This window comes from Phyllostomus hastatus, unplaced genomic scaffold, assembly GCF_019186645.2.
Source record: "Phyllostomus hastatus isolate PE091 unplaced genomic scaffold, TTU_PhHast_1.1 phas_contig_86, whole genome shotgun sequence".
In the NCBI taxonomy this organism is placed as follows: domain Eukaryota; kingdom Metazoa; phylum Chordata; class Mammalia; order Chiroptera; family Phyllostomidae; genus Phyllostomus; species Phyllostomus hastatus.
This window is the reverse complement of record NW_025333977.1, coordinates 9,259,664-9,331,752: the sequence shown is the minus strand read 5'-3', so window position 1 is coordinate 9,331,752 and position 72,089 is coordinate 9,259,664. Positions and strand designations below refer to the sequence as shown.

General features: G+C 37.5%; 1 protein-coding gene across 1 annotated transcript; it reads right to left on the bottom strand.

The window, feature by feature from the left end:
- Nucleotides 1-33,392: 33,392 nt before the first annotated feature.
- P2RY1 (purinergic receptor P2Y1) lies at nt 33,393-38,981 on the bottom strand. Its single transcript, XM_045851464.1, has 2 exons — nt 37,831-38,981; nt 33,393-35,709 (listed from the first exon to the last, which is right to left on the bottom strand). The coding sequence occupies exon 1, from the start codon at nt 38,979-38,981 to the stop codon at nt 37,869-37,871; it is 1,113 nt and encodes a 370-aa protein (XP_045707420.1). The 3' UTR covers nt 33,393-35,709; nt 37,831-37,868.
- Nucleotides 38,982-72,089: the final 33,108 nt, after the last annotated feature.

The window sequence follows — 72,089 nt, the reverse complement described above, 5'->3', positions numbered from 1 at the left end:
ATCTCTGGAGTAGATCCAAGCTGGTTTCTGAAGATAAAAGTTTGGGCTGAGATGGAATTTATGTGAGTGTCAGCTATGCCAGTTAAGCTATTTCATTTCGTACAAGTTCCTTAAACATTGTAAGCCTCAGCTTTCTTCTATGTCAAGTAAAGTAATAGTATGTTCTTTTTATGATATTTGAGATTTCAATTAGATAACACATAAAAGATAGATAGTATGCTTCTTTGTTGGGAACTGCCCTGCCTGGTTTCAGGAGCTGTAACCCCCCATAGCTAAGGCTGAATGAGAGACCTCCGGACCACAAGCCACCAAGGAGACAAGCTTATCTCCCTGGCAGGAGTGCTGCCTGCTCCTTGCCTGGCCCCGAATGCTTGATCAGTTAGCCAATGATGGGTAAGGTTCTCTAAGGGGGGCACCACTTAAGACAGGCATGATCATGTGGTGGCCCCAGGGAAGGACTTGGGGGGCTATGGAAAGAGGGGGTGATCAACCCTCACCCCTCAGCACTGACAAAGCCTGAGTCCTCATTCTTCCTGTGAGAAGTCTCCAATCTCTCAGCTGCCTTGTCTCCTCTGCCTGACTCAAGCCTGTGCCAATGACAAGGGGCGGTGCAACCCTGGGCTGGGAACTGCGGACTTCCTGGGGTGATTAGGCCTGAGAAAGGATATGTAAAATCCTGTGAAGCCTGCTTTGCTGAGGATGCTCTTAATTAGATCATAAAGGCCCAGGCAGGAAATGAGTTTAGTCCCTTAAGTTTTGTAACTTTTTAGGTGATAGACCCTGACTCAGTGTGAGCCCTTTTAGCTCTTTGAACATTATCTATTCGTTTGATCCTTACTGCCTGACAATGATTAATGAACTTTACCTGTATTCCTATGCAATTTAAAAGCCAGTAAAAACCCTGTGAAGGGAAGGATCAGGTCTCTCTCCTTTGAGAGAGTGGCCAGGACACTCCAAGGCACCCTCCCCTTGAGGGGGTAGCTGGGCCATCCCTTTTCCTCCACAGGACTCGGTAGTCCGTGTGAATTTATCTCATGTCTCATCCATGATGCCGTGGACACTGTGGGCCGGTGTCTGTGTTACTCCTTGGCATAAATAATTCAATAAATGTGGTCTGCTATAGTGATGGTGATGGTAATGATGACAATGATGTCTGTGACTATTGGTTCTGCTCCATTAACACTTCCGTCTTTTATCACTGATAGGTTTACCTGCTCTTATGTTTCTTCTCCCTCTGTAAGTCTCCTTTGTCCTGTAAAGAGTCTTTGTCTAGGCACCCCTTTTGAGTGAATATTTCTCAAGGGTTTACATCCTTTCTATTCCATTTCTCATAATGCAGTCTCTCCCAACATATCTAAAATGCTTCATATCTTTAGATATTTTTTCTGACTGATGGTTCCAAGGCCTTTTCTCTGGCCCTGACTTATCTCCTGGCTCCCTGTCCTGGTTGACAAATTTCACAGAGATATCCCACCACTGCAGCCAGCAATGTCCTGGTAAACTGGCTCTCAAAACAAAATAGTAATTGCTAGCATTTTCCAATTTTCTTTAGTGTAAATATGACGGAGGAATGTAAAACACCGGGAACTTATAAAAAATTGCGTACTTATTCTTCCATGTTTAAACTCCAGTCACCTTCAAAGTACTCTCCATTTGATGCAATACACCTATTGAGACGTTTTTCCACTGCTCAAAACAGTTTTTGAACTTTTTGACTGTGATGCCTTTTAGTGCTTCTTCCTTTTACTTGTTTCATCTCTTCCACATGGGCAAAACGCTTTCATTTGAGGACTTTCTTCATCTGGGGAAACAAAAAATATCTCTCAAGGTGAGATCGAGTCAATAGGGAGGGTGGGGCACATAGGTCATACAATTTTTTATCAAAAACTGCTGAATACTCACTGCAATGTGGGCAGGTGCACTCTGCAATCACCCATCATGAAATGGGTAAGTGGGCCCTGACTGGTATGGCTCAGGGGATTGAGTGTCAGCCTAAGAACCAAAGGGTTGCTGTTTTGATATTCAGTTAGGACACACGCCTGGGTAATGGGCTGGGTCCCCATCAGGGGCCACATGAGGGGCAACTACATATTGACATTTCTCTCTCTCTCTTTCTCTCTCCCTTCCCTTCTCTCTAAATAAATAAAATCTTTTAAAAAAGAAGAAGAAATGGGTAAATGCATTGAAAGAGTCTTCAAAATTTTTTTTCTGAAGCCAAATGCAGGCTCCTACAACAACGCCAGCTGGTACACTGGTACATATACAGGTGGGTTCCTAGAACACTCACCTGGCAAGGGAATCCTGTACTATAAGTGACGTGCCCTCCAGAAGATAATTCTGTTTGGGGGGGGACTCCCACTCGTACTCTCCTCATGACCTATTTCAAGCTACCACCTCAGCAGCACTGAACGCAACACTGGAAGCAGGGTTGGGAGAGATGTGCACACTGGCTCCGACACAGCCCAGGACTTTCCGTAACTTGTAACGCCCCAAACCAAATTCATTATCTTGGCTCCAATCCTTCACCATTTTCTCAAGGCTAGAAATACTGGAGTCAGCCTTAATGGAATGTGAGGTATTTCTCAACTGTCTTGTTCATACCCCTGCACCTTAACTGTGCTATTGCCTCACGCTGGACTGTCCCTCCCACATACCTAGGGTGGAAGTTCCTCATCAAGCCTGAGCTCAGTGTCGAATCCTTTGGTAAGGCTTCCTTACCTCACCCTCCAATGAATAGTACTCACTGCTTCCTCTGTATTCACTCTATATATCTTTTCCATCAAACAGAAATATCTAGAGTTGGTTCATTAAAAGCAAACACAGATTTCTCAATGGGCAATGAAATAGTGTGGGAATACAGGTTTGAGGATCTGAGGACTGGTCATCAGAGGAAAGTCATTCACCTTCCTCTCGGAAGAGTTTAGTATGGGTTACAGCCCACAGTACAGGGACCTCAAAAGATCCTCTTCCCTTAAGATTTTGGTCTGAAGGTGGATTTTTTTACTTTCCCTATCAACACAGGCAAATGAAGACTGGAACTTCATAACAAAGAATTCAAACTCGAGAGAAGCAGGAAAGAAACAAAGTGTGTTGTGTGTAATCAGATGATGTGGCTCATTTCAGCACGAAGGCTTGAGCTTGTTAATAATAAAAGCTCATTTTTCAAATAACATTTATTTATGTCTCATTATGCTAACTATATTCTTCATAAAATACAGTATAAACTCCTGTGTGCTAGAATAACATCTTACGCATCTCATTTTACTCATATTTGTGTATACCGACTAACAGTGTATTACGTACATACATAATTTAACAATTTTTAAGCACAATTTATGAATGCACAATATGAGAACTCTGATTTCAAAGCTTAACTTCAGCAGATTGTGACAGGTAACAAAATATAAAAAGCCATCAAATGCCACTATCTTGAGGAACCTTCCATAGGTAAACATTCATGATTGACCTTAAGTGTCATATAATAAATAATAATTTTATTTTTGTTTCTATTTTTCTTATGAAGAAAAAAATAGATAAAAGGACACTGTCCAAAGCACACCATAATTCATTAATGGGAGATAACTTTTCACCTTTCTTTGTCCGTGGGAATATCAGGAGCTGTGACTTTGTTATCTCATTCTAAATTAGCAGCCAATGACTTCTGAAGAGTCTGACCTCAGAATGACTTTAGGATTATACAGGTATTTGTTCTGGGAACCTAATTTCAAAGCATCAGAGAAATTTAATGGTATATTTTTCTTAACTGCAGAGCCTTGAACTTCTAGAACAAAAGAGGAAGAGAAATTATGACAAGCCTGAGACTCAACCTTAACCTAGAAAACAAACTGGCCGGGCATGGATGGATGCGCTCGGTTTAGCCCTGTTGAGACTTGCTGCTCATTGCATAAACATTCCCATTCTGTCCATCGGACCCACCCATTTCTGTCTAGTAGAAATCAGTGAATCATGTTGAATCCTGAGTAGGCCACTGTGATCCTCACCTTTTTAAGGCCTAACTATTGCTTTTGCCTCTGATCACCTTTTCCTTGCCCCTGCCAATTTGCCCCAAATCAGCATCTCCCAAATACCATATTTTTGTACCATAAGACGCACCTAGGTTTTAGAGGAGGAAAATAGGAAAACATTTTTGAAGTAAGAAATGTGGTAAAATATTTAATAACATAAATAACATTTCACCAATGTAAATGTAAACAGAACTCAACAGCAGCATTAACAACCATTATTCCTCCTAAATTTGGGGTGGGGGGGAGTATGTCTTACAGTCCAAAACATATGGTAGGTTTAGAAGGAAATTTGGGATTAAGTGGTATTCTGGAAATAATTAGTCTCAAATTCAGGGGATGTGGTTTGGTTCCAGTTCTTACTGGTTTTAAGTAGCCGTTTGACTTTGAATGAATCCCATTATATTTCTGGATATAATTTATAAAATTGAATTGGAATAAATATTATTCATGGGTTTTACTATTATCATACATCATGGGTCTATATAGGTTGCTTTTTGTAAATGGATTTTGTCAATATCTACAATGCATTTGTAAGCAAGTACAATAATGTGACAGTGTAATACCAAGAAATTAACAGGATCAAAACAGTTCAGGGAGGCTCTGGCCAGGTAGCTCAGGTGGCTAGAACATCATCCCACAGTAAGGTCGTGAGTTCGATCTCCAGTTAGGGCACATGCAAGAAGCAACTGATGAATGCATAAATAAATGGAACAGCAAATCAATGTTTCTCTCCCTCTCCCTAAAAGATCAATAAATAGAAATTTAAAAAAAGACATTTTCAAAACAATTCAGGGAAATAGATGAAAATAAGCTAGAAGAGAGAGACTTAGTAAAATGGCGGGTAGCCTTATCATCAGGCTTGACATGTAAAATGTACTTTGCACAAAGGAAATGGTTTTAAGGGGCAGAGTATACTGACAACTTTTAGTGTTGCTCAGTTATGGACATTGGTCACTGTTTTACACTGATAATGCCTGATTCGGTGTTTCACATTATTAGTTTGTATCTTTTGCTTTACTTTTTATTTATTATTTTTTTCTTTATAAGTGAAGTCACACAGTGAAGAAAAACTATAAAATAATAATTATACTAACTACCCAGAAACATCCTGGCATATTTTCAATTTCCCAGTGTTTATTATTTCATTTGTACATGACGTGTGTGTTACTTTGGGTTTTTCCAGAAGAAGATTCTAAGACAAAGATTCAAGTGCAAATAGTTTGACATGTGCAAGGGGCACCAGCAGGGCAGTGGTACAAAGAGGGAAGGTGAAGCAACAAGGACAACATGTCATTATTTAGTCTACTTCCCTAGTGGGTAACTGGATCTAATCCCTTGGAAAAACTCTGGGAAATGGTACAGAATGCAGGTTTCAGTGATCCCACCTGAAGTTCCGGGGGGTGGATCTAGGACTGCTGGGCGTGGATGGTAAACTCTCAGTGCTTCAGGTCACTGTGCACACTGCAGCTGGGCACAGTCTGGAGGTGGCACATGGGCACAGAAACGCAGGCACTGGCAGCAGGGAGTCAGAGCACACAGAAGCGGGGTGTGGTCACAGCCTCGGCAGAGTCTGTGTCTGTATAGCGCCTGATAATTTTAGGTAAATCAACCTTTTTTATAAAAATGAAACATGTTTGCATAAAAATTTTAAGTAAGTTAGAAAAGTAAAAGTAACATAAATATTCAAAAATCATTCAAATTTGACCAGTTGGTAGTGAACATTGTTACATTTAGACAAATATCATTCTCATTAAGTATGTGTGTGTGGGGCGGGTGTGAATAGAGGCAGATGGAGATTCAGTAAATTCTTCATTTCAGGAAAAATTCTTTCTAACTTTGGACACATCCACTTTTCCATGGTCAGATTCCTTATTTCGGGAGTGCTGTATACCCTTGGTCAGATTTCCTCTGTCCTCCATACCTGCTAGCTCTTCTGTGATTACGTTAGATGTTTTGCCTCTTTCCTGTGCATTTACAAAGTTATTTCAAACCTTTCTTTCAGGTCAGTATTTTGAGTTTTAGTGAGGCCTATTTTTACTTTACCTTCTTTAATTTACTTATTTCTGTAATTATGTTTTCCCCCTAAATCCACAGCCTCCTCCTTTCCCTGTTTTTATTGTCCATCATTTTAACTTTGAGTACTTATATTCATGCTCTTATTAAGGTGAAATCATCGTGATGGATTTTCTTGTGCTTTGAAGTATGCTTTCTTTAACATCGGGCCTTTTATCTTTCCTTCAAAGGTTACATTTCTTTCTTGCTTGCTTTCCCCCCTTTGCCTGCATATTTTGTTTTGTCTTGCAGCAATATTTTTATATGTTTTCCATGGCATAGTTCCCTTTTCCATTGTTCATAATTGAGCAGTCCGAATCAGATATTTTTTTTCTGATATAATGTGAATACACTTGCTTGGGTTTCTTCTAGTGTAGCTGAATCAAGTTGCTTTTCCTTTTTACTATTTCAGAGATATTTTGTTTTCTCTCCATTTTCAGTAGATGGATAGAATGGCAAAGGTGGGTGTTATATCAAGAAGTGATATGCAACAAGTGTTTACAATACTACCATGGCTCTGGTGTGTCTTCTGAGGCGTCATTAAATATCCTATGGAAGTAATCAAACCACCTTGTTTAGTGACTCACATTCATATGGTGGCTATCCTTGGATTTTGTACTATTTTCAATTTAGTGTATTTGCCTCATGTTTCTAGGTTAGTAATAGTTCAACTTCTTGATTTCAGGATAGAAGGAAAAGGTTAATGCGTCAGTTTACTATCTCTTAAATCAGAAAAAGCTTAGCTACTGATATTTTTCAAGCTATATCTTCAGGTGAAAGAATGCTCAAGAGTTGACTGTAACAATTTATGTATATTGAGATTACAGATATGGGTTATTATGCCATCCATGATAGTGCAAATAATTGGGTGAGGCAGTTAGGTTTTCTAAAAAAATCTTCATGACAGGATGAAGCATTTGTTACGCTCCCATTTTAAGGCTTTGTCTGTGTTTCTGGCATTCTGCTTTAGCATTGATCTTCCTTCAGTGAGACAGTATCCAGTCCTATTCTTGAGTGGTACTAATAAGTTATATGATTATAATCTTTGAAAAAATTCTTATAATACACAGAAAAAAATTTGTATTGGTGCAGAGGCTTTGTGATAATTTTTAGTTGATTTATTTTATGATTCTAAATAGGTATATTATGATCTAAACTATGTAATGTGGAAACAGGACAATTAACTGTGACCCCATGACTGTTATCAAATTAGATAAACATAATGGTAAACTAAAGGCGTCTGTATCAGTTACAACTCACTGCTGAGGGAGAAAAATCATTGAATAATATGTAATGAGAAAAACAAGGAAAGCTGCAACGAATCATAAAGCACACTTACTAGGGGTCTGAGAAGTGACAGGGCCTTACTACTCCTAAATTGGACGGAGCAAAAAGAAGAAAGGTTTACATGTTAGGTGTTGGGCATGTGAGGGGCTGTCCCTTACATGGAGGAGCACATTCACAACTGAAACCTTGGCTTAGGAGAGAGAATAAGGGAAGCAAGAAACTCTGATCCTTCTCTCTTCCAACCTCCAATCTCTTCTTAATGCCTCCCATTGGTCAAACCCACTGAGAGCTAGAGTGAGAGAGACCAGGAATTGGAGTACAGGTAAACTCTCTTGGGCATAGTAAGACTGGCAGGAGGGGACAATGGATCTGGAGGGGCAAATGGGGACCAGTCAGCATAGATCTTACCCTCATATTTCACCATCAAAGACCACTTAATGAACAAAATCAGCTCTTTAGCTATAAAAGTTAGGGGTAGGACTGTCTGCATTTATATAAATTTACAAAAGACAATTATGTGTAATTTGTGAAATAAAGCTGTTTTATGCATATCTTAGGTATACAGGCACTCACATGCAGAGTTGGACCTATTGTTTCCATAGCTATTGCTTATTGAGTGCTACATGCAAAGGACTTCTGCAAAAGCTTTACGTAGATTTACTTAGTTTCTCCTTGGAGGTAGGTATCATTATCAACCCCATTTTTAAGTAAGGAGACTGAAGCCCAAAGAGGTTGCCTCAGGGAAATAACAAGATCTGAAATTCTAACTAAGCTGATTCTAACTCAGGCATTTTCTCCAAGCATTTTCCTCTAATTATTATCCCTACAGTTAGTCTATGCTGTTAGCACACAAAACCCCATCAATTGCTTACTTTTGGAGACTCATGAGGTATTGCATCATTTTTATTATAGTTGCATAATAATTACTTAGCTGGCAAATTAACATAGTCTGAAAGAGATGCCCCACTTCCCAAATTCTGCCCCACATCTGAGAATGAGCATGCAGAATGCTCTGTGTTAAAAGGGAACTTGGCCTTCAGTTGTGACTGATCCTGTCACATCCTCTGTCTAATCTGGTTATCATCTTGTTGACTCACTTACCAGATCAGCTGTAATTCCTGCTTTGTAAGCTTTGAAGCCGTCCTTCCAAAGTACTACATAGCTACTTAACTATGTCGCTATGAAGATATTTTCATCATGTATGATTCTAATAGCAATGTGTGGCCACTCTTTCCAAGGGAAAGCAATCTAAGATTGTTCTTATGCAATAGAATAAAGCATAAGGAGATTTTGTAAGAGAAGCAATGATTTTAGTAGGTTTCAATCTAGGAATTAAATATAATAGCAGAGAATTTATCTCCAAGTTGAAAGTCAGTTTGGGAAATATCTTAGTTAACTCAGATTGTCATAACAAAATAGCACAAACAAGGTGGCTTGAACAACTGAAATTTGTTTTCTCACAGTTCCGGAGGGTGGAAGTTCAAGGTCAGGGTGTCATCATGGCTGGGTTCTGAGGAGAGCTCTCTTCCTGGCCCGAGGATGGCTGCCTTCTCACTGCAGTTCCCGTGGTCTTTCCTCCATGTGTTCCTGCATCTCTCTCTTCCTCTTCTTATCAGGCTAACAATCCTATCCCTTTAGCACCCCACCCTTATGAAGGTATTTCACCCATTTCCTAAAAATCCCATCTCCAAATACAATCACGTTGGTGCTTCTAGATCCAACATGTGAATTCATGGGGTACACTTTCAGTCCATGGCAGGAAAGTGTTTTTTTTGCTGATTGGATTAGTAAGAATTCTGAACTTTATCCCTAATTTTCTCAAAGCAATTTTATACCTAAAATAAAAATAATAACCCAAGAAAGTTCATTAAAAAAATTAAACCAGCAATTACTGATATGTGAATTTCTAAATGTGGGTCATTATATGGAGTTCTATTAGCATTTTGGTTTAATTCATGTTAAATTGATACTATATGGTATATAAGGCAGATTACACATGAAACTGTAGAGATAATCAGTGTTTCATTTAATTGCTGCCTTCTTCCCTAGCCAATGTAAATGCAGATTACTATGGTAACTGGGGTGATTGGGGGAGGCAAGGATTATCTTGGGCCCCTTCCTTTGGGGATCTTGTTCTGTTTGCTTAGGTTAGTGAGTAAGAGAGGCTCTAATTGGAAAAAGTGATATGTTTTTGCACTTGTGTCAGAAAGACAAGGTTCAGATAAATTCAATCAATCTATAACTCTTACCATCCCTCAAATAAGAAATTTCATATCCCTACCCATGAGATCTTTGTTGTCCTTGTATTATTATTATTATTTTTCCACTCTGAGTCTCTTCAGATATGACTTTTAACCAGATTTCTTCAGAGCACTAATATTTGGGGGAGGTAGGACACAGTGATCGTTTGGGAGTAACTAACAGCTCCAGGCACTGAGCAGTTCTAGACAGCCACGCCTGCCTCTGACAACCGGTCAGCAAAGATTGGCGAGTACGGGCATTTCAGAAACACATGCCCCAGGGTAACTATGCCTTTCACTTAACAGCTCGTATGACTTTATATAACTTTAGACTTTGGTTTACTTATTTGTAATATAGGTCTAATAATGGTATCAAACTCATAGTTTTGTAGTTTTCTGAACATTATATTATCATAAATATGCATATATGCATGCATATCTATATCTATATCTATCATCTATCTACCAAGATCCTCTCATATGTGACCACTTAATAAATATAAGTTGTTCGTATTGCTTCTGACTGGGGTAAAATTTTCTGTTTAAACCTCTTTGGATAGGTATTTTTTATCACAAGACAAATTTAGTTAAATTTCTATGGATTTTTAAAGAGCAAAACCAAGAATAAGCTTGAGGTTACAGAAGAAATTATAAAATTAATTTATAAAATTAATTTATAAAATTGGACTGGGCTGAAAAATAAGCTAAGGTTGCAACATGTTTTATCAGTGTCTGCTATCTTTAATGACTCAAAACGACTTTTGAACTATGAGACTCCATCTGTTATTCAGTTGTCATCTAAAAAAATCACATGCATTGGACTTCAGTGCTGAAAATGTGTGTGTAATGCAAAAATAAAGCATCTTTTTGTTGCATTTGACAATGCACTTGATCACCAAGACATTCCCCTCTTTTTTTAAACGAAGAAAGAGTACGCCACATGGCTGCGTGAATCCTAACGAACCCCCCAGTGGCAGTTTGTACTGTCCTTATTTGTCAGGTGATCAGAGGAAATGCTTCACGGTGCCACTTGGATTTTGTAATTACACAAAATGATATTTGCAGTAACAATGTGTATGATCAGTCCTGAAAGATTACCAGTTGATTAAAAGCAAATTCAAAATTACAACTTTTAAAACAATCACAAACTTGAAGAAAAATTGAAAGTGATAGTACAAGAAGCTTTTCAGTGTCCTGAACTATTTAAGAACAAGTCGCAAAGCTGATGCCCCATCACCCCAAGATACTGTGGTGTGTATTGCTGGCAAACGAGACAGACTCTTACGTAACTACAACTGTGGGAATCAAGAGACTAACCCAAATGCATAACTAACATTTCATCCTCAGACCCCATTTGAGTTTCACTAATTGTTCCAAAAATGACCTTTCTAACCAAAGGATCCAGCTTTATTATCACAGGATGCACTTCATCTCTGCAGTCTCCTTTTCTTTTTTCTATTGTTTTTATTTATTTTTTTAATGTTTGCACTCTCCTTTTCTTGGAACAATCTCCTCAATTTTATTTGACTATTGTGACCTTGACATTTAAAATGTAAAAGCCAGTTATTTTGTAGAAAATTCTCAATTTGAGCTGATCTGTTCCCTCACAATTAGATTCAGGTTGTACACTTTTGGCAGGAACATCACAAAAGTAATATTGCATTCTTGTTGTAACCTCTCAGATGGCACACGGGTTGGATCGGCTCCACTAGTAAAGAAACTCATTTGGATCACTCAATTAAGGTGGAGTCTGCAAAACTTCTCCACTGTAAAATTAGCTTTCCCTTTTGTAATCAGTAAGTGGTTTTGTGGCTGGTTCTTTGAAACTATGTTGCTATCCCAATCTTCATCAAACTTATAATTAATTCATTTATTTATTGGACTCATGGACTGATGGACTCATGACTTTCAAATTATTCTGTGGGTTTCAGTTCATCCATATCATTATTTATTTTGATGTCTAGATTGTACCTGATTGGCCCATGCTGAGACAACCACCCCTACGGACACCCTCACTCTTCTTGGGCTTTGCCACCCTCCTACCCAGGGGCCCTCTGGGCCCACTGAGGCTCAGGCACTCTGAACTGGGCCTCTGCTGCTCTCACAGCCAGTGCAGGTGCCCACCTCCCTCCGCCCCACTCAGTGACTTTAAGATCAAAGTGTTCAAGAACAGAAAAGGAAGTGAGGGGGAAGAAGGAGAGGGGAAAAGAGGCAAAATTACAATTTTTTCAAATAATTTATTTATTTATTTACTTTTAAAATTATTTTATTGTTGTTCAGTTATGGTTGTCCGAATTCCCTCTGCCACTCCCACCCCACCCCAGCCATCCCAACCTCCCTCCCCTGCTTCCACCTCTGCCCCCTTGGTTTTGTTCATGTGCCCTTTGTTGTTCCTGAAAACCCTGCCCCCTCCTGCCCCCATTTTCCCCTCCCACCTCCCCTCTGGTTACTGTCAGATTGTTCTTAATTTCAATGTCTCTGGTTATATTTTGCTTGCTTGTTTGTTTTGTGGATTATTTTAGAGAGTGGGGAGGGAGAAAGAGAAGGAGAGAAACATCAATGTGTGGTTGCAATCACACATCCCCTGCGGAGGACCTGGTCCACAACCCAGGCATGCGTCCTGACTGAGAATTGAACCAGCGACCCTTTGGTTCATAGGGCGATGCTCAATCCACTGAGCCACACGAGCCAGGGCTGCAAAATTATAATTTTATAATAAATTACGTAGCCTTAAAATTCTGCAACTTAAAATAATTTTTTTCTCTTGTATCTTTTGTTTCCTATAAGGAAACTATCAAGTCACTTTTATGGCAATTCATACCTCTACTTGAGCATACTGGCCAGAAATTGCTTTGAAAATTCCTTTAAATAAATCGTAATGCTGTCAGTGGGTGCTTTCTGAGTCTGCTGCAAGGGAAGATCCAGTCATCGCGAGAAGGCTAATGATGGATTTCTGAAAGGCTTTGTTCAGGAGCTTTACAAGTATGTAATTTAAAGTGTCTGCTCAGTAAAGGAAATAATAGAGCGTGGAAAATATGAAAGATCTTTTGATTATGGAAAAAAGACTTTCCCTTTTAAGGTTATAGAACTGTTATGATGAAACTGACGTGGGGCCTGTACATTTGCTGCTGTTCAAATGTAAACTTTAACCTTGATCTGACCTCAGTGAGGTGTAAACTGTTGAAGAAATCTGTCTGCACGCTTTAAGAAAATGAGCCTGTGCTGTCTTGTGATAGCTCTTATGCTGCTGTCTCCTAGTACTTCTCCTTTTTGTAGACATTTTATAGGCTTCAGCTTTGTTTTACCAACCAGGCTATAAAAATTTAATTTGAAAACAATACAGTTAATAACTGTTTTGTTGAGCTTTGGGGGGATATCATCCAAAACAGCAGTAGGTGTATACTTGTAAAATGAACGAATCGGTGATCCAGTCAATCAATGAGTCAATCAATGAATCATTTAACGCAAATTAACCACACTTTAAAAACATTTTTCCATCCTAAAAGGCACTGGGTTTCGTTTTTTCAAGAGATAAAAAAGATCTATTGCTTTCAATGATCAGGTTATCACTTTTTTGAATCTTGTAACTTAAAAAAGCGATTTTCTCCTATGTGTTCTCAGTATCATGTAAGAAAATAATCATGGCATTCAGAGGCAGTTCATCCTTTTTTTTGCCCATATTAATCAGACATTGCTAGAGCAAAGAGATATATCCCATATTTGTAAAAGCTAAGGAACAGTTTTAAAATCTAATACCATGTTCCTACCCCAACCCGATGAAAACACTTCAACATCATCAGATATTTGATACCATCCATTAATGGAAGAGCATTACTGATGCCTTGAGACAGACATGTAGTTTCTTCAGTCTTAGAGTTGGTCTGTTATTCCAACTTGCCTTAGCTGTACCATTTATCTTTAAAATAAGTTCAACAAATCTTAAGAATGTTATTATTATGTATGTGACAAACAGAACATCCCTTCAGAAAATAAGTGCACCACTCAGTGGCAGCAAATGCTGTGTCGAGACCCTATATTTTTTCTCCTGAATACTCGCTCTTTACACACATTTTAAAGGTGCTAATGATAAACAGTAACACAAAATGTCTAACTTAGATAGTCTGAAGAAAGTATTTTACACAAAGCCTTTGAAAAATTTTTTCCTAAATGTATTATTCTTTTTTAATCTGTAACTACTAAAGCAGTAATTCTACCAGGTAGTGACTTGATGTAATATATGAAAGAGAAATCACGCCCCTCCCCATCACTTTCCTGCTTAAGACCCGCTACTCTTACCCTGGTCTACCAGGCCAGGCCTGACGTGACCCCTTCTCCTCCTCCCTGACCTCATCTTTTACTGTTCACTCCTCTATCCCCTCGCGTGTTCCAGCCCCAGTGGTCTCTGCCTGCCCCTGGAAGAGCCAGGCCAGTTTCTTCCTTGTGCTTTTACTTTTGCTGTCTGCTTGGAATGTCTGGTAGCTCAAAGAGAGGCTTGGTAGGTGGGAAAGGGGTGCACTCCGTCACTTGTTTTTTTTTTTTTGTATCAGCTCCTTACCATTTCAAATAAATATGTACTATAAGTAAACAGAATGTGTTTTCTATGCAACATCACTTAAGTCCTCTCAAACTTCTTCCAACAAGATCGCTGTCCCCGTATAGAAAGTCTGGTGTCCCCTGTCTAAAAGCTCTCCCACTTCTCCACACAGCTGGCTCAGCTCAAATGCCAGCTCTTCAGAGAGGGGTAATGTCATATTCTTTTCCACCATAGTCACTCTTTCTGAGTGTGTCTAATTTTCTTCACAGAACTTGTAACCATCAGAGATTAATTTGTCTTCATTGCTGTCTACTCATCATTTATCTTTTCATGGGAGATTATAAACACATGAGAGCAGGAATAATGCCTGTTTCTTCTATTGTATCCCTGACTCTTAAAACAATACATGATACACAGTACACATCTCTCAAAAATCTATCTGTTGAGTGCATTAAAATTTCTTTGCTTAACAAAATGGGATACTTGGTACAATTCTGAACCAGATGACCCTAGCAATCATATTTAGCAATCATATGACAATTTCAACTGTGCTCTAACCAGTATTTCCTCAGAATATTTAAATCTTGATCTATTTATAAAAAGATACTTTTAAATAAAAGCAAATGAGGTGACTAGAAAACACAAAATTATATTCATTAGAACTCTACTTTTAGACCCAACTAATCAAAAATGGCAGTCATCGAGTCCCCATCATTCTCCCCAGGCCTGATAAGTGGCTCTACCCTCTGCCCCATTTGTTGCTCAAGCCTGAAATTGGGAAGTCATCTGAGGTCCACGCTGTTCTATTTCCTGTGACCTGTCCACATCTAAAGACTTTTATTGGTCATACTTCCTAAATATCTTTTCTGGCCATTCACAGTGGCACCCACACAAGTTCTGATTTCATTATGTCTCAACTAGCATGCAGTCAATATATTTTGTTGAATTTGGAATATTCTCTGTTTTGGCTACAATTTTTTTTTCTTTAAAATGTATTAATAGTTAATTATCTCACTTTTTGTGATATTTTAAAGACTAATTATGCCAAAATATTAAAAAGTCAAATATTCTAAAAAAAAACAGTTGAAAAGAGAAAATTTCTTGAGGGTATTCTTCATGGCAAAGCAGACTAAATTTTAAGTAAAATTGGAAGACATAATAATAGAAGTATGAAGCTAAATGCATGGTGGAAAATCTACATAGTTGAAGTGGTATAACTTGGCAGTTTCATAGCACTGTTGCTTGTATCTACTCAGGATCAACTAATTTTACCCCAAATTATTTATTTTTCTTAAAGAAGGTAATCCTGAGACTTCTAGGTAGTTATGATATTGAATATTTTTACTACTTGCTCTTCTGGCAGACCAAAGGGATGTTTGGATATTTCTGATGTGAAGTAAAGATATAGAAAAAAATGGACTGGTTGAAACGTTATATAAATTTACATGCAAGTGAGCTGAAAAACTCACTATTATTTTCATTATTTTTATTACTTTTGACATGTACAAGGAGGATTTATATTTTTGATTGCTGCACACCTAATACAATAATAATTTTCTTATTGTGGAGAAAGGCATCAACATAAGGGAACACAAAGATTGATATCTTCAGCAGTTGATTTTAAAAATAAGTTGATGTGAAAAGAAAGACTACAATCTACAAGTTAAGATTTGTTGTGCCGTATAATGGAATTTGACAAGGCTGAAAAAATGTCAAGTCCTAATGAGTACTGTATGAACGTTAACAGGGATACCTTGGGGAATGGCTGCGCTTGCCAGAATTGGATTTGGAAGCAGCAGGAGTAATACATCCTGGCAACCAGGGTCTGCTTGTTTAGAGTTTGAGACTTGAGCAACAACAATATAAACAAGACACTCAATGACATCACATTTCAGAATCAATACAGTTTGCATTCAGCTTGTCAGGACAACTGGCTCTCTGGATCTGTCTCTGAGAACACAGTGTTCCTTAATCCCTCCTTCCTGACCCTCTGTCCTCTGGTTTCCTTCGCCTCCTTTCTAATCACCTCCTTATTGCTAGTCCACTACTCTCTCTCTCCATCCTTTTCTCTTTCCTCATTTACCCCTGCTGATCACTACTTCCTTCTGGGTTTCTTTGACATGTATTTCCCCCTTTCCTTTTTGTTTTTCTGGGTATCCTGTGTTCCCGAACCAAGTCTATTACGTTTGACTTCAAGCCACTGAAGATTCGCTGTCCTTAGAGCTGACCCATTCATTGGCATCCTCAGGCAGCCTCTGTCCAACTGTTTCTTAGGTTCCCAGCCTCATGCTCTGGCGTTCACCATTTATTGAGCAGTTACCAAGTGCCAGGCAGTAGCACAGAGACTTTCATAGAAGTAATCTGATTTATATCTCACAAGAAACCAATGAGGTAGTTATTATCAACTCTACCTCTTGGATGAAAAAACACCCTGAGGCTCAGAAAGGGTAAGTATATTTTCCCCAATTTCTCATGATTGATAATTGTCTGTGCTAGGATTTGAATCCAATTGAGTCTCACTCTTAAACACTATGGAATATCAACCCCCAGTTTGTCCAGCATCGATACAATAGGACTTGCCCCAACCTTATTCTGTGATTTTATTCATTTCCACATTATTCATAAGACTTAGTTTCTATCTTGTACTGCATATCTGGTAACTGGGTTCCTCTATATCTGAGTTTCCACAGTGTAACCCAATTTCTCCTCTTCCTCTTGTCCTAGCCAAGTGACCAAGGAAAGCTGGGAAGAGAAGGACATGCCGTATCTCACCTTTTCGTTTTTTCACATTCTAGGTGTTTGATGAGCAGAGTCTTGTCTTATAATGATGTCCTAAGGTCTGGAGACTCAGTTATGAACTAATAAATGTTGGTTCATGAATCAACTGGCCAAGCTGTGGGGAGGTTGATGCTGGACTCTCAAAAGGAAGAACTTCAATCTTAGCACAAGTGTCACCACTGAGCTTTGTGACAGAATATGACACCATAGGCGTTGTTACAATCCTGTCTTTTCCTGACCTAGTCGGTTTGTGGTTCGTGAACAAGATATCTTTTCTGGTGTGAGTCTTTGTTTGGGCCTCAGCCATGCAGCTGGCCAGCCACCTCTCTCTGGTTTCCTCCTGATTTGTCACTCTGTGTGATTGACTTTGCCATTCTGTTTCCTCCTCTGGCCGTCTGTCCTCACAGGAACGATGAATCCAAACCCCATGGGTAATTTGCTCGCATCAATGGCACAGGGCCTACACTTGCCCTGTACTACCCATATCTTCCTCACTCCTGGGCAACTGTTTCAGCCCTTAGCTTCTCAGTCTACCCTCCACCTTAAGGTGCCATAAATAAGGTCAAGCTGTTAGAAGAAGACAGGCATCTCTTCAGTAACCACTGACATTTGTGTTTTCGCTAAGATCTCACTTCCATGTTTTCATTTGCACAAATCTCATAGGGACTCATGTCTTCTCATCCTTCCCTCATGACCTTTTCATCACTTTCAGATCTCTCCAGCATTGAGTCTCTCTTTTTACTTTTTAATTTTTTATTGTATTTTTTCCATTATCATTCAGTCCCAATATACCCTCCATCCCACCGCAATCACACCACTGTTGTCCATGTCCATGACTCCTTTTTCCTTTTTGCTTAATCCCTCCACACCCTAACTTCCCCTCCTCTTAGCTGTAATCCTGCACTCTATTATTCCGTTTCTATTTTCCTTGTTAGTTCAGTTCGTTCATTAGATTTCACATATGAATGAGATCATATGGTATTTGTCTTTCTCTGACTTGCTTATTTCCCTTAGCATAATGTTCTCCAGGTCCATCTACACTGTCGCAAAGGGTAAAATTTTCTTCGTTTTTTACTGCTGAGTAGCATTCCATTGTGTAAATTTCCTATAGTTGTTTTACCCACTCATCTACGGATGGACACTTGGGATGCTCCCATATCTTGGCAACTGTAAATCATGATCCAATGAACATAGGGGTATTTATGTTCTTCCGAATTAGTATTATGGGTTCCTTCAGATATAGTCCTAGAATTGTGATTGTTGGGTCAAAAGGCAGATCCACCGTTTATTTTTTGAGGTGTCTCCATACTGCTTTCCACAGGGGTTGCACCGGTCTGCATTCCCACCAGCAGTGCAAAAGGGTTCCCCTTTCTCAGAATCCATGTTAGCACTTACTGTTTGTTGATTTATTGATGATAACCATTCTGACAGGTGTGAGATGACATCTCATCGTGGTTTTAATTTGCCTTTCTCTGATGATTAGTGATGTTGAGCAATTTTTCATATATCTATTAGCCATTTGTATGTCCTCTTTGGAGAAGTGTCAATTCATGTCATTTGTCCATTTTTAAATTGAGTTGTTTGGAGTTTTCTGGTGTTGAGTTTTATAAGTTCTATATAAATTTTGAATATGAACCTCTTATCAGATGTATTGGTGAATATGTTCTCCCATACATATGGGTTACCTTTTTCCTTTACTGTACAAAACCTTTTTAGTTTGATGTAGTCTCATTTGTTTGTTTTTCTTTTGTTTCCCTCACCTGGAGAGATATACCTGATAAAATACTGCTATGAGCAGTGTCCGAGACATTGCTGCCTACGTTTTCTTTATGATTTTTATGGTTTTGTGTCTAACATTGAAGTCCTTTATCCATTTTGAATTTATTCTTGTGCATGATGTAAGAAGGTAGTCTAATTTCATCTATCTGCATGTATCTTTCCAATTTTCCAAGCATGCCTTATTAAATAAACTATCTTTAGCCCATTGTATGTGCTTGCTTCCTCTGTTGAATATTAATTGATTATAAAGGTATGGATTGATTTCTGGACTCTCTATTCTGTTCCATTGATGTATGTGTCTGTTTTTATGCCAGAACCATGCTAGTTTGATTATTATGGCCTTATGATATAGTTTGATATTAGGTAGTGTGGTTCCTTCAACATTCTTCTTTCTCAGGATTGCTGTTTCTATGTGGGGCTTTTTGTGGTTCCATATACATTTTTGAAATATTTGTTCTAGTCCTGTGAAATACCTCATTGGAATCTTGATAAGAATTGCACCGCATCATAGATTGCTTTGGGTAGTGTGGACATTTTAATGATGTTAATTCTTCCTATCAATGAACACAGTATGTGCTTCCACTTATTTGTATCTCCTTCAATTTCTTTTTTCACTGTCTTGTAATTTTCTGAGTACAGGTCTTTTATGTCCTTGGCTAGGTTTATTCCTAGGCATTCTTTTTTCTTTTTGAAGCAATTGGGAGTGGGATTGCTTTCTTAATTTCCATTTCTGGTAGTTTGTTATCAGCATGTAAAAATGAAATTGATTTCTGGATATTAATTTTGTATCCTACTACTTTGCTGAATTCATTTATCAGTTCTAGTAGTTTCTTGGTGTAATCTTTGGGGTTCTCTATGTACTGTATCATGTCATCTGTATGTAAAGACAGTTTTACTTCTTCCATTCCAATTTGGATGCCTTTTATTTCTTCTTCTTGTCTGATTGCTGTGATGAGGACCTCCAGTACTATGTTGAATAAGAGAAGTAAAAGCAGACATCCCTGTCTTGTTCCTGATCTTAAGGGAAATGCTTGTATTTTTGCCCATTGAGTATGATTCTGGCAGTGGGTTTTGTCATATATGGGCTTTATTATGTTTAGGTGTTTTCCCTGTATTTCCACTTTGCTGAGAGTTTTGATCATAAATGGGTACTTGATTTTATCAAATGCTTTTTTTGTGTCTATTGATATGATCATTTGGTTTTTGTCCTTCATTTTTTTATGTGGTGAATCACATTTATTGATTTGTGAATGTTGTACCCACCTTGCATTCCTGGAATAAATGCCAATTGATCATGTGTATGAACTTCTCAGTGCATTGCTGCCTGTAGTTTGCTAATTTTTTTTGAGGACTTTAGTGTCTGTGTTCATCAGGGATATTGGCTTATAATTTTCTTTCTTAGTAGTGTCTTTATCTCATTTTGAAATTAGGATACTGTTGGCCTCAAAAAAATGAGTTTGGGAGCCTTCCTTCTTCTTGAATTTTATGAAATAGTTTCAGAATGAGAGGTGTTAGTTCTTCTCGAAATATTTGGTAAAATTTGCCTGCGAAGCCATCCAATCCAGGGCTTTGGTTTGTTGGGAGTGTTTTGATTACTGCTTCATTTCCAGCAGGTGTAATGCGATTATTCAGATTCTCTAATTCTTCCTGATTAAGCTTTTGAAGATTGTATGTTTCTAGGAATGTATCCATTTTGTCCAAGTTGTCCAGTTTGTTGGCACATAGTTGTTCACAGTATTTTCTTAGAATCTTTTGTATTTTTGGTGTCAGTTGTTATTTCTCTTCTTTCATTTTTGATTTTATTTATTTGGGTTTTCTCTCTCTTTTCTTGATGAGTCTGGTTAATGGTTTGTCAATCTTGTTTATATCTTCAAAGAATCAGCTCATGAATTCATTGATATTTTCTCTTTTTTCAGACTCTACTTTGTTTATTTCTGCTCTTTATTATTTCCTTCCTTATACACACTTTGGGCTTTGTTTGTTGTTCTTTTTCAAGTTCCTTTAAGTGTAAAATTAGATTGTTTATTTGAGCTTTTCCTTTTTTTGATATAGGCCTATAAAGCTATGATTTCCCTCTTAGGATTGCTTTCCCAGTGTCCCTCAGATTTGGATTGTTGCGTCTTCATTTTCATTTGTTTCAATGTATCTTTTAATTCCTTCCTTGATCTCATTGTTGATCCATTCATTGTTTAATAACATGTTATTTAGCTTCTATGCCTTTGCGTATTTTTCAGTGTGCTTCTTGTGATTGATTTCTAGTTTCATAGCACTGTGGTCAGAGACGATACTTGGTATGATTTCAATCTTCCTAAATTTATTGAGACTTGTTTTGTGTCCTAACATGTGGTCTATCCTAGGAAACATTCCATGTGCTCTTGAAAAGCATATATATTCTGCTGCTTTGGGGTGAAATGCTCTGAATTTTTCAATTAAATCCATTCAATATAGTGTATCATTTAAGGCCACTATCTCATTGATTTTCTGCCTGGAAGATCTATCCATTGAAATCAATGGTGTGTTAAAACCCCTGACTATGACTCTATTTCCATTGATCTCTCTATGTCCATGAAGATTTGCTTTACATATTTAAGTGCTCCTATGTTGGGTATATAAATGTTCACTAGGGTTATATTCTCTTGTCAGATTGTTCCCTTTATCATTATGTAGTGTCCTTCTTTGTCTCTTACTACAGCTTTGATTTTAAAGTCTATTTTGTTGGATATAAATATGGCTTCCTCAGCTTTTTTTCCCCTTTCCATTTGCATGAAATATCTTTTTCCATCTCTTTACTTTTGGTCTATGTGTATCTTTTGGTCTGAGGTGGGTCTCTTAGAGACAGTATAGATATGAGTCTTGTTTTCTTACCCATTTAGCTACCCTCTGTCTTTTGGTTGGAGCATGTAAGCCATTCACATTTAAGGTGATTATTGATAGATATGTATTTAGTGTTATCTTATTGTTAGACTATTTTCCTCTTTTTTTTCTTTCTCTTTTTCTTCTTAATGCATGCCCTTTAACATTTGTTGAAGTACAGGTTTGGTGTTAACAAACGCCTTTAGATGACTATTGTTTGAGAAGCTCCTTATTTCTCCTTTGATTTTAAATGATAGCATTGCTGGGTAAAGTAGCTCTGGTTGTAGGTCCTTGTTCTTCATCACCTTGAATATTTCGCTCCACTCTCTTCTGGCCTGAAATGGTTCTGTTGAGTAATCAGGTGACAGTCTAAGTTGCTGCTCTATTATAGCTAACTACCTGCTTTTCTCTTGCAGCTTTCATGATTCTCTCCTTGTCTTTAAGCCTTGTCATTTTACTTATGATGTGTCTCAGTGTAGGCCTCTTTGGGTCCAACTTGTTTGGGACTCTCTGAGCTTCTAGGATTTGTGTGTCCTTTTCCTTCACCAGATTAAGAAAGTTTTGGAGCATTATTTCTTCAAATAGGTTCTTGATCCCCTGCTCATTCTCTTCACTTTCTTGTATTCCCATAATGCAGATGTTGTTGTCTTTACTGTTGTCCAAAGTGTTTCCTAAGTTCTTATTTTTATAAATTCTTTTCTTCTTTTTGATGCTCTGGTTGGGAATTCTTTTCCTACCTTGTCTTCCAAATCACTGATTTGATCCTCTGCTTCATCTAACCTACTGCTTATTCCTTCCAGTGTATTATTTATTTCAGATATTGCATTATTTATTCCTTTTCATAGTTTCAATGTCTTTTTTCATGATGTTGAGTAAACTTTCAATCATTACTCCAAACTCTATCTGAAAAATTGCTGCCTCCATTTCATCTAGTTCTTCTTTTGGGGAATTCTCTTGTTCTTTCATTTGGGGTCTGTTCCTTTGTCTTCCCATTTTGGCTGCTTCTTTGTGTTTGTTTCTCTGTATTTAGGCAGATCTGCAAAGACTCTGGTGCTGGCCTTTGTCAAACGCTGTTTATGACTGGCCCTGGGCAACCTGTTTGGAACTGTCAGTGATCCACAGTTCATGGCTCCCTCTGCTGGTCCTGTTTGTGTGCAGGGAGAACCAGGCTGTGCACCAAGGCCCACTTTTACCAGCACCAGGCCTGGGGGAGGGTCAGTTAAAGACTCAGAGCCATGAAAGATCCACCTTAGTTATTAAACTTAATTATATAGCCCCAAGATATACTCAACAACTCAGATTAAGCTTCATAGGGTGGGGAAGAGTAATTCCGTGGGTTAGACTACTGCTTCCCCTCAGGCTGATGCCATTTGTAGGGGAGTGTTCTGCCTGAAAAAGATGGCTTCTGCAGTATGGGGAATACTGCACAGGAATCCTGCAAACTCTTCTTTCAGTTCTCTCCCCAGCAGTCCCAGACTCTCCTCATACATGTCTAGTTCACTCTGCTATCCTTTTGCCAGAACCCTGGATAAGTGGCTGCAAATGAAATTTTGTGTGTTGGCCCTTTAAGAGGCTCCCTGCATCTGCACCCTTCTCTCCCTGGCAGACAGAAACCCTGCTGCTTTTCACAGATGTGTGTTATCTGGGTTCCTTTCCCAGCTCTGGCACTGTAGGCTGAGGAACCGAGCTTGGGGTTTAGACCCTACTCTTCTCAGGAGGAATCCCCCAGCTGCTGAAATATTCCCCTGGAACTTCAGCTGCCACCCATGGGAGCCCAGCCAGCCCTCTCATGTCTCTTTCACACTCCGTATCAGACTTGTTGTGGTGATGTGGCTTCTACTGTTTGTACTTAGTTTTAAGGCTTCTCTCCAGCTAGCCTTCACTTGGTTATTCAGAATGATTTCTCTATGATTTCATTGTAATTCGGGACTGGTCCTGGGAGGAGGTTAGTGTAACTTCTACCTACTCCCCCACCAACTTGGGTCATCCTGAGTGTTTCTTTTGAAATCTTTCCCTACTCTGAGCCTTTCCACTCTGTAAAATGGATGCCTCAGCATATTTCTTGATTGTTTGCTACAATTCTGACCAAAAATTTAAAAAAAAATCACAGTATCAGCTCTGTCTTTTTAATTGCATTCATTCTTTCTCTTTAACATGAAGTTTATTGAGGAATAATATACATACAATATAATGCACTCCTTTTAAGTATACAATTTGATGAATACTGACAAATGCAGATACATGTAACAATCACCTTGGTCAGAATATAAAACAAGTCTGTCACCCAAAGAATTCCCTTCTCTAACGTTGCAGTCAGGCCTTCATTCCCACACAGTCCTGGCCCTGTAGGCTAGTTTTGTCTGTTTCTGAATCTAATATAAACAGTCTAGAATGTATTCCCCTGTCTGGCTTCCTTAATCTCACTGTAGTATTTCTGAAATTTATTCATGAGGTGTGTATCAGTAGATTATTACTTTTTGTTGTTAAATAGCATTCCATTGTGAGGATCTAACACAATTTGTCCTTCATTTGTTGATAGATAGTTGAGTTATTTCCAGGTTTGGCTATTTCTCTTCTCTCCTCTCCTCTCTCTTCTTTTCTTTTTCTCTTTCTTCTCTTTTCTCCTTTCCTTTCCCTTTTTTCCCCTTCCCTTCCCTTTCTTTCTCCCTCCTTCCTTCTCTCTTTCTGTCTCATTTTTTCATTCAACTTTTTATTTTGAGATAATTATAGATTCACATGCAGTAACAAGAACTAAAACTGAGAGATCCCATGTACCTTTGACTCAGTTTCTCCTGGTACAGCATAAGGAATATAGTCAATTATATTATAGTAACTATGTATGGTATCAAGTGGATCACTTTTGTGGGTCACTGCTATGAGGAATATCAGGGGGTCACTTTTGTAGTATATGATTATCTAGTCACTATGCTGTACACCTGAAACAAATACAAAACAATATTGAATATAAATTGTAATTGAAAAATAAAAGTAAAAGGACGGTAGTAGAGTATCACGACCAGGCTATTGACATTAATATAGTCAAGATTTATCAGTCAAATCAACATTTCCATCACCACAAGAATTCCTCATGTTACCATTGTACAGTTACATCCACTTCCCCCCACTGCATACTCCTTCCTTAATTGCAGTCATTGGCTAATCTGCTCTTCATCTCCATAATATTCTCTTCTCAACAATATTATGTAAATGGAATAATATAGTAGTATTCTTTTGAGATTTTTAAATTAGCATAATGCTCTGGAGATTCATCCAGGTCATTGGTTACATTAATAATTTGTTTCCTTTTATTGCTGCATAGTATTCCATAAGATAATTGTAATATAATTTGTTTAACCAATTACTCACTGAAAGCTATCTGGGCTGTTTCCAATTGTAGTCTGTTATGAATAAAGTTTGGATAACATTTTCATACAGGTATTGGTTTGAAGATAGGTTTTCATTTCTCTCATATGGCAGTTGAATTTAAATAAAAAACACCCAGACTGTTTTCCAGAGTGGCTATGCCATTTTACATTCCCACTATTAATATATGAGTAATCCAGTTTCATCACATCCTCACTAGTATTTGGTGTTGTCATGTTTTAAAATTTTATTTATTTTGAAAAGTGTGTAGTGACATCTCATTATGGTTTTAATTTGCACTTCCATAATAGCTAATGACATTGAACATCTTTTCTTGTGCTTATTTGCTATTTTTATATTTGATGCCTTTGCCCACTTTTTCCATGGATTATTTGTGCTTTTATTGTTGGATTTTGAGAGGTTTTTTAAAAGATTTTATTTATTTATTTTTAGAGAGGGAAGGGAGGGAGAAAGAGAGAGAAAAAGATCAATGTGTTGTTGCTGGGGGCTGTGGCCTGCAACCCAGGCATGTGCCCTGACTGGAAGTCAAACCTGCGACACTTTGGTTCGCAGCCCACGCTCAATCCACTGAGCTATGCCAGCCAGTGTGGATTTTGAGAGTTTTTAAAAATACATTCTAGATACGAAATCTTCATCAGACATGAGGCTTACAAATATTTTCTCCCAAGTGTGGCTTTTCATTTTCTCAACAGGGGATTCTACAGAGCAAACATTTAAAGTTTGGTGAAATACAATTTGTCAGGTTTTCCTTTATGGAACATGATTTTGATGTTACTTAGAATTTTTTTCTTAGTCCTAGATCTTGAAGGTTTCTTCCTGCGACTTTTGTAAAGTTTCACGATGGTATGTGTTACATTTAAACTCATGCTTCCTTTTGAGTTAATTTTTTCTATAAGGTGTGATGCTTATGTGATGCTCCTCCCTTTCTTCTTTTCTTCCTTTTTCCCTTCTTTTTCAGTCATGGATGTCCAATTTCTTTAGCACTATTTGTTAGAAATACTATTTTCTTCCATTTCTTTACCTTTGTCAAAAATTATTGGGCCACTTTTCTGTGCATCTATTTCTGGGTTCTCTAATCTATCCCATGTATCTATATGTTTGTCCCTCCTCCAAAATTGCACAGTCTTGATTATTATAGTTACGTAATAATCTTGAAATCAGGTAGTATTGATTCTTTCCACTTTATTCTCCTTTCTCATAATTGTCTTATCTAGTCTAGTTCCTTTGCCTTTCTACATAAATTTTAGACTAATCTTTTCTATATCTACAGGAAGTCTTGCTGGAATTTTGATAGAAATTATATTAAACCTACATATCAGTTTGGGGAAATGTGTCATCTTTATTATACTGAGTCTTCTAATCCAATAACATGTTCTGACTCTTCATTTGTTTAGCAATTTTATTTCTTTCATCAACTTGTATAGTTTTAAGCATACAAGTCCTGTACACGTTTTGATGGATTTCATTTCATTTTTGAGCTATTGTAAATGGTATTGTATTTTCAATTTCAGCATGCACACATTCAGTGTTAGTACATAGAAACACAGTTGATATTCGTATGCATATCTTGCATCCTGTGACCTTGCAGAACTCAACTTCATGATTCCAGGACTTTTATTTCTAATTTCTTGGGCTTTTCTATATGGACAATCATATCATCTACAAACAGAGAGATAGTTTCATTACTTCCTTTTCAATCTGTATGTTTTTTATTCTCTTTTCTCACCTTACACTGACTAGAACTTCCAGCATTTTGTTGAATAAGAGTGGTTAGAGCAGAATCTTTGCCTTGTTCCCAGTCTTAGGGGAATAATATTCAGTCTTTCACCATTAAGTATAATGTTAGCTGTAGTTATTGTTTTTTTTAATGAAATGATCTTTATCAAGCTGAAAAAAATCCCCTCTGTTTTTATTTGTCTGAGAATTTTTATCAAGAATAAATGTATTTTGTCAAATGCCTTTTCTTCATCAATGATACAAGGGATGACCCCCAAATACTTGGAACTATCTTCTAGAGGGAGAGCTTCTTTTAGTACAGAACTCCCCGCTAAGTGAGTGTTCTAGGAACCCATCTGTATCAGTGTACCAGCTGGCATTGTTGTGAGAGGCTGCATTTATCAGTGACTTTTTTTTGAAGACTCTCCACATGTTTGCCCAGTTCATGATGGGTGATTTCAAAGTGCACCTGCCCACACTGTGCTGAGTGTTCAGCAGTTTTTGACCAAACAACTGCATTGCCCCACCCTCCACCCTCCCTATTCACCCTATCTTGCCTCAAATGACTATTTTTTTGTTCCTCTGGGTGAAAAAAGTCCCAAAGGAAACATTTTCCTATGTGGAAAAGGTGAAATAAGAGATGGCTGAAGCACTGAAAGGCATCAAAATTGATGGTTCAAAAACTGTTTTGAGCAGTGGAAAAAAGTCTCAGTAGGTGCGTTGCATCAAATGGAGAGTACTTTGAAGGTAACTGAAGTTTAAACATGTGAGAATAAACACCTAATTTTTTATAAATAAGTTCTGTTTTTTGGGCTCCCTCCACAGGTAGGATCATGTGATTTTTCTTTTTTAGTCTGTTACTATAATGAATTCTATAGATGGATTTTTTAAATATTAAATCAACCTTGCATCCCATATCCCATGTGGCCATGATAATTCATTTTATGTAGGCTTATATTCTATTTGCTAATATTTTGTTAAAGATTTTTGTGACTCTATTCATCAAGGATATTAGTGTATAGTTTACTTCACTTTCCTTTTTCTGTACTCTGTCTGACTTTGGTATCTGAATGATACTAGTTTCATATAATAACCTGGTAATTGTTCTGTCTCCTATTTTCTGGAAGTAATTGTGTAGAATTGGTGTAAAATTTTCTTTAAATATGTTGTTAAATCTCCAGGGAAACCCGCTAGGCCTGGAGATTTCTTTCTGTCTTTGTGTTTTCTTTTTTCTTTTTTGAAGGGGGGGTTAAGTTACAAATTGACTTTCAGTAACAGTTATAGGGCTATTAAAATTATTTGATATTGGGTAAGTTGTGATAAATCCTTATTTTTGAGGGATTTCATCAAAGAAATCAAATTTTATGTATGAAGTTGTTTGTGGATTCCAGTATTTTCTGTGTCTACAGGATATTCAGTCATGTTCCATTTCATTTATCATGGCCATAACTGATTTTTTGTCAGTCTTGCCAGAGATTTATCACATTTATTGGTATTTTCAAAGACCTACCTCCTTTTTTTGTTGATTTTTTTCCTATTGATTTTGTGTTCTAAATTGCATTAATTTCTGTTTTATCTTTATTATTTCCTTCCTTCTGACTCTGTTTTTTCTTTTGACTCTTCTTGGCATTTGAAGTGAGTTTCTTATGGACAAAGTAAAGATGATTTATGATTTTAAATATAGTCTTACAGCTCTAGCTGTTGTGGCTCAGTGGATTGAGGGCTGTGAATCAAAGGGTCCTCAGTTCAGTTCCCAGTCAGGGCACATGCCTGGGTTGCAGGCCAGGTCTCCAGTATGGGGCACTCAAGAGGCAACCACACGTTGATGTTTCCCTCTCTTTCTTCTTCCCTTCCTCTCTTTCTAAAAATGAATAAATAAAATCTTTTTAAAATAGTCTTTCAAACTGTGTGCTTTACTTGATGTATTTATATTTAATGTTTAAATTTACCATTTTATTTTTTTTTCTGTTTATTCCCTCTGTTTTTGGTGTCTATAATTTATTTATTTTTCTCTCCTTTCTATGAGTTCCTTGAATATTTTGCAGAATTCTATTTTGCTTCATCTATATTGTTTTTGAGTGCATCTCTTTGCATAACCACTTTTTAGTCATAGTTCTAGCTGTTACATTAAGTGAGCATAACTTTTCCCATTTATATTGTCATCATTTTACCACTTCAAGGGATGTGTAGAAACCCTACCTCCCTTTATGTCTCTTTAACTTCCACCATCTATAAAGAGTTCACCTTATTTTCTCTGCATATATTTAAAACCAAATCAAACAGCATGACAATTTTTGCTTCAAGCATCAAACATACTTTAGAAAACTCAAAAGAAGAAAAATCTATTCTTTCTACACATACTTCTTTACTGTGTCCTTTTTTTGATGTTCAAAGATTAGTGTGTGTGTATATATATATATATATATATATATATTTTTTTTTTTTTTACCTGATAAACTCCTGAATAGGAACTGCTTTATGGCATCTCTAAGGGATGGCTGGGGGAGCTCACAGGAGGCCCCTGCCTGCCTCATGCCCAGGAGTGAGATGAAGTTATCCCGAGAAGGGCATGGCATCTGCTCAGAGAGCCACGAATGAGGGGCTCTTGTGAATGAAAACAAGGGGTGACTCGGCAGGACACTGCACAGACACAGGCTGCCTCATGAGTGCCAGTGGTAACAGATGACAATGTGAACAGAAGCCCTCATGTCAACAACTCCACTCCTTTATGTGGCTAACTCACAACCTCAAGGAGGAGGGCACGGGGGCTGAACAAAGTTAAATTAAATCTCTTCCAGATTAGCCAAAGAGAGACTCATAAAATTGAAGTATAGAAAAATAAATGGAGTGATATTATATTTCTTGCACAGGATGAGTTTTATACTATCTTCATGCTTTTCTGTACTCTCCTGCTTCTTTTCCCAATATTCTATATCTGTCAAGGTCACTACTGTTATTACATATTCTCCAGACAGGATCTCAGTCATCTCTGACTTTTTTCTCCTGTCCTCCATTGTATTCAGACCCCACAGCTGGTTATTCCTTCCTACAAAAAAACTCTGCTCTGCCCCTGACTTTACCAGCACCACCATTCTTTGAACATCTTGCTTAGAGCAACAATCTTAGGAGTTCTCTCTTTGCTTCTCTTCTCTATATGTTTTTCACTTATTCAGTGATCAGTAACCATGACTACTGTTATGGTTTAATACTGATCTCAATTAAACACCAATACTTTCTAATTTCTATATGCAACAGACTCTTTATGGCCCTCTCTGAAAAGAGTGACAGTTTTGTTCCCTAAAAACTCTCTGATTTCTTCAGAAGGCCATCTGGAATCTTGTATGACTCCAATTCTTCCTGCTCACTACTCTTTTCTGTCCACCCCAATGTTGTTGTTGCCTAAGGTCCAGCCCCTCCCCCACAGCTGCCATTTGTACATGAACAACTCCCGAACTTCTGTCTCACCCTATATCTCTGTCCTGAACTCTGGAATGGCATTTCCGAGCTCTGTGGTGCCATACTGTCCTGTTTCCAACTACATGTCTTTTAAGTACGTATCTCCAACTTAGCAAGTGTTGCAGCCTTCTCTGCCCCCCACCCTCCTGCCACTCCCACCACTGGGAGACATTACTAAAACGTAATTTGTGAGCAAAGAAGTTAATGATGGCAGGACTGATTTGAAAAGAAAATAAGCAAATGTGAAAAGTTCCATCTCTGTGCTATTGAGCTGTCCCAGGCAGGCAGAACTTTTTCAAGAACAGGATAGATGCTGGTTATTATGACCAGTGTCTCTAGGGGTAGGCCATTCTTTCAGCTCTTCTACTTACTGGAAATGCTTCTCAAAAAAATCACCTTTCCTTGTTCTTATTTTAAGCTCTGAAGGCAAATTTCTCATCCATATTTAGACTGAAGAAAAAGGCAAATGTCTGTTATTGAGATTGGGATATAGCTGTTATGTACCCATGAAGTGGCATTCTATCAGGTAAATGATTCTCTTGTCAGTTCACTTGGTGTGAGTCAGTGCCCCAGAGTTGGTGAACTCTAGGTGAACTGTTGAGAGATCAAGTTTCTGGATCTGCAGAACTGAAGACCAGCCTCTGGACTGTGGTGATTGAAAATAGACCATGAACCTGAGAGGTGAGGCCCAGCTAAGGAGGTCAGCAGACTCTTCCTCTGGATATATTTTTAGCTGCACACTTTGCCTTACATATCTTTGCCCCACAGAGTACATATCACAGTGCAAAGCATCAGAGTTGAAGACTTGTTCATTATCTGACCTCAGACATTCAATGGAGTGTCCAAAAGAACAATGTTAAATGCCTTCAATCCCACTATGAGAATTTCTAGGAAACTCTTAATCACACAATGTGAGTTTCCAGGAGACCCACAAAGCTTCCATGGCATGAAAGACAATAGAAATATTAATATCAATAGAAACAGAAAGAATAACAACAAAGCAGTACGTGAATTGGTAACATCCTTAGCAACCTCAAGAATGGTATATAGCCACCATTTATTCAGTGTGTATTATATGGCAGGTGCTCTGCATGTTTCAATTCATTGACTCTTCCAGCATCCTATGAGCTGCAAGTTATCATGCCCATTTTATAGTTTAGGAACCCACAGCCAAGAGGACTTAAATAATTTGCCCAGGGTACACAAGTTATATGTGGAAGAGGTGGGTTCAAAACCGAGGCTCCAAAATCAATGCTCTTAAATATAATGAACATTTGCTGTTTTGCTTTTAATTGCTTAAACAAGATGAAATAATATGAAGGGTTAAGTTACCCAAATCTACATAAATTTGAATGCTGGTTATACCATCTTTAATTACAAATAACCATTCTAGATGTAGGCTTAATATTGCTTTAATGATTTCTCTGGAAAAAGTGTCGTATAGTTTTTGAACTTTTTTGACCAGGTTCTTTGTAAGAAATCAGAAGTCCACTGAGACCCAAGATACAAGTTCTTAAATGTGTTGTGTTGTGTGTGTGTGTGTACATCTGAAATTAAAGCCACAAATCTTACTCACTGAGTTATGGAGTCTGATCTCTCCTATTCTGTTTGTTCTGTTAGAGTGCTGATCATAACCCACTATACTCATTTCCTGACACACTAATGGGTCAAAACCCACCATTTGAAGAGCCCTGGGATGTGCGAGGAATGTTTTCATAGGAGTGAACACCCCGAGTCTTTTGCTCACTCCACCTGTGAATGTGAAAACTGGGCTCTTGCCAGCACACCGAGGTGGTGGGATTGGATCATTGCCAAGGCCTCTTTCTGTTTAAATCTATCATCAAGGATTTTCTACCTTCGTGCAGGTGATTTCTTGTTAGGGAATCAGGAAGGGCAGCACATTTTCCCCCTCTGGCAGTGCTGATTGCCTCCACAACCATGTCTGTTTCCAAGGGGCTGCAGCCTTGCCGGCTGCTCAGCCCCGATGCCTTGTGTCCATCCACAGCTTTGTTCAGACCATCACATCTCAGTCCCGGGGCAATGCTGGCTGGGGATGCCAGTGCCCAGGATCTACCTTAAAGCACTACCACTACCACTACCTTGGAAGCTTAATGTAAGCAAGCAAGTAAGCAGCCTATTAACATTAACATGGATTTCCACTCACATCTGTTTTGTCTTTAACGCCCCATACAGTCAGGCTTCTACATCGTAACAGATCTTACTTTGAATTTAGGAAAAGCTTTTTGCATTGGGAAATGGAAACTCTGATCATATTCAGGGGCAAAATTCTAAACTTCTTGCAAAGAGAGTATAAACTTATTTACTAGTCCATTAATGTAAAAGAGAATTTAACGGCAGTATACTTACTTGTGGAGAGAGAAGGGTCTCTGAACTCCAATCCCAAAATGGTTTTGAAGCCAAAAAGGAGCTCAAAGCTTTATTGTAAATTCTCTTAAGTTGGAGAGATAACTATCCATACAAGTTATCTGTGTGCACTAAATAAATGCACACACATATACATGCATACACACCCACAAAACTCTACCAAAGTTGATGTTAATAAATGAGGACTCCCAGGTGGTGAAGTTCTGGGTAGTACAGCTACTTGAGAAGTTAAAACTGAATTAGAAATATTTCAAAGACTGCAAGAGATTTGCACTTGTCCATTCACAGGAGTCTATGACTGGGCACCTGTCAGCAGACAACCAGAACAGGGCCACCAGAACCAGCAGACACCCAGTGCAGGGCCACCGGCACTTACCTTCTGACACCGAGGAGGAAAGCAGCAGCACTGTAAGCGTGCTCTCATTCCACCATACGCATTTTCACTGCACAGCACCTGATATGTATTTTTTAATAAACTTGAAAGAAGGAGGTGAGGTACACTAATAATCAGAAACTGCAAAAGATTCTTATTAGTAAGATTACCTGCATAGATTATAAATTAGAGAGAAGATGACAGCTAACATTTTAAATATAGAACACTAGTATGAGAAATATGGATTAAGGTTGCATTGAGTATGTTCCTCAAAGAATTAGGTCACATTCCTATCAATAATATCAAATCATGACAATTGTATCAATTATCACAGGCCAGAATTTGCTCTCTAACACTTCAGTATTTCACAGGGCAGCCTACGCCTTAGGAAATGTGTGCATTAACTCTACACACCCGGCAGTATTTGCTAGGTGTTACACGGTATACGTCCAAGTCTGGGGAAACTAGTGAGTATTCATAGCATAATAACATAGAAGTCATCAGACCACATTTCATAGTTTTATTGAGACTTTTTAGTTGTAGTTGTCTATTGTAGGTACAGTTCTAGTGACTGCGATTATATGCAGGCTCTGCTGTTATTACGAATAGCAGATGCAAAGTCGGCCGCCATGCCTTGGACACACACACACGGTATTGTACACTCCTGCATGCAAACATATAGGAAATGTACATTCCTTTTGAATAAAACAATTGTGCACAATTAGTTGGGAATCTGTTAAGCTACCACTGATTTAGATAAACCTGAGAAAGCACAAAATGTCAAGTAATACTGTTTCCATACCGCTCATTTAATGGCACTAATGATCACAAGGAAACCTAGTGAATTATCTACATTAAATCACAGATAATATAAAAATAAACATTTTTGCAAAAGCACTGAAACATACTAGAATTCAAATTCACAAATTTTGATATGTCACATATATTCCCCTTCATATTAATTTGTCATTATGTATATAATACAATGTACAACAGAATAAAAAATGTAACAGAATTCAGCAGCCAAATATACAATAATACAGTCATCACTATTAAACTTGGAATTAAAGTTATCAACTGAACAATCAGTTTAAAATTAATAGCAGTGTTAAACTTGCTGGTAGTGTGTTACTTAGAAACTCCACCTTAAAGCAATTAAGATTATACTATTTCACCTTAAAAAGAAATACGGCGCAAAAATTTAAGAAGAACTGAACACGGTCACTGATTACACCAGCTGCCTCTTTCTCTCCCCATCTCCCTAAAGTTTTTCTTTAAATTCTAATGTGACATTGATCATGCCCATCCCACCAGACATCTAACATGTAAGAGCTCTGTTTTGAATTTAAGACAAGTATATTGCATTTGGAAATAAAAACTCTGATCATATTTGCGGGCACAATTCTAAATGTTCTTAAAAGGCAATATAAACTTTTCTATAACATTATATAAAATGTAGACAATACAGACACAGATGTGTTGTACTTGCAATTGATCTTATGATAGTTTGACAACAAATTCTGTCTGTATAGAAAGAACTTTAAATAAAAAGAAAAACGTGCAAAAGCATTTCTGGAAAAAATTAACCACTTGTATCACAGATTTTCATACTTTAGGTCAAAAAATCTGAAGACAAACATTTCAAGATACTAATTTTTGAAAAGCATCATAATTTACAATAACTCATCTTATCTATGCATCATATATTATGTAAAATATACCACTGGGACGTTAACATTATACACTGTAATAAATAGAATTTACATCAGTATATTGGACCTTTCAAGAAAGTCTTTCAATCTGTGCAACTGAAGAACTGTAAGCTTCATTAATAAATACTATTATGACAGCCACAATGTGACCAGCAAAGTTAAAGCTTCAATAGATCTCTAACTAGTTACATGTCTCTGTTGTCGCCAGTTGGATTCCAGCTGCTCTCAACACTGACCTCTTTTGTATCCAAAGGCAGATGAGGGTACTGCTGAAGGGGACTGAGAAGGGGACTGAGAAAATTTACAAGTCGTAGGTCCACATCACAATGGGTGGATTTCATGAGAATCTTTAGCCAAGGACTGGAATTGAAGAGTCCTGCAAAGTACAGCAGCAGATTTTATGCACCTCTGGCTGTCTGTGGTTCTAATGTTTCCACATCCCCCAAGGCCCCAACAGCTAGATGTTATCCAACCTTTTAAAATACAAACAATGGTCTTGAAAGGGTCACAGTTCCAAAGCTGGCCGAGTGGCAGTGTCATGGTTTTAACTCTGAATTCTACTCATACTGTACTTCTTCTTGGTTTGTCCTTTTCACCATTGCAATGCAAACATGTCGATGTTCAAAGTGTCAAACATGTACTTTGTGTGTCAAAAAACACCTTGAACTTGGCATTAAAATAGTTTTGTATTGTGAAATTTAGTTAACTGATAAATCCTATGATTTCAGCAGCTCTTTCATCAAAATGCCAACAGACTTCTTCTGTTTTCATTAAAATAGTTAATAATATCATCACATGTCAAGAATCAGATTTTAAGATCACTGCTTCATCCTGACCCTCTTTATGTTTTCACCGTGAACACAGACGCTTCCCAGAGAGCTTTTTGGCCTGCAAGGAGTCAGTGAGATCATTCTTGTTTCTATTTGACATGCATCCACATGTCACTATTGTCTACTCAGTGATGTACGAAGCTAAAGAAGAACCACTCTGGAAAAAAAAACATGTCAAGAAGTAAAAGGGCATTTCTAGTCACTGTCCACCTCCTCAGTGGATCCACACTCCCTAAGAAGTTCTCTGGTAGCTGAAACAGTTGTCCTTAACACAGACTGTAAAATCAGGCTGGGCATTCTGAGACCTAAAAGGAAGAAAACTGGAGTAAATGATGAGGAAATACTACAGAAATGTGTTCCATTAGCCTTTGAGTTTAAGGATCGCTTTGAAATTTCCATTTTGTTCAATTTAGTGATATTAAACTTGTCTCACTGAACATGACACATGGCAGGGACAAGATGGTGATAACATATTTTAGATTTCTTCCTTGAGTATTCCACAGCAGACAATCCTGTAGGACCCTAACCAACTGAGAACCTAGTTAAGCCTTCTCTTTCCTCAAAATGAGTAGGTGTAAGTGAGACATTTAAAATGTTTCTTCTATACTAATTCTGTGCATTAATAGTGAACATGTAGAAAAAGAACCACTTTTTAGAAAGCTAAACACAGTTTTTCTTCATTGGTCTTAGTGGCCTGAGACTGGATACTCTTAAGTAATTCTAAGAAGAAACTGAAGGTCTCAAAAACCCACCATCTATCCAGGTATTGCACAAACTGAAATAAATTTCTGCCTTACCTGTCACTGTGCCCCACAGGTTCTTGCCTTAAGACACAACCCCCAATTATTTTATTTATAAAGCGTTTTCAAACGAGTTATTCCACCACAAGTGGCAGACTCTGATGTTGGCTTCATTGAGGTTTTCACAATTAAACATCCTTTTGACACCGGATTTATTTGTTTGGAGCTGTAAGTTGGGTTGCCTCATCTCATTATTCTACATCACATAGAATTTAAAGTTTTAAGGGCTAGAAATGCAGCAATTCAATACTCATTAAAATGTTATTAAAACATTGAAATATTTTACATATTTCTCATTTTTGCTTGGCAGAGAAAAACCTAGAAGAGAAACCCTGCCCAGTGGTCCTCTTACAAACTACTAACAGTGTGATGGAGTAGTTTGTACAACTTACTTTTCACTGTTGGGGTGCCTTAGGTACTTAAAATGTGATTATCCTTGTATCCCTTTCTCACATATTTCAATTTTTCCCTTTAAATGTGAGGATATAAGATCTAATAAAGGATTGTAGCTTCTCTACCAACACAACCTTCACAAATTCCACCTTCTTTTCATTGCATTTAATGTTCTCCATCATTTCAAAGAAGCAAAAAGCACCTTTACACCATGATTTTAATTTAAAGTCCTGAATCTAAAAATGTCTTCTCCCCACTCCCTGTTGCCTCGTACGTTTTAGACTGTGCTTCTGGAGTATGCGTTGTGACCAGCTGTAACCACTCTCCCTCTGATAACACCATCCTCCTGCCCAACACCCTCAACTTGCTGACAGTTATTCGGCTTTAGCCTATAATTGATCTGTGATTTTTCAGAACTGTTTTCACAGATGTGAGTGAGCATCTGCACTGGAACACAAACAAACTCCAGCAGCAGTGATGCAAGTCAATGCTCTTTGTCACAGGAAGTCTAACGGAGTGCGTGTTGTTTACAAGGAAAGGACAAGCACTTTGATGGTTTTGAATGCATTTTACCTATGGATAATATATGCGGGCTTCCATCATCAAACACTTAGCATCCAACATAGAGTGAGTAGTTTGCCAGAAGTAACTGGACAGTCACCTTTGAGGCTTTTAGATTCATTGGCTTTCCTTTTCTATTCAAGTCTTCAAGAAACTCAAATCAGTTCCCACCCATACTAATAGGACCACAAATGACCCCAGCTAAGATCTCTGTTCCCCTGATACTGAATGAATGGAACTTAGTACTTTGCTATATGCTCTGCTAACTTTAAGAATGCGGAGCTTCAATTTGGTCACCCCAAGGATTATTAAAAACATTAAAGACCAGATGAATCGTAAACTTCAGTTTCAGGTGGTCAATTCGCTTGGAGAAATTATTAATAGCAAAACTGCTCCAACACTCAAGTGCACTTTACACAGAAACGCTTGTAAATTTTAAAGGCAGAAGAGAAGGTAAATATTTAACTAGAGAAGAATTATTTTATTATACATACTTCTGGTGAGAAAGAAGGGAGGTCTTGAGAGCAAACCCAAACAAACTTAAGTGTGTGTGTGGATATTTCCAGTTCTATTCTTCTTTTAACTCACTAACTTCTTGGTTGGATTTTTCTCTAAACTTTTAAAAACTTAAAGGGGGTGGGGGGGAACACATGGCTCTATTCAGCATCCTACCATGTCACAACAGTGGGTGTTTGGGGATTCTTGCTTCTTCACAAGCTTGTATCTCCATTCTGCTTGAACTCGGATAAAATATTGAGGGTCATGTCTTCACTCTTGGACTGCAAATTTGCCTCACTTCTTCTGGAGGCTTTCCTGGTCGCTCGGGAGAGCCTCCTTCTGAAAGTATCTCCTGCCAAGAAATAGAGAATGGGATCCACACAGCTGTTGAGACTTGCTAGACCTCTTGTCACCTGATAAGTAGCATAAACCCTGTCATTGAAAGCACACATTTCTGGGGTCTGGAAATCCAGCCGGGCCCTCAAATTCATCGTTTTCATTACATGGAAAGGGATATAAGACACACCAAAGACAGTCAGTACAATAATCACCAGGTAAATCGATTTCCTCCTCAGAGGTGAGTTGTCCAGGTCATTGTAAATCAAAGCTTTCACAATTAATCCATAACAGCCCAGAATCAGCACCAAGGGCACACAGAACATGGCCACGGTCGTGCACATGCTGTAGATGAAATAGCTTCGCAGGTACTCGTCTGTGGTGGTGTCATAGCAGGTGGTGGTTTTGTTTTTCCGGACCTGGGTGCCGGTGTAGAAGAGGATGGGGGAGATCCCCAAGACCACGACGAGCCACACCAGCACGCTGATGTAGACGGCGTTCTTCTTCTTGAGCCTGCCCAGGGACTTGAGCGGATACACCACGCCGCTGTAGCGGTGCACGCTGATGCAGGTTAGGAACAAGATGCTGCCATAGAGGTTCACATGGAAGATGAACCTCTGCAGCTTACACATGACATCTCCGAAGATCCAGTCTGTCTTATTAAAGTAGTAGAAGATGAGCGCGGGCAGAGTCAGTACGTACAAGAAGTCGGCCAAGGCCAAGTTGAACATGTACACGGAGATGCCGCTCCACGGCTTCATGTGGAAGACGAACATCCAGATGGCCACGCTGTTGCCCAGGAAGCCGATGATGAACACCAAAATGTAGACAGCCGGCAGGTAGTAGAACTGGAAGCCCGTCTTGGTCAGCGAGCATGTGTACGGGGAGGTGACGGAGGCGACTGTGCTGTTTCCCCAGGGAGAGCCCAGGCCGGGCACAAAGACAGCGTCCGTCCCGTTGGGGACAGCCGACCACAGCACCTCGGTCATTCTGTCCTCCCGGACTTAGGCGGCTGCTCCAAGGGACAAGCGGCGGCGTGAGGGCGGCGGCGGCGAAGGGAGCTGCGAGCATCGGAAAAGCGGGCGAACGGAAGGGAGCGGGCACCCGGGATCCCCGCGGGAGGGGGCGCGCTGGGGCTCGCCCACGCTGGCTCCGGCTCCACGTTCGCGGAGGGCCATGAAATCCGCCCGGGACCAGGACCGAACCAGGCTGGCGGGCAGGCCAGCAACTTCCCAGGCGGGCTGGCAGCGCCTAAATTACACAACGGGGAGCGCAGGGCACCGCCAGCCTCCCACAACTTTCCGACTGCGCTTTCCCGAGGGGTGGCTAGTCCTCGCCGGAGGCTCAGCGAGGTCCAGCCAAACTCACGTGTTGCGCTCCGGCATTGGGACGGAGTTCCCCAGCCTCCTTCTCCCGAAGATCAACTTCGTTTGGGCATCTTCCTTCTCGCAACCTTGCAAGCAAACAGCTCGACCCCGGGGTCCGCGCGGCTTCCGCGTGGCTGCAGACCTGTGCGCTTTGGGACCGCGTCTGTTCGCCTTCAGCACTGCTCGGGGCTCTTCTGGAGGCCCTGCAGGGTCCGGAGTGCTGGGGGCAGGCGGAGAGCCCGGCTCCCGGGGAGGGTGGGCGGAGTTTGGGCACCCGGGCGCTCCGCGGGAGGCGAGGGGCGTGTCTCCCCCCCACCCCCACCCCCACCCCCACCCCCACCCCCACCCCCACCCCTGCCGCCGCCCCTGCCCGCCCGGCTGCCAGCCCGCGCTCTGCCCGCGCTTCGCCCCGAACCCAAGGCGTTTTCTGGGAATCCAGTCTCTACTGTGGCCGGCGCGCTCAACTGCAGCCTCGCCGCTGCTACAAGTCCGCGGCGAGGACTAGGGGCGCGCCGGGTCAGGGTTGGCTGCGGGGGAACGTTTGGCAGCGAGGGCTGCCTTCGCTCTTCCGCCACTGTCTCGGCAAAGTGAAGTTGCTGACACACAGGAAACCCTTCTGACCGCTCAGAGCCTCCTGCCTACAGTTTTAAGCCCACTCGTCGGAGGCAGAAGTCTCTAGGGCCCTCCCGAACTACGCCAGGTGTTTGCAAGTTCCAAGCTGGCAGCCGTGCCCCGCTGGGAACGCCCTGGCTTTGCTGTGCGCCTCTGCAAGGAGACCAGATTCCTGGCACAAGCAGGAACCTGCTAGTCCAAGAGAACCCCAGCTTTAAAAGGCGAGAGAGAGTGCTGGGAGAGGGGTGAGGATCATCTCTTTCTGCCCTTCCAGTCTGCTTCGTGCTTTTTCTTTCAATATTGATGTTCTCAATTAACCAAATGCTAATAAACAGACACCATTGGTAACGTCAACTTGAGAATTTCTAAAAGGGTTCTCTAAAAATATTAGTTTATAGTACACGTTGCCCCAAAACAATTTAACTTGATACTTATCACCTACCGACAACACAAGCTCCCCAAATTCTCCTGTGCAGTACATTTCATTAATGATCAGAGGCTGCAATAAAAAGTAATTTTAAAATATTGTTTTAGGAATAACTTGAATATTAAATATGCTTTATATAAAATAGATGTAAAGGAACATTAGAACCCAGAGTGGTTAAGGTATGGTTTGGGGGTTTATTACCAATCCTGTTTTTTAAGGGGTTAGGCACAATTATCTCTAGTAAGTGCCTTAACAATATAAGCTGGGACTTCCTTAAATACTATGGGTTTTTTTAAAACTTGTTTTCATGGTTTGATTGCATCAAAAATTTAGCCAATACATTTCAAAACTCTATTTAAGTTTAATTGCAAAGTAAATGAATTATTAGCTGTTCAGGGACATATTTCAATGGGCCCACACAGGACTGTAACCTAGCACTTCTTGACATTTACTGATTAGTGGAATGTTTTATATGAAATATTTACAAAGGCTTTTTCTCTTGGAGGAAAAAGAATCCAAAAAGGAAAAATCTGCAAACCACATACCATAAAGATTTCTTTCTGGTCCTAGATGTTACATGGTAATTTTCTCTTTAAAAAGTGCTCAGGAAAATCAAGAGCTGCTTTGGTAACACGAAGAAAAATTGCCTACAAGATCGAAATTGTCCTTTAGAGAAACACGTATAGAAAGGACCAGACTTAAACATAAGGTATTGTGAACACAGTAGTATTTTGAATTGTGGTCAATTGAACAGCAGGAAAAGAAATGCTAAAGCTAGAGTGAGTAAGTCAAGTAAAGGGCATGAATGTTGTTTTGAAATGTCTTAATTGAAGTAAAAGCTGCAGGCCTCTGTTTTCTCATCTATCCAATAAAGGAGTTGGATTTGATTATCTTTTATTTTTCACTCGTCTCCCAAATGAAGTGATTCTATAATTCTGAGCCTTAACATTTTCATATTGCTTGATTGGGATGGTACTGAGATGATGTTCCATTAAGAGAGAGAAGGAAGCAAGGAAAACCATTAAGAGTTCCATTGACACGCAATAGGTCCTAACTCCTCACCGCTTTGCATTTTTCATTTGCAACATAAGAGGTATGTAACCATTCAGAAGTCCTTTGCAAATGCATTAATTCATAATGTGAGTGTTTTGAAATGTACACTTAGTTCAAATACCATTAAGTACATTCAGAAAACTTGATGTTGTACTTGGAATTTGGGGGAGATAGTTGTTCAGAGTATACCACAGACTTCTTTTTAATGATGTTAAAAAGGTCAATTTTGAAAACACTGCTGTTACATTCAGCATATTTAACTATGCATTTATTATATAGCAAAGTTATATTTTAAATCCAAATTGTACCTTATGGAAATAATATACATGTATTCAGTTATTTGTTGATAACTTTGTATTTGTAAAACATTGGACTAGATTTAATGAAAGAATAAAATTAAAATCTAAGACCCAATAACATGTCAGTATTTATTGATCTTTGAATACCAATTATAAATGCCTTAAAGGTATGAAAAAAAACATGGTATATAAATGTAAGTGACTTCCCTAAATGCTTTGTATTAATTTGTTTTCTACTTGATAAATGACATAAATGCCAAATCTCTGATTGTCTGATTTAACTGGAAATGCCAAGAACATTATAACTAACCATAATAAAGCATATAACAACAATAATAATAAGCCTTTCTTGTATACTTAGCACTGTGCATATCCAACAAGAATTATCATATTTAATCCTTAAAAATATACTATGATGATAACTGGCAATTGTATTCTTATTTTATGAGTGATGAAACTAAGGCACAGAGATGTTAACTAACTTTTCCATGGTCACACAGTAACACTGGTCATTAAACCTTAGCCATCTATCCCCAAAGCCCACACATTTAACCATTAATTCTATAATGCAGTACACCCAAGTGCAGGGCATTGATAGGAATATGAACTTTTAGTGATCTCTACAGTTGAGCATACAAGGGGTTATCCCCAGAGCCTTGTATCAGGAGAGAAAATTTTGAGTCAGCTCTTGAAAGATGCTGATAGTCAAAGAGTATTTAAGACACTTCCCAAATGTTATACTTCTCTACTTACACTTTTAAAAATTGCCAACAATTTCTATAAGATCTGAGAAGGACTTGCAATCATGGGAAAGTCAGATCTGTTTAGCCTCAGACTCATAAACAAAAAGGCTGCTCTTCTTGTATTTACAGAGATTCTCACAGGCATCATTAGGAAATCAGTTCTTTCTCCTTCCCTAAAAATCACAGAAAATCCAACAGTCATCGAGGATGGAAAGATCTTTGAAAAAATTCTAATCAAGGGCCACAAGCATAAAAAGAAGAAAAAAACTTCAGATAAACAGAAAATATAAAGTGTCTCAACTTTACATTTGAGACTAAGAGATGTGAGATTAAATACACATAACGCTACAAATGCTAAACCTAATTTGGGTGACTGTGTGAAAGAAGGGAGCACCCATGGTCAGGATGCCTGTGAAGATTTCGCAGTTAAGAGGCATTGAGACCCTGGTTTGGGAGTTAACGGCATCCTTTGAGAGATCCTTGTAAGCATAGCAAGTAAGATGTGATAGCTCCTGAGACATACCTTAGGAAAATAAGGAAACTCTTGTGCTCCCCAGGAAGAAAATAGGAGAAAGAAATAGAGAAAAGGGTCTGAGGAGTTCACAGCCAGTGTCCCCTAAAGAAGAAAGAGAAGGCAAGAGGGCTGAGGTGGAACGGACGTGGAAAGTGGACGAGGAGCAAACGGAGAGAGAATGAAAGGATTGTCCTGTGCTGTGACGGGCCCAGCTGCTCCTATAAATTATGCACTTGTCATGGATCCAATCAGTAGACTTCCTGAAATTTATTTCATTAAGAATTACAGCAGGGATGGAGGACACAGAAGAGGAGACAGCAGGGTTGCTCCAAGGTTGGAACGAGAATAGGAGACCAAGAGATCAGGGAGCCCTTGAGAAAGACCGGGGAGACGGATAATGGGGGGGGCAGGAAAGTGCAGGAGGGGAAGGAGGAGAAAGCAAGGCACTTGCTTAGAAACAGGAAAATTTCACTCAGCATTGTTTTTCAATATTTTCGCTTTAAATCAGGGTGGGTGTTAGGAGAGGGGTGTGTGCAGGAGGTGGCGAGATGACACAGGCCGCCTGTCCAAGTTGAGTATTTGTCCCTTGGGGCAGATGACCCTGAACTAGGTTTTCCATGTGTACTCTAGCACTTGCAGGAACCTATAAAAGCCCAGGCCACTTATCTCGTCTTCCATCCTTCAGAAAGTTTCTTGCTCCCAGAACACCGGAAGGAACTGCTTTCCCGCATTCCCTCTTTAATGTTTACTTCCCTTATCCCCATCCTTGTGAAGCCCCGAGTCCCTAGTCTTGGGCACTTCATAATATTTTCAAAAGAATTTTGTTAAATCTAGAAGAAAAGGCTCTAGTCCTGACTTTGTAGCCTCAGTCTTCCTCTAATTATCCTGATCACTAAATGTCCGCGTTGCTCTCTGTGTCTCTGACCTGGCCAGGTTCACTAAGGCATGTCTTCCAGCATTTACTGATAACAGATTAGAAATGCTGTATTACATACCAGTTCTTTTACAGTTTCCTTATACAGTTAGCTTTTTAAAAAGACAGGGAAATAAATGTTCCTACAGCCTGTGGGTACACAAATATCTTTAGAGCCAGATACCCATATCTGAAGTCTTACACCACAGGCATGGACTTATAGAGGGTTTCCATGGTAGCAGAAAAGATAAGAATATGACATTGTTTGAGTTATTTAGTTATTTGCTATCATTATTATATCTACCATATATAAATTGTTGATTTTTTTGTACACCATATTTTGAATATATATATATAAATAGGCAAAAGAAAATGTATGAAAATAATAGATACCCGTTTTCCTAGGTTGTCACATCTTCCAGTAGCTCACTCCTGAAGTGTTGATCTTAATTATGTCCCTAGGGTTTCACAGTTTTCATATTAAACCTAATGATAGTTGTTGTTGCTCATGTTTTAGATTTTGGAATTTGGCTCTCTGAAAAGTTGATAACAAGTTTTCACCAGAAGCAATCAAAATGTTAATTAGCTTTTGAAAAAATTTTATTTATTTATTTTAGAGAGGGGAAGGGAGGGAGAAAGAGAGAGAGAGAAACATCAGCGTGTGATTGCCTCTCACATGACCCTCACTGGCCTGCAACCCAGGGATATGCCCTGACTGGGAATCGAACCTGTGATGCTTTGGTTCACAGCCCACAATCAATCCACTGAGCTAACCAGCCAGTGCTAAAATGTTAACTAGCTTTAAATAAATGACCATTATGTCTATTTTATAATCTTTTTAGGTTAGAGTCTTGTAGAAAGGCTGGTGGGATGAGCTGGCCCCAGAGAGTCTTCTTATAATAAGAGACTTTGGACAGCTTTCTGGAAAAATATCTGAGTGAACAAAGAAAACACCCAATCAGTTAACATACTAAGGTGAAATGGCCCCATCCTTCGTGTATGAAAACAATAAAATGGAATTAAAAAAATATATAAAAACAGTCACTTGTAGTTGACAAAGATTTGCCTGACATTGCTTTGCTAGATGGACTTAAAACCAGTGAATATGTCCCTATCCAATGACTAAAATACCTTAATGGTTTAAGAATCTTGAACTTGGGCATACATGTGTTGTGTGCTATTTGGAAAATTTTTTTGTGTATTAGCACAGAGCATATGATTTTAGAGAAGACAAAGATGGGTTCAAAGGTCAGTCAGGGCTACTTAACAGCTGCACAACTAGACACATCACCAAACCTGTTCTCTGTCAATGTTCTTATCAAATAACAACTATATCGCAAGATAGCTGTAAGGATATGATCATGGTAAGTGCCTAGGGCTCATGTCTCTGCTGATAAGTTCTCTTTCTTTCTATGTGGACAGGACTCCACATGACCACTCATAGCTTAGCATTGTTTCCAATAATACATTGCTGGGAAAAGAATCTGGACTGGCGCGGTCCAGCTCACGTTGGCCTGGATGAGAAATGGAAGGGCTGAGCAATCTCAGAGCCTTCCTCCATGGCTGAGTAACAGGCTCCAAAAAAAGAGAAGAGTGGGCTACTTCTCTTAGGAGGAGATATGGATTCAGAGAGGATGTGAACAACTAAAGAAATAGTTATCTCTGGTGTGGAAAGCAATATGACCATGGATGTGATTAGTGGGGAGGGCAGAGGAGGAAAAGTTTCAAGAAATGCAGTTATGACAGGCAAGAGGAGCACATCTGAGGCCATGCAGAGCCTCAGCGCTCTAAGATGGTGAGAGCAGACCCTGGGAGCCTACCAGGTGTGGCAGAGAAATTGGTGAGAGCCAACTACCAATGAGAGTACCCAGGTGGAGATCCATAGAGCAAATGGAAGAGCTGAGCAGAATGAGTAAATTAAGAAGGCAGATCTACTGTTGTCCAATCTATCTTATCTTTGCTAAAGGCATGAGGAGGAAAAATAAGAAGGAAGGAAAGAAAGAAGGAAGGAAGGAAGGAAGGAAGGAAGGAAGGAAGGAAGGAAGGAAGGAAGGAAGGAAAAGAAAGAAGAAAGAAAAGAAAGAAAGAAGAAAGAGAGAGAAAGAAAGAAGAAAGAAAAGAAAGAAGAGAGAAAGAAAGAATCTCTGCATTTGTACTAGGAAAATGGAAGTTTCTGTTCAATCAAAGACAAGTTATGAAATTCTGCTTCCTTTATGGAATCCAGCCCCAAGGCATGGTCATTGCCATCGGGACCCTAATTACTGATTCAGTTGAGAGGAGCCCAAGGGACATATTTACAGTAATTTGAGTCCCTGGAAATGAGAAGTTTGACATGCACATAAGAGCAGTAGAGAAGTTGAATTTGGTTTAGATTACTAGTGCCTCAGGAGAAAGTGGAAAAGCAAAGTTGGAAAAAATTTTGCAGTGATTGCGTTAACCAGTCATGGCTAAAAACTCTGTTCATTTTTCTTAGGTATGGCATTTTACTCATAGGATACATTATAGTTTACTTTAGCAAGAAACCATTAGAAATTAGCATCTTGAAACTGGCAGATGCTAAGATGGAAATGGCAGACTGGTGAGGGTTTGGAGTGGGAAAATGTATGTGTGAAGGACAGTGTGGCAAGGGGAAGTCAAGCTTCATTAGCAATGCACTGCTTTGCATTTACAGACAGAGATTACTAACAGCATGGAGACCCCCAGAGATATACCCAAGATAGACCTACAATGTCATGAAGTTCGTGTCCAGTAGGTATGGAAAAGTGGCCCAGGAATGGAGGATAAAGTTGATGTCCATAGTTATTATTAAACTCTCTCTCTCTCTCTCTCACACACACACACACACACACACACACACAAGGGCGTGATAGGGCATCTGTAGTAGTGTCAACTATAAAAACAAAAAGAATAAGGGAAAATTTGTATGTAGTTGTGCTGATGAGGAATATTGTCTTTATAGTATTCACTAAGAACATGTTATATGTTATAATATAATATTTTACATTATGTTGTAATCAACAAAAGGGGAACTGAAAGAACTAAGCTGGGGACATCTGCTCAGAAAAACACGCAGGGAAGAGATGTGAGGCTCTAAGAGAAGACAAGGACACAGAGGAGGCATTTCAAGAGCAAAAGGGAAACGAATGGATTGCCACTCTAGTCATTGAAGGAGAAAGCCAAAGGGAACAGGCACAGTAGGTAGGATGAATGAGAGATAAGTCTGTAAATAATCTGCAATACCAGGGAAGGAGACAAATTCTCCTCACTTCAAAAAAAACCCACTTAGGTTAGAAATTCTTAGAAGTAACATATGAGAAAAGGAAGCGAAACTGTCTTTTTTCTCGTGAAGGGAAAAACAGAAGAAAATAAATGTAACATTACAAAGATGTAAATAATAAAGGTATTAAATATAAAAAGGTTATATAAGGGACTTGGAATATGAGAAGCAACGGCATATAGTTATATATGAGGAAATGAGGTATAAATTTTTAGTCAATGAAGAGAGGCAACAGAGAAAAAGGTGAAAAAAAATCAATGGTAAAAGAAAAGTTGACAAACCTTTGGGGCTGATAAGCTTGCCACAAATCTGGATAAAGCAGAACTTAAAATTACAACATGTAATAAGAATAACGTCAGACCTCGGAAGACTGATGACAGGACTTGTATTGAACTCCGAAATGAAAGCATACATGCATGTGTACACATATAAACATGTGTGTGTGTGTGTGTGTGTGTGTGTGTTACAAAAAGAAGTAGAGCTGGAAAATGCAGTAAAAAAGGATTGTGGCTCTTCAGTGATGTAACTTGTTGAAGGATTATCAGTTATCATGTGGACAACCTAAAATGTGAATGGAAAAGATGTGGCTTTTTTCAGTGAGCACTGAGGGAAGAGGAATGATCAGCTTCACCCTCCAGAGGTGAATGATAAAATGGCACTTTTAGAGATGGGCTATTTTTTTTTAGATTTTTAAAAATTTATTTATAGAGAGGGAAGAGAGGGAGAGAGAGAGAAACATCAATGTGCGGTTGCTGGGGGTCATGGCCTGCAACCCAGGCATGTACCCTGACTGGGAATGGAGCGACACTTTGGTTTGCAGCCCGTGCTCAATCCACTAAGCTATGCCAGCCAGGGCCAGAGATGGGCTTTTTCTAGTTCAGTGGCCTCAGAAGAATTCCTTCTGTAGACTGCTTGGCTTGACTTTGTCTCCTATATTGTTGGCTTATAGGAGACTGGTAGAATGACAAGTATATGAAATAAAGAGACTCACTGTCCATTTTTTTAAAAAATGTACTTCATTTCCAATAAAATGATGCACATGACTACCCACAAACAGGATTGTTGTCGGGAGAAAACACACACTGCACACACATATGCATATACAAGCACAAACAAGAACACAAAAATATCCAAAATTCCATACCCTGGCCCCAGCAGGCATGGCTCAGCTGGTTGTTGATCATCCAGCAAAGCAGAAGGTCACCAGTTCAATTTCCTGCCAGGCCATATTCCTGGGTTGCAGGCCTGGTCCACAGTTAGGGTGCATATGAGAGGCAGACAATCCATGTTTCTCTCACACATTGATGTTTCTCTCCCTCTCTTTTCCCTTTCTTCTTCTCTCTCTAAAATAAATAAATAAAAATCTTTTAAAAATTCCATACCCTGGGCCAACCAATATTAATGTTTGTTTTATAAGAGATTTTCTCTTCAATTATATTTATATAAATATATATTTAGATGTACAGTATAAATTAGGGTTCTACATTATTGCATTCTGCTTTCCTGCTAGTATACACACATACCTTAGCATTTTCTTAATGGTGACAGAATACCACTTAGAATTATTGAAAGGTCAAAGGGAAGAAGACTAGTGTTTACTGGTAGTACTAAACAAAAAGGCTGACACAATAGTGGAGGATCTGATACAGAAAATCCAGAGACATGTTATAGAGGGACAAAGGAGCCCAGTCTTCATAAGAAATATCAAGATGCATCAGTTAGGTTTAGATTAAGACTTTGAATCAGGTATACAAGAATTCTTTTCAATAAAAGAAGATAAAGCTCTTACTCCTTAAGTTCCTGCAAAAATTCTATAACCCAACATTCTCTGCTCAGAAATTCTCAGAAAGAAAAAAATCAACAGGATAGATGACATGCATATCAAACATAAAAGAGCTGACATTTAAAGTACAAAAGTAAAGTGGGTATTTAGCCTGAATTCCTTAATAAGACAAAGAAGAAATGACAAGGGCAATAAAAACACAAGGAAAAAGTATTTAAAAACATTAATCACTTATGCAGGAAATTGTAATGAGAACCATTAAATCAAAAAGAAGAGTGAGAATATTTATTCATATGGAAATTTTAAAGAAGATCCAAAGATAAATGGGAAATTAGAAACAGGAAAGTGAACATAATGAGAAATTGTAAATAATTTTTTGCAAATAGGGTGAGTGCAGCCAAGTGGTTTTGGGAATAGTGTGTATTCACAGCCATAACCAGGATACTTACACAAATAAGAGTAAAAATTTAAGGAGCACACTGTCAACTCCACAGCACCTTACATTTTTTTTCTTTGGGAATAATAAACCTTTGAGAATAATAAAAACGTACTTCTCTGTTGAAGAGTTAGGGTTTTATAGAAATGGATGAGACAAACAACAGAAAAGATAAGGGAGAATAAAGACATTGGGACAAAGGCAAAGATTTAAACTTAAAAAGGAAAATAGGCAAATTAAGTATAAGAAAATGTCCAAGTAAATCAATACCCGCCAAACAGAAGCTGCTGATTTTGATGAAGTGGGCAAGAAAAAAATTGTCAAGGAGCAGCAGGAAAGAAAACTAGGAAAAAGCAGAGCTACCACACAGAACGTTTTGTAAAAACTCCCAAACTCCTGATTAAAACCAATATGGGAAAACAGGGCAGTTCTCCAAAAGAAGCAAGCATGGGTGAAGTGCCCCACCCAAGCGAATGCATTATAGGAAAAGACTGGGGAGCCAGGTGGCTGAGATTAACTGGGCAAATCATAGAAATGGAGCTGGAAAAGTGAACAAGATGAAGTTGTAGTAAAAATGAATTAGGTATTATTAGAAGGAAAAGAAAGAATCCAAGAATCCTAATCATGGCGATAAAGTCCTTCTGGGAGATGAAATGCAGAAAAACGAGTGAAGGAGACAGGAGAATGCGCCAAGTAGGCAAAACCACATAATAGAAAAGATGGGTAAACCACATCACCACATCGCAGAAAAGAGGAGGAAGAAAAAGTTGAAGGGGAAGAACATGTAAGAAATTGATTTTCAAAGCTATGCAAATTGTTGGTTGGGGACAAGTAATAAATGCATGAAGAAGACTCTCTTTAAATGCTATCTATAACAGTAAATCTATAAAGATAAAATATTATGTATAGAAAATAAACATCAAAACACAAATTCTATTTCATTTGCTAATTTCTCGAATACAAGTAAATGGGATCCATTGGGTTCAAGGTATTGAAGCTATGAGAGTTATTCCAATGCCATCTCCGTAAAGGTCTCAAATTAAGAAGACCAGAGGGAGACTTGCAAATTGGTTCCTTCTGGTCTCTTCCCCTTGGGGCACAAAGGCACCTGAGACTGAATGACTGTGTTCTCAACGAGGATTGCTCTTTCTAAATAAGGGAATCTCTATACTACATATTGTTGTTCTCTGCAGCAGCAAAGACACTGGGACTTCATCGTTTCTGTAAATAATGTCAAAATGATTAAAGGCTCCCTTTTATCCTCAGTGCAGAGAATGTGATGATAATCATATAATAATTCTTCATCCTTTCTCAATAGCCTTGACACTTTGCTTCTGGAAACTCAGCAATTTGAACCTCCAATATCTCTTATGTCTCTTCTCCTGTGAAAATGTTTAAGAGAGAAACCTAACAAGACGAGGTATTTTCTATGTAAATTTGCAGGAATGATAAAAATGAATATGACCTAGAACTCAAAATCTTTGGCACACAGGTATCACTTAGGTTGCAAAAAGCAGAATCAATACTGGGGTTTAGCCTCGGTTCTGCCTGTGCCTGACAAGAGGCATTTTGCTTCCCTGTGTACAGTTTTTTAGTCTGTAAATTGGGAGTATTAATTTTTCTATCTACCCATCTCTTGAGATATTTCAAAAGTTAGAAAATGGACTTGCACTTTGAGCTATTTGGAAAAATCAATGCTACATAAACTTAAAGAAGTATTGTTTTATGACCTTGTGCTTTACAGCGTAACTACTTAGACATCTGAGATTCTATACTCAGTCAATTATGTACTCTTTATATAACATCAATTATACAAGTGTCTCTAAGTATTTGTTTTTGCCATTTATTTTATTAATACTTAATAACATAGATTCTGTATTATTATTCTATTACAGGCTACTTTTTAAACACACACAGTAAGGAATTAGATAATAGTAGTATGTTTGCAGCAAAAATATTTTGCATTCTTTCTCTTTCTTAAAATAGGGCTTTCATTGTGTTTTCTGTGCTCAAAAATTCATCTTTTCTCCAAATTTCATTAAGTTGAGATTCGTAAAGACTCTTTATAACAGCCCCAAGTTTTTCTTTCCAAACCGTATCCTCCTCTCAAGGCAATATTGTTCTATTTCCAACATATTCTGAAATAATCTGACTTCTCAGCCCTTCTTCATGGCATTGCCTTTTCCTTTCACTGTCCTTGCTGCCTTTTCAGTTTCTTATACTTTAAAAACCTTGAAGAACCAATGTGGTGAAAGATTATACATGTATTATACACACATATATGTATATATGTGAATATGCATATATATTTATATGTGATATTTTATAGTCAAAGTCAATAATAAAATGTTTCTTTGTATACATTTTAACTTCCCTATAAAATGTAAGGCTTTCATTTTCATGAGATTGTTTTCTTAAACGTTCAAATTCTTTCCCCTCTCGCTTTGTCATCCTGTCTGATGTGAAGTCCCCTGTTTTACAGTTGGCACCCCTGGGGAAGCTCTGGAATGAGGTAAAAGAGAAAAGTTGATAGATTTAATAGCCACTAGTATATGACAACTCATCCAAATTGTTTCTTCCCCAGCATCCCAGGGGGAGTGAAGATCTGTTTCTGGTGGAAGTGGTGCTTTTGCATGGATCCCCTACTTCCCCCCTTGTAATTACTGTAGTTTGGCCAACTCTAGTTTTTTGCTGAAACAAACAAAAAAAAGGCCTAAAGGGCTCATGAACATGGGCAACAGTGTGGTGACTGCTGGGGAGAGGGAGGTGTGAGGGTACTAAATGGCAGTGGAAAAATATATAATAAAGATTATATATTTAAAATAATTTAAAAAGGGTTAAAGACAGGATGTTTATTGAAGGTAACATTTTCACTTTTTATTATCAAAATTCATTAATTTATTCAAATTAGATTCATTGAATATAGGTAATGTGTAAGAAACTAAATAGCTTATATATTTTGGGCCCTTATTAATATATAATTATTAATATAATGTATTTTGATTAAAATGTTCATGTAAATTTTAAAATAAAAACAAAAAAGCTTAAATTTATTTTTTTCAGGCCTTCCATTTATTTTCGTAAGGCCTTGGAATTAAGAATGGTTTTTACAAAAAAGCTTAAATTCAAATAACTGTGTAATGAAAGTAGAGAGGAATCAAGAGTAATAATGTGTTCAGAACAGTATTTTAAAAAAACTATAGTGATTGACCTTAAAATTATTTTTCATAATTCTCTTAAATATCATAGATATGCTCTTTCATTTTCAATACACTGCTAAAGTAGTTATAAAGGATAAAAAAATATTAACCCACAAAAAGTAAAAAAAATGAGGAATGAAACATTAAGAGATGAGATATTAAACATATTTTATGGTAGTTGTGTTAATCATTAATTGACTTAATGGAGAAAAGAAACATGTATCTTTAAGTAAAAAACTTCCTCGGGAAGAACGAATTTATCACTTAAAAGGTCATTATGTGGAAACACTAACTACCAAAAGAGATGGTAAGAACAGGGGGATTTTTCAAAAATCTGCACCATGAGAAGGGAAACCTAGGCTGAGAATTCCATGTCTCTTCTCTTTGCACATTGAGAAACCACCCCTTAAAACCACTACTTGCCTGCCTGCCAAACATGAGTTCTGATAATCTGAACCAGGAGACCTCGGGTTAAATGGAAGACTATGGTGCCACTAGGTCTGAAATCACAAAGATTATTTAAGAAACTGTGTTGTGACTGGTGGACTTTGGGCCTCTTTATGAGCACTCTGGCAGGCAGCATCTGCACTCGCCAATCTCTCCTCCATATCTCCAACCCACACTCTAAAGGTGAACATGATTCACCTACTCTTCTGTGCTATACAAAAGGCCCTTGCTTCAACCCTATTCCTTATCCCAAAGAAAGATTCCTAAATACTGACATTCTTCAAATCTGAACATATACAAAGGGTCTCAAATCATTTGAGAAAGGCTTTCAGTTTGAAAAAAATGAATCAAAACAAATGGACATCAAAAATAAAAAAAAAGATAATGAAGAAATTACAAATTTTATGGAAAACATCAAAACCATAACATCTTCAGTGAAGTAAGAGAATATATTCTATCTATAAAAAAGAATATAATACCACAAAAAGAATATAACAATAAAGTATACATAAATATTTGACAATAATATGACAATAACAGTCTATCTAAAAATTTCAATAGGGGTTTGGAATATTAAGCCAAAGAAATATCTTCTAGCTGGGTGATGGGGAGACAGAGGAACATGTAATAGGAGAATAGGAGAAAAAAGAGAGCATGTGGGTCCATCAGGATGTCCAACATTCATATGATAAGTGTTCAAGAAGGAGAAGAGAAAATGAAGAAGGAAAAATAGAAGAGCATGAATTCCCAGAATAAAAGAAATTAATGAATTATCAACACAAAAGCAAAAAAAGTCAAGGCACATTCTTGTAAAAATTTAGAAAACAAGGTACAATGAGGAGTTTCTGAGACTTTCTAGAGATGGGAAACAACATATGTATAGAGAAATAAAACTATAATATCATTGGCATTGTCAGTAACAACATGAATAGTTAGAAGAAAGAGAAGAAATATCTTAATATTTTGAAGCCAAATGGTTATAGCTTAAAATTCTATATCCAGCTAAAATATCAGTGAAGTAGGGGAGATTGAAGACCTTTTCATTGGTGTAACATCTTGAAAATAAAACTTCCATGACCTTTTCTTAGAAGTTACTGACAGATGTACTAAAACAAAATGAGCAAGTAATCCAAGAAAGAGGCAGATACGGGATCCAGGAAAAAGGTGATCTAACACAGGAGAATGGTAAATCAAGTCCAGGTTTACAGATGTGTACTAGCCCAGAATGAAACCAGTCTGATTTAGAGTAGGAAGGATAGATGAGTGCCGAAGATGGTACCTGTGGAAAACCAACACTACCAATACATTATTTGATGAGAGAATATTTGAAAAAAATTACCACTAAACCTTTGGTATGGACATTGAAAAAGTTGTTAGGGGAAAAAAGGCATTTTTCTTAAATACATAGAAAGTTAAGCAACAAAAATAAATCTATTATTAATTCCAATGTATAAAAGTTGTACAAGAGAGGATTGGAAACACAATGAACAATAATTGCATTCATGTAATAGAGATGGAACAAGAAATTATTTAAAAATATAGTTTAATTAATTGGTGAAAACAGGAAAAAGAAAATGAAATGGAGATGGTGCTAAGGGATGTAGATCCTGAGTACCTAAAAGAAACCAATATATGAAGAGTACAGTTGAAAATCAGCACTATAGACATTGCTGAATGTTGAGATCAATACTTAAAAGAAAGAGCTTAAAGTGTTGAATCTGTCTTTTCCTAAGTAGAAGGATTTAAAATTTGACAGACTTGACTATGCATTCATTATCACTGTGTTTGTGGTACCTACTTGCATACATGGCTCTGGTTAAAAAAATAGGAGATAGATAGATGATTGATAGATAGATAGATAGATAATAGATGGTAGATAAATATATATGAAAAAGTAAAGTTTGCATTATATAAAATTAAGGTTTTGGTGAATTGCTTTTTAAAGCAACATTAGTACACTGTGGAGAGCAAGTAATCTGATTTCTGATAATTCAACATGCAACGGTGATTCAGGGTCATTCATTGTGGAAGCCAATTTTGGTTATACAAATAGACACTGTGTGAGAAATGGCACTATATATATATATATATACATATATATATATATATACGCTCTAGACTATATATATATATATAGTTTAGAGTACAACCCTGGCATTTTTTTTGGTAAATGATTTATCTATTTTTATTTTTTCAGATTGCAGAAAAGCAAATTAGTGAAATAAGATTTCTAATTAATTTAGCTACAGAAAATATAAATTAAAGAGATGTCATTTTGATACTTCTAAAGACAGAGTCAATTTTGTTATGAATCATTATAGTTTTACTGATTGTCAATCACGTACAAAGTGTTTATAAGATTACGTCCACAACTGTGAAATCCATGTCATTGACATATGGTTGACTACCATTTTAATCACATGCTATATTGTTTTTACTCTTCTACTTAAGACCTAAAGAGTTTTGTACTTTGTTGTATTTGCATCAGTAAAAATTAAATTTTATAGACTGTTTTTATGAATTTTTTCAGTGGTTTAGAGATTCTCCATTCATCATTTGAAATTTTATTTATAATACAAACTTGCATTAGAGAAAAAATAATAAAACTTGTACTTAAAACTTTCAAGTTAAAGAGTTCTTAATGACAAAACTTAGATATCTCCAGGAACAGCAAGTTAATGAACCAAAGCCACCTGGGAATGAAGCTCATAAATCACATCTCTGGTGTTTGATAATCCAGTGGTCACTTTTCAGTAAATATGGGAAATAGTGTGTAATTTCTTCTCTGATTTTTTAATGGAAGCGTTAAAATCTACTTCTATCAGCTAATGCAAAAGAGCAAGTGACTTCAGCATAGCTAGAGAGTTAGATAGATATTTGAGAATACATAGATGTTCTGAGTTGATAGGAACATGAATTTCTAATACATTGTTCCCCATCTTTCCTGCCAGAGAGACTGTGCTATAGTAAAAATGTACTTTTCTACCTTTACGAGGGAAATGAAATCAATATAATTATACCAAGCACCCTTGAGTACGAAGTCCTTCATTGGCCGTGGGCCTGCACTCCCTAGCCTCCTCCCTTCCTTCAGACGATAGCTCCATGTAGGCATCGTCATTAGTTGTCTGTCTAGGCAGCATATCAGATCAATATGCAGTTATATTTTGACAGAAAATGAAAGTTTACCATATTGTTAACTTTTTACGAATAAAGAATAGCTCAACAAATGGAAGACTTAGAAAAAAAACTTACTGTACTTTTTCAGGAAGGAATAGCTTTGCCAGTTACTAATACTAGTTACTAATACTAGCTATCACCATATATTCTGCAAAGCAGACACTACATCTGAAAATTAATTTATCAGGGAAAATTAAGAGATACCCATGAGTGACTAGCTTATATAATATTCCTATTTTTAAGCAAACTTTTAAGAAAAATATATTTATATTTAGGACATTTCTACAAACCTATTCTCACCATTCCTATTTAGAATAATCATACTCTGGAAATAATAAATAATCCCTAACAAGACTATATCCTATAAAACTGCAGGTATAGTCTGAATTGTCTACCTTGTCTCTTAGTTCATGTGGAACATATCCAGTATTTCCACTTCAAGTAATTTACTTCACCATAGGAACTTTGCAGACTCCAAAGGCTAAGTTTGTCAGTGGGCTTTAATTTTGTAATGTAGTACTCATTCTTTTCACTGAAGAAAAATGCTCTACGTTAGTATTAAGTGAAGGGGAAAAAAAGATGATCTTCTTTATTTACCCAGGGATTAACTAACTAAGCATTACCAAAAGAAATTCCAAAACAAGTATTTAATTTCAGGAGAAAAAAGACAAGACTAGTTAAAACAGTATTTTAGTCATAAGAAAAATCAATTGGGACTGAATAATGTGTATGGATACTTTACGTATAAGAAACCCATAGCAGAATTGGGCAAAAGGGTTCCTAACTAAATAGGGTTGAAATTCTGCCAAATGAATGATCTCCCTTAGAATTGGTCTTCCCAGCTCTCTCCCTAAGGATTATCAGCCAGCTCTAAATTTATTGCTTATAATAAAATACATGAGGTGTGCTGGCTGGTGTGGCCTCTAATTATACTCACATAGTGAAGTACACATCGCCAGTCATACAATTGTACTGACCTTTGTCATTGAAAAAACTTTCAAACTTAAAACATGTTTCCAGAGGGAGTCCTTTACTTGCAAATGGCAGAAAATCCAGCCCAAACTGACTTAAAAGAGGGAGTTGATTCACTCACTTAACTGAGGAGGACTGGAAAGGCTACTGTACACACATGTTTTTTCTCTTCCTGTTTCTTTCTCTCTTCCTCTCCCTCACCCTCTTTTACTCTCCTCTATTTTTTCCTGCCCTCTATCTTTTGCTCTCTCCACTCTTGACGGCTCTTGCAGGTCTCTCTCCATTTGCTTCATACTAATTCATGTTCCCCACTGTAAACAGTAGATGGCTTCAGCTTTTGCAGATCTCACGCCCTCTAAGGTTCAGTCTGGCAGGAAGGAGAATTCTCCTGTCTCTTCCCAGCATTCCCAGTGAGTGCTTACATTCACTTGTGATGGGGTAACCTGTTCCTGAACCCTTCACAACTGTAGAGAGGAGAATGGGACCTAATGATTAGCTTAGATGTAGGTCACTTGTTCCACTCCTGAATCTCATCTGTATTAGTTTCTTATGGCTGCTCTAAGAAATTCCCACAAACTTTAAATACATGGATTAAAATAATGAGTGTTTTCTTACAGTTCTGGAGGTCAAAGTTTAAAATCAATTTTACTAGGCAAAAATCAAGGTGTGTGTGTGTGTGGGGGGGGCATTTCTCCTGTTCGGGACTCTGGGGCAGAATCTTCTTACATGCTTTTCCAGCTTCTAGATCTGCATTCCTTGGCTCTTGGCCCTTTCTTCTACCTCCAAAGGCAGCAGGCTAGCATCCTGCTTCAGTGGTCATGTTGCCCTAGTCTTCTGTAGTCAAATCTCTGCCTCCCTCCTAAAAGGACATTTGCAATTACATGTAAGGCCCACCCAGATAGTGCAGGTTAATCTACCCATCTCAACACCCTTAACCACATCTGCAAATTCAGTTTTGCTGTGTAAAATATCATTCACACATTTCAGGAGTTGGGACATGGGCATTTTTGAGGGCTGTTATTCAACATACCACATACAATCCAAAAATGAAAACAGAGAAAAGGGAAGATGGAAACTTCACAAATGTTTTTGATTCATTGTCTTTTGTAATTATATTACCTAAACAAGGGTCCTCCTTGAGCTTCCAATTATAACTAAGGTGAACTGCCAAACTATCAAGTGTATGGAAATCGAAATGCACAGTGGATGGAAGCTAGAGGAGCCAACTGTGACTTGAACTTTGCATAGCAAAAATTATGTCGTCTAAGGATAGTTTGGGAATTAGAAGTCTCTTAAAATGATAATATCACTTTGTTTCAAAGGCTCTAAAATGGAAATTTTGTTGTGAGTGATTTGTTTACCTCTTAAGTAAATGAATCAAATAAGATATTTAATCAAGCATGATAAAATAGCTATAAAGTAGGTCAGTTGACAATAAGTATATTTTCTATTCCAAAACATACATGAAAAACTAAGTTATCAATTAAAGTCTAATATTAAACAAGAGAGATTTTGTAAAGTACCTTACATTGACCAGCTCTATACTCTTAAGCCTTCACATGTACAGAAAAACTCTTGTAAAGTAGTTGCTTTCGTGTGATTGGATTAATTTCTTTTCCTTTATGTGGTCAAATTATAACATCCTCTCCTCGTTTTTGGACTCTCAGAGGAAGATGTAGCAAGTTGGTTCAGTTTGGAATTAAAGCGACCCTTAAGCTTTCGTAGTCTTGGATATGCTTGAACACATGAATTAAAGAAATTATGAGGACGGCTGACTATGTTGTGGATGAGGATCAGAAGATTTGGACTTGAACCTTGATCTTGGCTGGTATGAGCTGTGAGACATTGTCGAAGTTGCTGCACTTTTCTGCTCTTCAGTTTCCTTATCCATAAAATGAGAGATAATGGTTATTACCCAGGGCTACTGTCTGGATCGAATGTGGAAAGCAAGCATCAGCACCCAAAATTATGGTTATTGTTTATCATTATATTAGTTCTGTCACTTGGGAATTGCATAACATATAATTTTATTCAAATATTTTGAAGGGTCTGACATATCAGGTAATAATCATTTAGCGAACAGTTACCCGGAGTGGCCCTTAGAAAGCCTGTGGTTGGTTATGCACAGTTTCTAGTAGAACCTGTACACCCATTAAAGGCTATTCAATGTCAGCTAACAGAACACATATAAATATGCATAACATAGATTGAAGCACTATTTCATTTATTTATTTATTTATTCATTTATTTTTATTTTACTATTTATTTTATTTTAATTGGGATGGGAGTAAAAAGGCAGAAAACTGTACTTGAACAACAACTGAAGCACTATTTTACATAGTTAGATATATTTAAAGGGATTTATAAAAAACAGCATTAGATAATTTTCAATGACTAAAAAAAACCTCTTATCTTTGGACACAATTCAAAAAGATTTTCAGTATAAAGTGAGATATTAGATAATAAACGCTACCTTAGGGAGCGGCACGGCAGATAAATTCAGCAGTCTAGGCCAGATGCTAAAATTGGTAACAAACTGAAGACTTCTACAGCCCTGTGATTCATGTGTTTGCATGTACCTACCCACATATCTACAAGTGTGATGAAACTACGTGAAAATAGCTGTGCAAAGAGCAGCTTTAAAAACAAACACAGGTGTGGCTTTGTTGTCATATGAATGACAGTCCAAGTCTGTTTATTTTGGGTTGGCATATATTATTAATTGTATAACTAAAGCTAGATTTATTATGTTTAAAAAGTAACTTTAAAATACAAACTCCTATTTATATTTTCCCTTTCTCTTCTTACTTTGATGCTATAAATAAAAAAAGAAGGGACACTGAATACTGGTCATCAAAATAATTATAATTATCAAATACAGATTAAAGAATTGTGTTTCTCTAGCACTAACATATACAATACAAAATGTTAAGGGCTTAGTGAAAAATACCTACGTAGTTAGTTTTTCAGTTGTTACCAAAAAGGTTGTGAGGAGGCCAATTTTGGTTAAAAACCCTAAAACATACTAAAGTTACTTTAACTGTAGCACCTCAGACTTATAATGAAGTAATGTGGCATTCAAAGATCCATCTACTATAATCCCCAAATAGTGCTTCTTCTATTACTTCACAAGGTGCCCTAAACCTTTAATGAGTACAGATGTGACTTTCTAAAATAACTAATACCTTTAATTTTAAACAAAAAATGAAAACAACTTGCTGGCATTGCCCCATGAGGAATACAATGTTCCAAAATGCATAAAGAAAGAGAAGCTCAAATTAAGTTATTAGTACCTGGTGAAAATATTATGAAACCGACATAGGTAACCTTATTTTAGAAGAATAATTTTTGACTTAACAACTTGTTATTTCTAAAATCTATAATTATTTGAGCAGCTTTTGCAAATGAGCCACTTGCATAGGCATATGCTGTGACTTCAACAAAGAGATTAATTTTTTTCATCAGCAGGAGAGAGATTTACATTATCCAAAAGAGAAGAAACAGGCGAGCAAAATCTTCCATCTTCCATAATAATGATCTTCTCCTTATTAAGGGCCATGGGGGAGGTTAGACCATCCATCCACAGTTGAATTTTGTATATTTTGTGACATTGGGAGAGTGAATCAGGAAACTTGTTTGATTAATTTTCACCTAGTAAGTTTTTCAAAACTACTCAGCAGCCGCAAAGCAACACAATTAAATATTGGTTGAAATAGTGACCCATTTATGATGGCACCAACCATATACTATCCTAAAGTTCTTTCTGGAGATATCAATACTCTTCCTGTAAAGTCATCTGTGTTAAATATTTTGATTATTAAGGTAGAAAAATAGATGCCAGACATGAGGGAAGCTAAGGGTGCACCATTTTAATGAAATATGGGATCACTCAAGTAAACTTCTATTAAACCAGGTCAAGAAATATGCATGCATCTTTGGCCTTCTTCATTATGGCATCCAATACACAGCTGCTATCCTGACTATGAACATGTATGAACCCTGCAGGTGAAGAGATGGATATTGCAATATGAAAACTATTTCAATAATTATAAAGTTCATTTGTGAGTGCTTTAAAATTACACTGTGTCCCTGGATAAATTTTTATTGTTTGTGCCAACTATCCTTCTGAAACTTTGGTCTAATTGTTTTACTTTTCAGTCAAGCACCAATAGTTTTGACCCATGTCAGGCATGCTTCTATATGCTGAAGGTACAGGGCAAATGAGACAGATAAGGTCCTTGCCCTTTAGATCAAAATAAATGTGCAAATAAATTAATAAACTAATTCAAGCTGTCATCTTTTCTCTATCTTTTTCTCTAAAGGAAATAATTACCCCTTTAAAAGGAATGATCAGCAAAGTTCTCCAAGATTATGCATGAGCACCTGAACAAGGGCTTAAAACAGGGTGGGTTTGGGTGAGGAACTGGTGAAGAGTCTTCCTTGGATGAGGGGATGATGATGTTCTAAGATGGCAAGCATGTTGGCAACGATGAAAAAGGGAGAAGAGGTGAATATACAGAACAGAAAAGAGGTAAAATTCAGCATAGGATTTTAAATGAAATAGCAATTCAAAGCGATAAAGAAACCATGTGAAGTTTTCAACTGTCAGAGAGCTGTGCATGTATCATTTAAAGGGACAATGTGACTCTGTTATGAATCACTAGGGCATTAGGAGTCCATTACATTATGAGTAATATAACTGTTGATTTTAAATATTAATAATATACCAGAAGCCATATATTTTGCAACCATTTAAAATAATTATGAAAAATTTAGAAGTGAACTTAAAAACGTGTATGATTGATTATATGAAGTTTTTCAAAATTCTCTTAGAGAATTGGTGAACAAATCCTCTTAGAGAGCAAGTGGACAAACTAAAAAGATACTCAATAGACCAAAATGATGAAACATTTTTTAGAAGAATAGTGGTCTTCCAGAAACAATTTTTACCAGAAGACAAGTTTGCGCAGCCTGTGTAGCAACACAGGGTCCTACAAAGCCCCCTCTGATGTCCTCAGTTCTCCCCTTCCGGCTGTCATTCCCGCTGACCCCCGAGTGATACTGTGTTCCTGCCTATTCCCCTTCTACTCTGCACTCCAGCTGAAGGGAACTTCTGGTAATTCCTTCTTAAGTTACATTTTCTCTGGCCTCTAGGCTTTTGTTTACCTGATCCTTATTTACTCAGCTCCCCTGCCTCTGTCCAGCTTACTTCCATCTACTGTTGAGGCCTCATTTTATATGCTGTTTCTTCCAATTTCCCAGTTTGAATGACAAGCTCCTCTTCTGTGCTGCGTGGACTCCGGACTGAACAACCTTAGGGGGCGCTATCCACACCATGGCCTATGTGAATGGTGCCCCTGGAGTAGTGCAATGTGATAGCCATGTCTATAACATGTGTGTCACAGTGCTAACCACAAGGTTATTCTTCTTACATCTTAAGGGCCGTAAATGAAAAGTTAATCATCAGAAGCTGTTAAAGAAGTTTTTTTTGTTTGTGAGGGAAGGAAAAAGGAACTTCTATGAAACTGCGATGTGAAGTTAAGGTTTCATAAATCTTTTTCAATCACATAACCACAGTAATGTGATGGCCTCCTGACTTGTCTTTCTCACTTTCTCACCAAGGAGACAAGGGACATCACACCTGAGATGAGAAGCCAATGCATAAAAAATGCGGACACTCTACCTTTGTCATGGGGCCAGCCATATACGCACATGCCTCTTCTTATACACCAAGATATCATCTCGGGCAGAAAAGTTTCTATTGGGGAGTACATTGAACTTATTTATAGAGGAATGTAGGCAAGACTATATTTTCTTTATTTAAAAACATTTAAAAGAAATACACATTTGAAATTAAGCAGTACTCTATTTACTAGACTGTGCTACCCTGGGAGATAAGAAGAGATTCTCATTTGTCTTTGCACCAATAGCACAGTAGTCAATAGATTCTAAATAAGCGCCTAAGCAATGGCATGTAAGTTCCAGGATAGCTGGTTATTTTTTTGTTTGTTTTTATCCTGTTTGGTCCATTGTTGATTCCTCTGCCCTTGAAGAGTGTTTCACACGTAGTATTCCCTGAAGAAAGTTTTTCTGAGTGAATGGAGTCAAGTTGTTTTATGATTATTGTATTGCACTATATTTAAACTGAACTGAGGGCCTGTGACAGACTAGAATGGAGTTAGATGAGCATCCATGTGGATGCATTGTGCTAAATTACAATTACAAATTGTAATTATTTAGCATCAGGCAGCTTTGTAGGGTTCTTTTCATTTATTTGGGGGCAAGACAGAGAAAAGAAGAAAAATGTTTGGGGGGTAGTAGAAGCACAAGAATGATAGGCACACACAGTGGATTGCTTGGCTTTTTAACAACTAACATGTACATAGCACTTCACAGACCCTCCCTTAGCACTTTCTTTCTTGTACTTTATTTCCGCCGCTGTGCTCACAGGGAAGGTGGAGACCAAGCGGCCATTTCCTTCCTGTCAAGATAAGAGAGAATCTCCCTACCCTAAATAGAGTTCCTGTTAAAATGCCTTTCTACCTCTTAAGGATCATAAATTAAAAGTTGATCATCAGAAGCCGTTAAAGAAGTTTTCTGTAAGGGAAGAAAAAAGTAAACGAGAAAAAGCAGAAACTTTTATGAAACTGGGTTGTGAAATCAAGGTTTCATACATTTTTCCACATAATCATGGGACTCCATGAACACACCCTGAGATTCATGGATATATTAACCAAGAAGGTCTACCTCTAGATACTTAGTTACAATTATGATATCTTTCACATTCTCTATTGAAAAAAAAATCACTGAATCCGGTCTTCTTCCATCTCCCACTCTACACTATGTCTTTAAAGTTACTCTCTGGTGATGCATTTCTTCCCAAATGCAACTGAAATATAAACTAAAGAGATTATAGAATAACGTAACTGCTTGGTCAAGGTTCTATTTTTAAACATGTTTAAACTATGCGACTTTAAACATTGGAAAACCCCTGGGTTACTTCCTTACTTCCACCCACATTAGTATGTGTCAGCTACTGTTAAAGAGAGTCCTCGTGAATGTGCAGATTCTGAAAAAATGAATTTCTTTTAAGTGGAATAGGCTCTAACGGTTCAGTGATGGATTACATGTTTGGGGAAATCCGATCTTACTTTTCATACCATCATTTAGTTCATATTCAATAATATTGCAGTCACCTGATTTGATCTTGGCATAATTTGAAGAGATGAATGAGATAAGTATGTTTCAATGCCAGCTTAAACAAATTCTATTGATATTTATCTGCTGCCTCTGGTAAAATTATCTCGTGGCTGGATGATAGAATGACACGGTGTCACACTGGTTTTTATTGACTTTTAAATTGTGCTTCGCCAGACCAACTGGTGCCTTACATAAAAAATCATTTTTCAGAGTACCCACTGTAGCACAACCATCCTCAGTGAGACTGGGCAATGCAGCTGTTCACTGATGATGCAAATAGATGTGTTCTTCACTACTGTCCATAATTGTGAAAAATAAAAATATGCTTATTTTTCTTAGCCATCATTCAAAAATTGCATAATATTGATGTAAATACTCTGTCTCCTCAATTCATTTACCTCTATGACACATCATAACTAAGTAATTTCTAAAGCATTTGCCAAACTATAACTCCAGCTGTTTTCAACTCACAGGGATTTTTGTGCTGAATCTGGTATCTGATCTTTAACTTCTCTATTAGTACATTTCCCTGAAGGGTTCATCTCTCTATCACTATCACTAACGCTCAGATAAACTGTCCTCCAGCTGAACGTTGTTTTAGTTATTGAAAGCAGAGTAGAGCTGCTTGTAGTCAGTGGTCATCACAGCATAGCAATTCTTGAGGACATTTGGGGGGATAACTAATATGCTTCTAACTTAAAAGCTGTTCTGGCACCAAAAAGCAGAGTTTTCCTCCCAGGTTTCCTCTTGAGTGCATACAAATACCTGAAGAGAAGGGGGAAAGCCCAGGTACCGGCCTTTGGAGTTGTGGCTGAGGAGCTGTGGAAGCCATAGCCATCCCCACACCTCTAGCTCTGGGAAGCAGCCAGGGAAAATTAAGGGGAAGGATATGAGAGAAAGCTTTAGGACTCAACGTTTCAGCTGCTTTATATCCCCAAACCTATTATACTCATGGGAAGCATAATCCTATTACTATTGTTGATTGTTGCTTGTTTCACACATAGTTCCAACTTTTGGTTGGGGAATGAAGAAGAAAGAAGATAACTGAATCGATAAGCAATAAAGAAAATAGATTTCTTCATTTACCTTCCATTTCAAAGTCAGTTGCATGAAAAAGCAATGTTCATTTAACTAATTTCACAATGTAAAGAGTCAAAAGTGTGTGGGTGACTTTCTTTAAGAACCATTGACAACAACTGGAAACCATTCATACTATTGCAAAGGTGTTATGAGTTGTGAATGTATTGGTATCTAATGTGGAGAAGCCCAGATATTTTTTAAAAAATTAAACCAGAGTCTCGTGACATTTTTACTCAAAGACACAATATTTATGTAAGTTTTACAATGTAGGTATTTTGCTCTGGCTGGTGTAGCTCAGTGGATTGAGCATAGGCCTGTGAACCAAAGGGCCATGGTTCAATTCCCAGTCAGGGCACATGCCTGGGTTGCTGGCCAGGTCCCCAGTAGGGGGCACACAAGAGGCAACCACATATTGATGCTTCCCTCGCTCTCTTTCCCCCTTTCTTCCCTGCTCTCTAAAACATAAATAAATAAAATCCTAAAAAAATAACACATAGGTATTTTGCATTGTGATGGTTAAGTTCTTCTAAAAGCTCCCTGATATTTTATGAAATGGTTTTTAGAAATTGCACTCCAAAACAAATCACTTGCTTTTGCTTTTGTGAGTGCAATTGTAACAAAATCAAATGTCTACTTAAATGGCTAAAAATTAATGTTCTGAAGAGGTTTGACCTGCTTAAATATCTGTTGTCTAAAACCCACAATAATTCCAATAATTCTAAAGCTCCAACAAATAAGGAGAAATATTAGAACATCTAGAGGTTCCTGCAGAATCTCTGGCAGTATTTTGGCAGTATACGGCCCCCCATGATGAAAGGACATGAGAGGAAAATCCTCCAGTGTGAGAATTATCTTGGTCCCTAGCCAGTGTCTACTCTTAAAACATCTCGTTTTCTCTTAGTTGTTATTCTCTTAGTTGTTATTTCTGAAAATAACAACTCAAAATATAAATTATCTTCTCTACAAATCACCACAGTTGTTGATTAGGTTTTTATTTAATCTATAGGTTTAGGTTTGACTCAGCTTGGTCACTACAACCTCATTTATTCATTTGTTTGTTCATTCAATAAGCATATTTTGAATTACCTGATGTTTACTTTGTTTCATTCACTACACAAATGCTAAACACAAAACAGTCAAAGAAAAATGTTCCTTATTCTTTAAGTTGGTAGATAAGTGAGGAAGGCCAAAAAATACGGCAAAGTTATTTTGCCAGATAGACAAAAGGGTGAGCAAAAATACCAGACAAATGAGTAAATATATTCATAAGTGAGCATACACATTCTAACAATAACAAGTCTTACCTTATGATTTCATAAAAAGGTTTTGGTAAGAGGCATATTTTGTATGAGTCAAGCATGGCTTTTCAGCACCAGATGATATTTGGCCTTTAATGCAATGTTGGGTACTTACTTCTCTGTCCTATAAGCTAATGCTTCTCAGAGTGGCATCCACAAACCACAAGCAACCAAGTGGTCCAGAAATGGATACCTTATTGTAGAAGGTGAGGTAGTAAGCAATATCACTTCTGTACACTTAAAGCTCTTACAAAGACCAGGCAGGTTATGTGCATGAATGAAGCAGGTTGTCTGTAATTCATTTGTCAGTATGAGGGAGAAATAAGGAGGGAAGGGAACTGGGGAGACCTAGGCAGCACATTCTTGCTAAAGATGGTAGATACTAAGTCATCTGCCAAATGTTTCATGTAGGAGCTTTATGTCATACCATATCATGCTATATCATATCATTTTTAATAGAGAGATATATTTACATATATTACATTACATCAGCAAGTTTCAACCAGTATGCCACACAGGCACACTGGTGTGCTGCAAGATTTTTTAAAACACGCAATACCTGACTATTTAGTCAGGGGCACTGACATCTTTTCCCTTAGATTGTCAAACTAAAAAATGACAACAGCCAATACCACAATATCAATCAGATGTGAATCAATCAAAATTATACCTATCTTTGCCCTGGCTGGCATAGCTCAGTGGATTGAGCACAGGCTGCAAACCAAAGCATCGCAGGTTCGATTCCCAGTCAGGGCACATGCCTGGGTTGCAGGCCACAGCCCCTAGCAACCACACATTGATGTTTCTCTCTCTCTCTTTCTCCCTCCCTTCCCTCTCTAAAAATAAATAAATAAAATCTTTAAAAAATTATACCTATCTTTTTGTCAGATTGGCAAAAAATAGAATGTATTTTTTTGGTGTGCCACAGAATTTTGATAATTAGTTTATATGTGCTATGTGATTAAAAAGTTTGAAAATTGCTGTATTACATACATATTTACATTTTATTTTTTATATATAATAAAGAGAAGGCATAAATCTGGATTTCCGACAATCTTTTTAAATATATATGTTGGCAAGTAATACTAGTTTAAAACACCATGTAGGTCAATGCTACGCAGGCCAAAGTTCACACCTTTGTGGACTAGGTTCGGATTCATTATCCGCTTAGTTAGTGGAAGTTCTCATGATTTTATAACATTACTCATGGTGCTATATAGACAGGCAAAGCAGAATTTAATCCAAGTCCTGTTGAATTCTAAACCCGCGACCCTTCCATTCTATCTGCTGCCCCTCTGCTCTAACCCATGTAAGCTGTGCCAGCAGCAGGTTGAATTGCACACCGAGTTAGTGTAAGTATTGATAGATGGATTTTTAAAACTAATCAGCTCTCAGCAATGCTTTGATTTTATATTCTTTTCCTTCATTTCTCCTGTCACTACTTTTTAATCAAAACATACTTTAATAAAGAAATCCACTAACCTCAAGTTACCATAAACTATAGAAATATAGCAAACAATATTTTCAAAATTCAGGCTTAATATTGATTATGTATGTTTCTAGTGATACATTTCATAAATTATTTGTCACTATTATTTCTCCTGGAACTGACTAATGTATTTAAATTCATTCTGTATAGAATGTCAAATTCTACCAACATAAGAGAATTTCCTTGGAAATAGAAATTTTCTATCATGTTTGACTATTGAAATCCTTTCTAACAATTTCAGAAATACTCATTGAATCAAATTGGGTTCTTCTTTAGATGATACAGTAGTAAATTAGATCTAAGACAAATTTCTTATCATGGTATGAGAAGCCAACCAAGATACGCTGGACAAACACAGTTAGGCTCAAATCAATGGTCCTGGGAGATTGAGAGAAACGGGGAAGAGGTACTGACCTAAAATATACCAAGTATAACACAAATAAATGTAGTTATCCAGCATTTTCACCAAAAAGCAAAAAACCCCCAAATAAAACTAAATTAATGATTTACTCAATTATTCCATTGTTTCGTGGTCATTATAAGAACTAATAAAAAGGGAAAACACCAATAGTAATTTTTATCACTATGAGATACAGAGTGATAATTCCTGTAATTTCATAGTATTCTTTCTAAAAGGAACTCTATCTATGGCCATGGCAAGGAAAGTCAATTGCACGGAGTTTTTCAACATGGCCTACAATAATAATTAGCAATTGCATTTCGTATTAAAATATAAAACAGTCAATTTGTGTAACTACAAACTCATCATTTTTCCTTTCCTAAAATAAAAGTAACTCTGTTCTAATTTCACATTTTCAGTAATGGCACCATTGTTCATTCAAACTATCTTAGATCAGTGTAGTTTTTATGCTTCTTTCTAATGTGAGAAATATGTTCCCAATTAGATTTTAATATAATTTAATTATTATAATGAACAGTGATCTCCTGAATTTAATTAGAAAGAAGATTAGAACATATTTAGGGAATAATTTTTACAGAAAAATTTATATTTTCTTTTTAGCATTTAAAAATATCAAAGGAAGCAACTAACAAGCAGATAAACATTTCTGAAAATCCAGAGGAATACTTAAATATTGTAACATGCATGGATAAACATACATAAATATCAATCACAACTTTGCGTATAAATTCTTAATAAACTTAGTTATAACAATTTATTGTTTCGGCGCTAGATTAATAAAAATTGAACCACATAGGGCAAATATATTTTTCAAGTTCCAAAAATATATGAGAAGAAAAAAATTGACTGGGGTGAAAAATTAACAGTAAAATTCAGAACTCTTCACTCTATTTCAATGTCCAAACCATTGAACCACCTGAAGGATGTTCAAGAAAGCAAACCATTGGCCCTGCAAAGAATTCTGCTGAGTCTGGAGTCATTGCTTCTGCAAGATGAAAAATTATGGCAGAAAAGGCAAATTAAATGTGGCAGAAAGTTGGTAATGAACTCATTACCATTTTTCTGACAGTAATTTATTCTTGAAAGTACAATGCAAAAGTATTGTGACATTTTTCCAGAATTAAAAGAAAAAGTCTTCTGAGGCAGAAAATACTTAAATTTACTTTCTCTCCAACAAGAGAAAAATAAACATAGACCTGGAAATGAGAATATTTAAACAACACACCACTATCTAAATTCTACTTTTCAATTCATTTTTAAGTTCCAGGTAAGAATATTTTTGAATATTTTGGTGTCCATGCTCAAGTTGGAAATACACGATATTGTTTTAAAGAGGCAATATTTCTAAACACATTTTATGACTATCTTCAAAAGAAAAAGAAAGAAAGAAAAGAAACCACCTCTGGTTATATCTAGAGTCATTTCTTCTAAACTCATTGCCTAAGAGAGTAGTTATTTGACCTTTGTCTGCATATACTTCACAAACAGTAGTTGAATGGAGGAGTTGTATATTATGGTATGTCATGTAAGTAATTAAATTAAAATCTATGGCATAAACAACAGTAGAAAAATATTATATATGCTAAAACGATGCAGAGACATTTAAAATACTTTGTATTTTAAGAGTATAAGAATCTAAACATGCTTTTTATAATCACTCTTTTTCATGAATTTATATGGATACATGTATAATATTTTGTTGGCACTGCCTCTGTACATTTATTGAATACTAAGCCAGTGTGTTACATATACTATCACTAAAGCTTAAAACAACAGTGAATACTAGATTTTTTTTAAGATTTTATTTATTTATTTTTAGAGAGGGAAGGGAGGGAGATAGGTAGATAGATAGAGAGAGAGAGAGAGAGAGAGAGAGATCAATGTGCAGTTGCTGGGGGTTATGGCCTGCAACCCAGGCATGTACCCTGGCTGGGAATCGAACCTGCGACAATTTGGTTCGCAGCCCATGCTCAATCCACTGAGCTACACCAGCCAGGGCTGAATACTAGATATTTTTAACTCAGTGTATAGGTGAAGAAACTAAATCCAGAGAGCTTAAATAATTTTCCCAAGGTTGCAATGCTGGTAAAAGGCAAAGCTAAGATTTTAAAAGTCTCTAGCTGTAAAATGTGTTCTTCTTCATATTACTTTAAAGCACTGTGAATTAAATTAATGTATGCTGTTTTTGAGACTTTCCAAGTTGATTTCATCTAAGCCTCATAAAAACCCTATCGGATACATCATACTATGAAACTTGTTCTACAAAAGTAGAGACCAAGGAAGAGGAAACCTAAGTAAGTTATCCATATTCATAGGCCAGTAAGCAATGGTGTCTATAGAACAAAGTTATAAATTCATTTTTCTATATGAAATGTAGAAGAGCATCTGCTTTCTGAATTAATGTAATTCAATACCACTCTTGTTATCATGATATGGTATTTTAATGCTTTGGGATCTAAGTACAGTTATTATCATGCTCCCAGTAAGCCCTATGTTTTCAGTGGATATTTTTCTTTGCATTTCATGCTCTGTCTATTTTGAAAAATCCCTCTTAAGTCTATGGTTCACTGGAATAGACTCTAATGGGAAATAAGGCTTAGTAGAGGTCAATTATTCAACTAGGACAGGATAAATATAGTACCACATTAGTCTACCATTTGCTAATCTGCATGTGGTTTATGATTTCACATATTGTAAACATTGATTCTCTATTCATTTTAAAATATAAAAATACCTAATCTTCACTCAGTGTATTTAAAGGAGATTGAATAGATCTGTCAATGTAAAAATGCCCTTTTTTTGGTTCAAAAACCATATAAACTTAGCAATTACACAGTTGTTGATTAATCATTACTGATAAGTTGGGCACATTGATTATTATCTCTCCCCCCTCCCACTATGACTCATTGAAAGGGGAGGAAAATATGCTTGGATGAGTTCTAATTTGTACTTTTCTTTTTAAAAAATCTTTATATATTTTTTTGCCATTACCATTTAGTCCCCTGAAAACCCCCTCCCACCAGCAATCACCACACTGTTGAAATTAGATATTATAAGCTAGATAATGAATGTACGTTGTCTTTATTACCTACATACAAAATACTATTTTTTTTAAAAAAAATTTAAAGTATAGTACTTGGCTTTGCAAAGTACAGTGGTTAGCCTAGTGCTCAGCACAGGCACACAGTGGAACTGCCTTCTGTCTGTGTGACTCTACACCCGAGACTAGAAGTTTACCAGAAAGAGAGCGGTCCTTGTTCACGTCTGAGGGTGGTCAGGGAGCTGCAGGAGCTTGTCTCTCTCAGGAACAGATGTCTTCCTGGTGGGGCCCTGCACCTTGATAACTTATTTACAGGGTAACTTTTGATTTGAACAGTCCAAAAATATTT

Excerpts from the sequence above, each read along its gene's own strand:
- P2RY1 (XM_045851464.1), bottom strand. The coding sequence starts at position 38,981 with ATGACCGAGGTGCTGTGGTCGGCTGTCCCCAACGGGACGGACGCTGTC.